The sequence below is a fragment of the Balaenoptera physalus genome (genome assembly GCF_965194825.1).
Source record: "Balaenoptera physalus genome assembly, chromosome: 10".
NCBI classification, from domain to species: Eukaryota; Metazoa; Chordata; class Mammalia; order Artiodactyla; family Balaenopteridae; genus Balaenoptera; species Balaenoptera physalus.
The window spans coordinates 85,182,698-85,254,786 of NC_138889.1; the positions used below are offsets into that span (position 1 = coordinate 85,182,698).

Sequence of the window (72,089 nt, forward strand, 5' to 3'; positions counted from 1 at the left end):
TTTTGGTATCCCCATGCTATCTAAAACAGTGGGTACTCAACAAACAGAGCACTTCAATTTTTGAATGGCTTAAACTGGGAATACTAGTTAAAGCTACAGTATGACCTCTCCCAATATTACCTTCTTTGCTTTACAGATTCAGGGACAGTAACATCACTTTTGGACGAATCGCTTCTGTGTTTCTCAATCATTCTTAACCTAAACCCTCTTTTGATATGTGCAAATCTGATATGTCACAGGCAATATGACATTCCTTTACTCAACACTCACTCTAGCATTCCAACACCTATCAATATCTAAGAACAGAACATGTGGTTAAGCTTTGCTTTCTATAGCTTGTATTATGTAGGACACAATAACTTAGTTTTGTCTCCCAATTATGAAAGTATTGTTTTCAGTACTTTCTGAATGTCCCTTATGTTGAAAAATCGCTATTACAGTCAGTTTTCATATACAAATATTGAACAGTAATGATGATTCTTGCCTTGGCCTTGGATGGTCATAGGCTTATACATTCTCACTTAGAGTACTTGCAGAAATGTGCTCTCACCCTATTGATTTGGCCTGGTATACACTTCTGACTTTTATTTCCCTTTCATAACAGTGCAACAACAGCAGAATTTAATCACACTGATGACTAGAGACCCTTTGTGTATTTTATGAATTAGTGATAAAGTGGAACAAATCTGTAAAATAAAGGAAAATGCCCATCAAATTTATTCATTTATTTTGACAAGAGCAATTTTGTTTTAATTACTTATGATAGCATCTCAGTAAATGTGCTATAGCATGTTTTCCCAAATTAATTAGGCCCCCTTTTCCCACCAAGGTCTTCTGCTTAGACAAGAAAAAGAAAAGGGAGGGAAAAACCACAAATTTAGTCATTTTTAGGACTTCAGGAGAATATATGAACATTTTTCAAAAGACAGTCTCTGTTCCTTTTGAATATATATTCTATAAGCTCATTTGGAGAGAAAATTAGGTATTGCTCTTATAAGATAAATTTGGATATGAATTGAATTTGGAGATGAATTTGCTTTTCTATTTGAAAAGTGTTTTGAAATGTGCTCTAAGAGGAAATAGTTTCAACTAAAACATTTTTACTAATTCACAGAATTTCAGGACTAAAAGCAATTGAAAAATTGTCTAATCTGATATATTAATAGATGCAATATTTTGTGTTTTACACCCCATGTATCTCCTTATGGAAGAACTGAATCCCACCACAGTTGAAATGAAGACTTTTGGTTCTGTTAAGAACATCTAATTTTTTTGGCTAGCTCCATATTAATACATTGGAGGAAGTGTAACATATCAGTTAAGAGAAAGGACCCTGAAGGCCAACTAACTGGGATCATATCCCATTTTCACCATCTCCCACCCATATGACCTTGAACAAGTTCTGAACCTCAGCTTATGATGTTTTTTAAATGCAGATAATAATAATATATTCCTCATTATATTGTTCTGAGAATAAAATGACATAATGCACATAGAGTGCTTTACACAGTGTCTGGCATATAACAAGCATTAATATACGTAAACTATTTTTAGGAAGTTGATAACCACACGCTGTTGCCTTAAGGAGCAGCTTGATCCAAGCATAGAACTTAGAATATAATTTCTACTAACATGGATCCACTCACTGAGTTGGAGCAAATTAATGAAGTCTCTCAGTACCCTTATTTCTCACCCCTCAAAATGGGGTTTAGTGGCTAACCAAGAATAAAAATCTACACTAGATGAATTTAGGTCCATCATAAATGTCCAGGACTCTATCTTACAGCACTTAATCACAATATCCATTACCTTTATTTTGTGCATAGAGTAAAATACATCTTCCTAGCTGGGGAATCATAGCATTCTTTAACTCATTAAAGCCTTTCTCTGACCTTGGAAAAAGATGTTTACATGACTGAGTTTTATGTTTCAATTAACACAGTGGCACTGATTCAAATCTACTGCAAAAATTTTTTTAAGTAGCACTTTAGCAAACTCAATTAAGATTCATGGCTAAAGTTCCACACTCTATGTTTTCCATCATACTCTTGGAGCAAACAGAAGACAACCATATTATGGGTTGACCACAGGCACCAATTACATATGCATGATAAACTGCCTGGCATCAAGTTGTATTGTGAAAACACCTTCCTGTTTACATAAAGTATTATATAATGATACTTAAAACTCTCTTTTATTTCTCTTTAAGGCAAAAAACTCCCATTTTGTTCACAAGTGGTAATGGCTTCTGGATAACTGAAAGCTGATTCTGCTAGTGGATAATCCGTTCGTCTTAACTCTCATTTTCAGTGCTGCCTAAGAAACATATTCAAGGAAATTATGTATCTGTTTCTGACAAACTAAAAAAGAAAGGAATTGTATTTACATTTTAAAAGTAAGATTTAAAAACCTGAGCAAACTCAAATAACCAACACTTTATTTCAATCACTGATTTAGCACTTATTTTGACTGAATTGATGCTTTTGATTCTTTCTTCTCCCCCTTCCTCACCATAAATAATTTTGATCGACATATTCCCTTCAATTATTTTATGTTATAGACCTTGCTTACTGTCTTTGTCTGATTTTATGCCTACTTACAGCCCAAAGACAAATACACAAGATTTGGGGATTCCACAATCAATATACTTGCTCTGCAGGGAGCCCAGCGCAGGGTATTCAGGGAGAGAAATATAAAAGACATGGTCCCTGCTCTCAAAAAGGATTATCCGCCATGCTACGATCTCTTCTCCCCCATGCATTAGACAATATGATTTGTATAAGGCTACATGAAACAAATTTCTCCATTTTTTCTGCCTGGTAATCTACATTCTCATCTTTTGTAATACATAAATGAGAAAACAATATTCTGTACACATACTTGAATTAGCTTTTTTATTTTCTTCAAATGCAGTGTCATAATTATACAGCAACAGGTGCTAAATTTACAATAGTACAACTATGATAGATTTTGCATTCTTATATTATATAGCTATGATACATACCTTCTTACAGCAGCCAGAGCCAGCCATCTAAATTTACGAAGAGGTAGACACAAAGTAGCCCAACAGATTATATACAACTCAGAAATGGGGGAGAGCTCATCCAGTTTTCTATCCTGACTTTCTACTACCAAGTTAGAAAAGCTCTTATTTGGATTTATATGGGGAACAAGAAAACAAAACAAAGCAAAACAATATACACTACCGCCAATACAAGAACATATATACTAGAATATGCACAAGTACCCAGGATATTTTATGTCACTCTAAAAATTGTAGTTTATAGTTGAGTAAATCACTAGATAATTTTGGATTTGTTTTTTCCCCACATTGGGTGTCTATGTTATGTTGAATCTCTTCTGCTCCAACAAACTGAGTGTAACCCATGAAAGAAGCATCTTGATTGTTATTATTATTAGTGCTTTATTATACAATTCTAGGAATATAATAAAATCCTGATTCAGACTCAATTAATTTAAAATGTTTGACATGACCAAGGATTAGACTAAAGCTTAACTTGTCACAATGAAGAAAGTGTTTGTAATCAAAACTGCAGAAAATATGTTTAACCCACTGAAGACAAAAGACTTTTAATGACTCCATCAATTGTTTGCAAACAGGAATTTCTAATTACAAATAAATCTTAACTAATTCACTATAACAGGCCCTCCATTACAAAGAATTTGTTAGCAAGGAGTTTGAAGAGTAATCAATCTAAGCACTGAGAAGGGACTTAAAGGAATAACATTGCATTTATTTTTAGCACAATCCAGATATTTTGCTGGCATCTCAGCCCAGTTACTCTGAGTACACAGAGTACTCAGAGTAAAAAGCGATTGTAGTACTAAAAAAATAATAAAATGACATTTGAGGCAAATCGGTTTTATAATAGCTTTAAGCAATATTTAAGTATTTGACAGTGGATGTTAACCAAATCACAGGGTGCAAAGATCATCTGTTGACAACGTGATTTCAGCATAACCCAGGGCCTTATCAGCTCTGCTCCTGTGAGGATATTTCCCTTCCCATGACCAGCATGCACATCAGTAATCAATTGTGTCGCTCTTTTCCATCAAGCTCAGACCATAGCCTTGGACTCTTTCTACAGACATCTACTGAAGAAGAAATGAATGGAGTTAGTCCAAGATATGAATCTTGTTACTCCAGCCTTAGATTAAACAATGATAGCCCTTTCTGAATTGGTGATAAACTTTCATACAGAGACTCAGTTAACTCTTTGTTCTAAACTGGGTGCATGAGTATTGAAATGGTTAGAGGGGTTACATGAGTAGGTCTAACTAGGCATTCTGGATGTGTATTTACCATTCAGAGTTATTGTTTACAGAACAGAGATCCAAACTCTCCCAGCTCAGACTTCTCAAATACACCATGGAATACTTCAGACACACACAGCAAGTGTCAAATCACAGAGCTTTTTGCTACTTTATTCTAAATCTATGAATGGGTGTACCCCTCATAGCCAGGAAAAATATATATAAGAAAAAAATAAAGAGCATGTAAGTCATATATAAGTGTATTATCTGGCTTGCATAAAAACTACTTCCAGCTCAAACTTCCAGTCGTGTGGAGGAAATGCCTTTCTAATCAGCTCACCTCCGGGCTCCAGGTAGCAGAGACCATTTTAACATTTTTCACCCGGGAATGCCCTTAAGCACTCAAAGTGTGTTCCAGAGGTCAGTGGCATCAGTATCACCTGGGAGCTTGTTAGAAATGCAAAATCACTGCCCCCATTGAGACTAACTGAATCAAATTCTGCATATTAACAGGCTATCCAACAAATTTGCATGCACATTAAAGTTTTAGAAGCACTTATCTAGACTCTTAGAAGCCCAGACACAAGAGAGATGTTACAGAATTTTCATACAAATTTTCAAAAATTCTCTTTTCTAGATTCTATAAACAGTATGGACCAAATTCTGTTCTGTGGAACAAGAATCCAATGAGATTCTCTGAAAAGAAATAAAAGAGATGGCGGGGGAGCGGCGGGGGGATTATGTTTAAATATATGAAAGTCCACACATCAACCTTTTGGAAATTCACTATACACATTACCATATTGTAGGCTCTAAAAGTACCATCACAAAGAAACTAGTTTCACTTTGTTTAACTCAACCTTTCAAAAATGGCCCCTTTTTTCAACTAATAACTATTAACTGCTTATGAGACCCTTTGGGAAAACCACTAGAGACCAATTTCCGGCAGCCCACAAAAGTATGCAGCACACGAAAGCCTCCTACTACTTCATCTTTAGGATCCATATTATTCAAAGATGAAGGTATAGTGAAGTCCTTTTGGTATATCTGCAAACTGAAAAAGTAAAAGAAAAATGAGAATCTTGGCTAGGGCCCCAGAATAACCTATATCAAAGTGAATTTTTGCTATGTAAGACTGTATTCACAAGCTCCTGTATATCTGCCTGGAGTCAAAGTACAGATAAAGATCTAGAGCTGGAAACTGACCCACGTCAAAAAAGCAGAACATCCTAAAAACCTAATAATAAAAAATTCTGATGCCCTCAGCCTCATGCTTTAGAGTTAGTTCTTAGAGTGATCTTACTGCTCAAGATGATTCACAAATACTAAGGAGAGTTCTGTCCTTATCTATATGAGTATCTTTATAGATTCACAGTAAAAACATCATTGCTGCCTGAAAACTGTAATCAATAAATTAGTCAAATGTAGGGTACTACGAACACTCAAATGAACTAACCGTTCAGTACCACCCCAATCTATACATTTAAAGAAAGCAGAAAGAGCTTAAGACAGGGTGAAACAACACGTGCATTAGAAAGCGGGGTGATAACAGGATAGAGAAAACCACTCGTAGCCCTTATACTCCCCACCCAAGTCTTCCACCACCACACATGCCACAGCCTGGTGACATGGACTCACACGTATTCTTGTCAAGTTCTCAACATTTCCATCTCTTCCAAAAGACGTTTCAAGTGGGTTCTAAAATTTCACAAAGCCCCAATCTTTTGTTGAGTTTTACTTTTATCTTCTGGACGGTTAGCCTAAGGCAAAACTTCAACTGGTTGTTGAGAGGAGCCAGAGCCTCCAGAGAAACCTACTCTGTAACCCGTGCATCACTAATCTGCCCAGTCAGATGAGCAACACCTGGTAATAAAATTAAAGGTACAGTCCCTTCTCTCTCCACAAACCCCTACTTGTTCCATCCCAAATGCAAAGAGAGGAACAAAATAATACCACAGGCTCCTGCCTGGGGAGGCAGATGTTGCCCCTCTGAATCATTATCACCAAGATCTTAGAGACTGTGATTCTTCTTAAGGGTGGCGGATCCCCAGCCAAGAATGGAGGACCAAGCCACATCAGCAAACAATTGTTTGATCCCAAACCAAAGTTAATGGAGCCCTTGGATATGTTTTATTATGAACCAGGAATAAACAATCACACAGCCACTTATCAGAACATTCCCCCAAATCTAAATACATCCTCCTATATCATGATTGTTATTAACAGCTATTAATAATTAAGAACTCTTAATACCTTATATTCTAATCAGATTTATCCACCTTGGGGCCAAAAGTTCAGTGCTGCAAATTAAAGGACACTAAACTTTTTTTTTTGTAACTGAGATCCGAAGAGGAGGAAAGGGTCCACTTAATAGTAACAAAGGTATAGCAACCAACCAGGTTTGAGCTATACACACAACACACACACACACACACACACACACACACACACACACACACACACACACGTATATATATGATATAATAGCCCCCAAATTGGATCCTACATCATACAATACGTTCCAACTTTTGATTCAGAAAATACTATCACTCGAACATTAACTAGAGTTAAAGTATGTGAAGTATCAATATCTTGAGTCAAATTTGGTAGAGGTTACATGACTTTGGAGGTAAGTAAGAAAGAAAAGCCACATTTGGGACTCTCAATCTAGTTCAAGCTGTAAGTCACTAGAAGGCAGTACCTCCAAATAGCTGCTTGGTAGCCTGTACAAAATGAGTCAATTTTCTAAATCAGGTCTTCAGTGAAGTGCAGAGGCCAATGGAGGTTGCACTGCTATTAAGAGGGACTATGGTGCAGAGGGCACAAATGGAACCAGCTGCGTGGGCAACAGTGGCGAGGACTTCCAGCATCACACATCTAAAAGAAAAACAAATCTGACAATTGTTTTTTTTCTCTGAAAGAAAATCTTGATTCCAAGGGTCATGAATAATTCCCTTCAAGGGCTCCCCAAAACACTCGCTTAGATCTCTGCCAACCAACCACATGAAATTACTCTCATCGGATCCATCTTACTATCAGAAGTTATTTCAGGGGAAAAATGACTTGTCTCTTAAAAACAAATAAAATTATTCTATTTATATTACATATAACTCTGAAAAGTGTAAAAGCATCAGCCCAGACAGAGTGCCCTTGTAGGAAAGGATATTAATCCTTGATGATATATGAGCACAGCCAGAAGTCAGATCTAAAGAGACAAAACTGGAAAACCCAAGCACTGGATAATACACAAGATATGGCACAGAAAGCAAGCTAGTGCGAGATCAACCAGGAGACAGAGCACAAATCACAGGGCCTGTATCTTGACATGTCTAAATTCTCTCTCTTTTTTAAGGGTCAGCTAAGATGCCATGAAAACACTCCAAGAAGCCCTCTCTGAACCCCATAACATAGTTCATCTCTGACCTCCAACAGTTCCTTATCTGGACCTCTCTCGTGCCACTTATCACTTTTGCCTTGTATTACAGTTATTTATAGATAGCTCACCTCTCCTACTAGGCTGTGAGCTCTTTGAAGATGGAAACTAACATTTATAAAGCACCTGCTCTGCATGAGGTACTGTATTTGGTGTTTTCACATGCATTACCTCAGTTTAATCCTTGTAACCCCCCTGGGAGATAGGTCTCATTTTCCCACTTTTGGAAGTTTAAAGCAGTTAAGTATTTGCTCACAGTCTGACTTTTACTAAGGGCTAGAAAGAAAATAGGAACTAAAGTTGAATCCAAAGTTGATGGCTTTCCCATTATAAAAAGTTGTGTCTAATTCATCTTGATATCCCCAGCATGGTTCTTTGAACACAGGAGATGCTCAATAAACCCTTGCTTATTTGGTTAGGTAATGTCTACTGAATACAAATGAGAAGATCAGTTGTCTATCTTTCAGGTCATCTTCTAAAATGCAGCCCAGAAAATAAAACAGCATCAAAATGACTAAATTTATCCTCTATAGACTGTAAAAATTCAAACTTCAGAAAGAGTAAAAAAGAAAAATGAAATAGAGGCAGCGAGCCAGTTTCTAATTTATTTTATCCTTGGGTGAGCTTCATAAAAACCATATATACTGTACATAAGAACACACTGTTCTAATTGACTATAGCATCCTGGTACACTACACAGATGAAATGTAGGAAATTAAATGGTACTGTGAGTTTTCTAAACAGGCCATTAAATAGTCAGTCTAAACAAGCAATAGCATAGCTCTAATCATGCCCACTTTTCATAAAAATCAATTGTTTACCTTTTTTAGTATGGAATTTTCTTAATTGTGGCCTGAATGAGAAGTATTCACAAAGATCATATTTTTCCCCTCTGAAGAGGAAGAATTCTGGGCTTCACAATTTCGACTGGAGCCACAGTTATACATTTTATAAGCTTCTTGGGAGCACCTTAAGTATTTTTCCCTTTAAAAAAAAACACAGTCACTGAACTAATTTTGAAGCATCCGGCTCTTTTGTTAAATGTGCCAAAAATGAAGTCCAAGAGGATAAACGGCCTTCAGATTTCAAAGTGGCTTCAAATCCCAAAGTGGCTTCAAATTCAGTCTAAAACTACTCTTTGGAATTTTATAATATGGCTTCTTAATAAAAAAAAAGTAATGAATTGGCCAATGGGCACAGTTTTAGGAGATGCTGCATACAAACTGGAAAAGTCATCTGATTAGAGATCCAAGACCTGGGTTTTAGTCCCAGGTAGTATAATCCTTATCTACTACGTTTTAGTTTCCTCATCTCTAAAATGACTGATCTAATGTACCTTTTAGATCTCAAGTTCTGTGATTCTACTCAACAGGTAATGGTCATGGTTTTCACTGGACCTTCCATCAGGCACAATAATGGACCCCAAATACATTCACATCCTGATTCTCAGAACTTGTGAGAAAGACTTTGTAGATGTGATTCAGTTAAAGATTTTGAGATGGGAGATTATCCTGGATTATCCAGATGGGCCCAATGCAATCACAAGGATACTTGTAAGCACGAGTTGAAAGGGTCAGAGTAAGAGAAGGAGATGTGAAGTGGAGGTTGGAGTGATGTGACTGCTGGCTTTGAAGATGGAAGAGGGCCAGGAGCCTAGGGATGTGGGAAACCCCTAAAAGCTGAAAAAGGCAAGGAAGTAGATTCTCCACTTGAGCCTCTAGAAAGAATGCAACTCTGCTGATACCTTGATTTTAGAAACTCTGATCTCCATAACTATAAGATAATAAATCTGTGTTGTTTCAAGACACAGATCTGTGGTAATTTTTAAAAGCAGCAATAAGAAACTAACACAGACCTGAATATGCTTCAGTACCATTTGTATCAGATATACCACAAAAATATGGAAAGATACTGTTATCTTTCTTACATTTGTCAATTGATATAGTCAAAGGTGAAAATTTTCTATTGCTAATGATTATGAGGAATGGTGGAGAAATACTTAAACTATTCAATCTGACAATCATGAGACATTCATGTAAAAGCAAAGTGGAGTAATGAGGATAATAATCACAATAATAAACGAACGTTGAGCATTTATTATGCACTGGGTACCATTTTAGTCACTTTGCATGTGTTATCTTGGTTGTGGCACGCTCTGATTTCACTGACTCTCTGTCTTCTGCCTTCTCACCTGCTCCACAAAGAAAAGCAGCATTCAAAACCCGCAGGTGGGAAACCATGGAGGAGGAAGGCAAGGTAAGATTAGTTAGTACTAGATAATGTTCTTTAGAAAGAGGAACTGAGGCTATTTTTTCTGATTTAATTCAGAGGCAAAACTGATGCTACAATCAGGAAATATGAGGTCAGCCTTCTCATTAGACTCCAAGTCAGACCAGCCAGACACAGTCTACAATGTACCAGACAACCTCTCTTCCGTTTGAGACTCAAACAGACAACACCTTGTCCAAAAGCCATCCCCCAGAAGCCAAGAGCAGAAACTTAAAAACAAATGCCTAACTGAGCTGCTTACCTAGAAATTTCCTATGAGAAGAATTACATTATTACTTAACTGAAGCCCATTATATTACATTTTGTGTGTGTGTGTGTGAAAGAGAGAGAAAGTGTGTGTGTGTGTGTGTGTGTGTGTGTGTGTGTGTATGTCAGAGAGAGAGAGGAAAGAGAGAATACACAGCAATTGATTAGGTGCTTTCTCATTTAATTCAATTACCTAGAAGAGTAAAATGCCATAAGTGAAATTCCACTGTTGCAAGAGACAGATGCTGAGAGACAACCAAAGCTGTATCTCTATGAGCAATATAATAATCAGCTGATGAAATACCAAGTTAGTGATACATGAAGAAATCATGGAGATTAACAAAGATAGACCCCTCCGCTGTAAATGTCAATATCCAATTTTTAAATCATATGCAAAGAAAATATGTCATTGTTTGTGAGAATATCCCTGCTTTCACTCAAGGCTAATCAATTTCTCCCATCATCTCTCTAAATATGAAATATAAAATGCTTCTTTCCAGTAGCACCATTATTTCAAAAATAAGGTACAAAATTTAAAGAATATTAAACCTACAGTTCTAAATACATATTTGCAACAGTTTAAAATAAATAAGATCAAAGTTGTGTGCTTTCCTCTGAACAAAAATCTTCCTAAAATAACGGACTGGGTTTAGCTGACAAAATTAGTTTTCTTCCCCACTCGCCATTAGTTTTCAATAAAGGTCTGGTATAAAAGAAATACCAAGTCAACAGGGAATTTAAGATTTCCATGGCACTGGATTTATAGCCCCATTCACATGTCTCACAGTGACTAACATGATTTGTTCCCAAATCTGTCTCTCTTACATGACTGTAAGCTCAAGGTGTAAGAATGAGTATCTTATTGATCTCTATGCATCTCCATAACATCAAATATTTGTTGGCCCATAATAAGTGCCTATAGGTACTAAGAGTTTTTTGAGTTATAAATTAATACACTAATGCCAAAGACTTTGACGGGAATACACATTAAAGTCAAGTGTATGCCTCATTGAAACTGAAGCCACAGTCTAATAAAGAGAGACCTGGGGCTTCCCTGGTGGCACAGTGGTTGAGAATCTGCCGGCCAATGCAGGGGACACGGGTTCGAGCCCTGGTCTGGGAAGATCCCACATGCCGCGGAGCAACTAGGCCCGTGAGCCACAATTACTGAGCCACAACTACTGAGCCTACGCGTCTGGAGCCTGTGTTCCCAACAAGAGAGGCCGCGATAGCGAGAGGCCCGCGCACCACGATGAAGAGTGGCCCCTGCTTGCCGCAACTAGAGAAAGCCCTCGCACAGAAACGAAGACCCAACACAGCCAAAAATAAATTAATTAATTAATTAATTAAAAAAAAAAAAGAGACCTGTAGAAGATCATGAAAAAAACAATCAAAGATTTAAATGGGATGTCAGATGTGACCTTTTGAAGAATGTCAGTGAAGCGTTGTGGTGCTAGTTCTAAATACATCTATTTTCATATCACCAAAAAAAAGAGTATGCTTCATCCATGCCACTGACCCAGCACAGGAGTCTTCATATAGTATAGGCTCACTTCAAGTATTAGTTGAAGACTGAATTAATGAACGATTATACCATATGCTATGAGTGGGCTTTTTGAATTTTAAGATCAGTGACACTATCAAATTATAACAATTTTACAAGACCCTAAATGTCCACTAACCAAGTCTGATGTATTTTCTCCCTGCTGTAAGAGTCATTGCTAATATGGTTGTAAATCAAATTAAAAATGGCAATTTTCTTTTATTAATGCTCAAAGACAACCTATGCCAGCATATCAGTACCTTTTTCCCCTACCTCTCCCACTGCCTCATTCACCCCTCCACTTAGCCAACTGGTTCACCAGGGTCCCAATCTGCAGTTGGAAGCACAACTGCCTAATTGTTATATCATCACAACTAAGCTAAAGAATACATGATTAGTTGAACATGAGATGGAATGAGATAGAATCCCAGGAGTCTGACACAGTCAGTGCAGTCAAAGCAACTATGAGTGGGAGGAAGGAAGTGCTTTTGGGGTAGAAGAGGAATGTGCCTAAGGGGACTTACTTAGTTGTTTAGATATACATATGTTTAGAGTTGTGTGTGTGAGTATATATATATACAAGTATATACATACACACACATATGTTTGTATTTTTATATACATAATCTTTACACTGATGAAGTGGTCACGTACTTTGGCAAAACATTTTAAGGAGATGCATTTGGCTGAAATTCTTTTAGGAAAGCAAACTGAACAATGCTACAAAGATCTTAAGGCAGCTTCTAAAACAGAAATCCCACTGGGACCAGTTCTAGGAGCTTTGCCAGGGTATAGGATACAGAACTCACTCTAGCAACAGCTTTGAGATTTCTGGGTTAGGAAAGCAAAATTTCATAGGCAAGATGGTCAAAGCAGAGCAGAAAGAATTTCTCTTGTGGTGCTCAGTCCTTCCTTGGAGAATCTGTGGCTAGAGGGGGAATAGGAAGAAAAAGAGAGAAATGCAGATGAAAAATGAAGGAGAAAGAAAACTGGAGAGAAAGAGAAGAGAGAACAGGAACAGTGGGAGTCCCAGATAACTTAAAAATGTGAATGTACTTAAGACATTAAGTCTGGATGTTTAAAAGAAATGATCTAAAAGAAAGATTTAAAAGAACAGTCCTCCTAATCTCACGTTGCTCCTAACTTCAGTAGCTATACTATGTTTGGCAGAGGCAAAATTGGTCTTCAAAAATTTGCTTCAGTGGAGAGGCTGCAGCTCGCTCCATGAGTGTAACTTCCAGAAGAAGATTGTTACTTTAAAAAAAACTAATGAAAGTCTCAAAGAGTTTATATTTCAAATGGGGAACATAGAAAACTCTGCATTTCATTTATCAACTTTTATAACTGAAATCACTCTAATTGTCATGTACTGTTTCTTTGAAGCAAGGAAGTGCTCTGTCAGCGGACTGCTGGTCTACCTATATGTCAGCATGTATTTCTAGGGAAATCCTCATCATTGCTGCCATCAAAGTAACAAAAACGGCCCAGAGATAAAAGTGACCTCTGGAGAAAAAGAATACACATTCTTGATTAGAAGCACTTCGTTTCAGAAAGAAATCATTAAGAACTGATTTTTTTTAAATATTAAGTAATTCTACTGAAATATACATATCCTATATAAACCTTTAATGGTAGATTGGTTTCTTGTAGTATATAAAGAATATAACCAAGTAGTAGAGTAAATGACAAAAGATGAATGAAATTTAGGTTTAAGGACATGAAACAATTAGCGGGTGACACTAAGAACAAGATTTGGCGGGGAAAAAAAAAACAAAACATCAAAACAGGGTTTAGAAAACCTAAATGTCCACCAAGAGGTGAATGGATTAAACAGAATGTGATATGTCCATACAATGAAATTGTACTCAGCAATAAAAAGAAAAAAACTAACTGCTGAATGATATATGCAACAACATAGATGAATCAAAAACATGGTGCTAAGTGAAAGCAGCCAGAAACAAGAGTCCATTTATACAAAATTCTGGAAACTGTGAAACTCATCTATAGTGACACAATGCAGGTTTCATTGGTTGCTGGAGTCATGTCTGCATCTTGATTGTAGTCGTGGATTCACAGGTGTATACATTTGTCAAAATTCATTGACTTGTACACTTGAGGTAGATACTGCTTATTGTACAAACGCTATACATATCACAATAGAGATGATTTTAAAAGAAAAAAATAATAAATAGAAAAAACAGGTATGGGTTTAATCTTGCCATATTTTCCAAGATACGTTAGCAAGCATTTAACATTTACCATAATAAAATTAATGAGTTAGATTTCCAGGGTGGGGCCTATTTCCTGAGTGCTTCACCTACTGATCAGTTCAGCTCCTTCACAACCATTGGATAAGTGAGAGTATCAAAATTCAATGGTTTCCACCATCAGAAAGGAAAAGACTGGGGTACGGAAGACCTCATGAACAGGATAGCCAATGTAGATGAGTGCAGTGCAGCAGTAAGTGGTCCAAGAAAACAGTTTCTTGCTCCCTTCTTGCTTTTGAAATGTGATTTTTCACATTTTACAGTGATAAAAAAGAGATGTCTGAAAGTACCAGAAACATGGCAAAGGATACAGAAGTCTAAGTCTACCCAACTGTTTTTGACAAATATGCCATATCGAAAATTCTTCCAGATCCTTCAATTCTGGTCCCTGTCATCAGGGACAGGTCCCTGTTTCCTGGACATTTTTTCTTTGACTTTTTAATATTAGCAATCACATCACTGGGCAAAGAGCACACAAAAAAATGACCTATAAGCATGGTATGTGTTTCTTTATGAAAAGTTAAATAAATGTTATGAAACCAAACAGAAGGCAAATTTAGGAAGTAACTTTTGATTACTACTGTCTTCTTTCATTAAATATGTACTTATAATTTTTGTGATCTTCCTCTAGAAATCCCTGAAAAATGAAGTATTAAATGAAGTCAATCACACCAAGTAGTGGATATGCCTATTTTCTGGCAAAAAAAAAAAAGTGTTTAGAAAACCTTATTTATTATTATTGTTATGATTCAAAATTTAAGCTATATACATTCAGAGAACACTACAAGGGCTCTGCTGCCTTAGGTGTATGGAAAAGTGACTGCTGCAAGAAATTTCATTGATGGAAGCATCCAAAGAAAAGAATTGCCTTTAATTATTAAAGAATCCTAATGTTACCCAAAGCATTTACTTTGCCATCTAATGGTTATTTGGAAATGAAAAGGCAATTTTCAGCTATAAAATTTAAATATGGCAAAGGAAGCATCCAAAATCTTTCATGGATAGGAACAAGGAATTTAGACCTTTCAGCCAAAGGGAAAAAGATGCAACCATATACATGTCTATACACCGCAGCAAGGGAGAGAATTATTATTACATGACTACTATTATTATAGCAACTATTATTATATGACTATGGGTAGTGATGAGAACTTTTCTATAATCCATGGATTTATCTGTTCCACCAATAGTACCTTCCAAAGTCCCTGTAATATTATTTAATGATTTGCTGATAGATTAGACTATCATACGCATTTGGAAAGACATCTTAATACCATAGGGAGAGGAAACAATATAGTAATTCTTAAGTCATTTCCTCACAGGTACATTAGAAAAAAATATTAGCTTCCTTGTTCTATGACTGCCAGACATCTATTATAACATGGCAAGAGAAGTACCAAGTTTAACATAATTATTATTGATATCAGTAATTAGCCAATATGAATGCTCTGAAATCACTTGAAAATTTGTTACAAGATTGATACTTTACTCAGTAGATATCAAATTGAGCACATTACACTACCAGATGTTTCATTGGCGGCTGACAGAACTGATCCAGCGTTTGATGAAATTCACGTGTGCTGCATGTAAAATGACAGATCCAAAGTTGGACATGCCTTACCAGATTTCACAAGAAATAAGCTTTAAATTCACAGTAGAAACCAATGTTCTTGGCTCAAAATTCAAGGCACAAATAAGCAGCTCACGTTAATGCAAAGATTTATTTTTTCAAATAATTATTTTAAATAACTGCTAAAAAGCACTGAGTCACAAGCAAACATAACAAAATGATGTAAACACGCTTAACGTGAAAGTCTTGTCTATGTCTAGTCAGTGGAGGCTACAGTTTAGCCAATAACACTATGTGCAGGCTACAAGACTGGGAAATAATACCAAAAGAAGCAATCAATCCTTTATCTCTTGAAGCTTATAATTCTTTCAGGAAGGAATTTTTTTAAAAAAACCTAATAGAGATAAAAAATAACTTTAAAGCACTTGTTATAAACGACTTCCTTCACAAGCACATATAACCCAGAGTCCATAATGTCCCAAGGTGCACTAGGCAGAAGAGAGTTTGAAAAGTGAACTAAATTAAAATATTCTTTTTTCCATGCATTCTCTCTATAGACAAGGACAGCTATCTCTAAAATATTTGTTCTGGGATAGATTTTTTTTGTTTGTTTTTTTGTTTTTGGTTGTGCCACATGGCTTGCGGGATCTTAGTTCCCCAACCAGGGATCGAACCTGAGACCCAGCAGTGAAAGTGCTGAGTCCTAACCACTGGACTGCAAGGGAATTCCCATGTTCTGGGATAGATTCTTTATCAAAAGAAATTTGGTTACGTGCTGTTGTCATCAATTGAAAAAATGACCACAAATATTTCATAACTTCTCTAATGACAAAAAGAACTCTGTTTCCCTACCCCTTGAATCTGGGCTTGGCCATGTAACTTGTTTGTTTGGCTAACGGGATGTTAGCAAAGAAGATGCAAGCAGAGGCTTGAGAAGTTCTTACCTCATGTTTGCCCTCTTTTGCCACTTTTGGAACCCAGCTGCCATGTGAAGAAGCACAGACTATCCCACTAAATGCTGGAGGCACATGGATTGATCACCCCCATTAATTTAAAGTTTGTGTTTGAGGCCATCTGGGATCAATCAGCCAGGAGTAGTCCACTCAGCTGACTGTAGTCACATGTGGGATCTCTGGTGATACCAAAATAAAAACCAACCAGCTGAACCCAACCCAAATTGCCAACCTACAAAATCATGCCTAATAACTGTCTGTTCTTTTAAGCCACTAAGTTTTGGCCTGATACACGGAAAATGTTAACTGATCTACACATTAACATGTAAACCAATTTATGATTAAAACCTTTAAGCACTGGACAAACTCCAGCTGGTATTTATCCATCCTTTCTATGAGTCTGGTTTCCTCAGATCCTGATGCAAATGGGTAGACTAAGGCATAGAAGAAGTAAATAGATCTAAAATACCCGAAGCCAAAGTTGGTGTCAGGACTAGAAACAGAATCCAGAAATGCTAGAACTCAAAATGCTAGAACTGCAGGATCACCTAAGGTCTGGTCTCATGACCAGGAATGATATTTAAAATATATATACAACTGATAAAGCATGAACAATTAAGATAGATCACAGCCTTAGCAACAGGGCTGAGTTTTAGAGGTCCCCTGATATGCCAGGAGTTTGCCCATTAATTCATGGATCTTGAAGAGATTTAAGGGGAGGGGCCAAGATCTTGGGGTACTTGGTAAGCTCCACAGAGTCCATTGGATACCAATCAGTACAGACAAATTTCAACATTTAAACAACTGGTACAGCCAGGCCAGTGCACAGAAGTCATCCCCAAACACAACTAAATTTCCAAAAATAGAAGCATTATTCATAATTTCACTGTTTCACTTAGTGAGTTAAAATGTTCTAACCTCTTTGTTTCCTTGTTTGTTCTAGAAACTGAGATTTGGCTCCTGGCTTTATGACCTTTTTATTGGAATGACTGACCCTTAAAACCCCGTAGTTATGGTTTAAGATACCAAGACCTCTCTCTCTGAAAAGAAAGGTACAATTAGAAGAAATGCAGTAGGCAAACTGTCCACAAGATATTACAAATTGTTTCAAATCTCTAAAAAAAAAAAAACCAACTTGTTTATTTCTACTATTTTTTCCTGAAACAAGAAGGGGTTCCAGGAATAATTGGAAACAGCTCTAATTTAATTGGATCAATTCTCCAAAAACCAGCATTTCCAAGATAAGCAGATAATAAGAAACAGTAAAGAGTTATGGGCTCAGAGTTTAAAATCAGCAAAGTTTTTCAAAAATTCCAGAAATCCTTTCAGGAGCCCTGGAAAAAGGAGATAAAAATGTGCTTTTAGCTGCCAAGGAAAAGAAAAAAAAAAATTATCCATTCCTCTTCCCCACCCCCCGCCTTTTTTCATTAAAATATTGAATCCAAGAAGTTAGGCAAACAGATTATTCTTCAAAAGCAGGAATTAATATTCCCAGGAATAACCTGTATTATTTCCAGAGACAAGTACCATTAGAATATAACATTTAATCTTTATAAAATTCAGTAGCCTACATAGCTTGGTTCTCTTACTAGGAGACAGGCTGCTTAGCTTGAAAATGAACAGTTTTAAACTCTTCTAAGGGACCATCCAATTCCAAGGTGAGAAGAAGTAGGCAGAGCATTTCCCATTTGTAATCTGTCCCTCAATACTGAAACATCAAGTCAGTGAAAAGTGAGATATTCAGTCAAAAAGAAAAAAAGAGAGAGAGAGAAGAAAAGGAGTTGAAGGAAAAGAAGGAAGAAGAGAATAGAGAAAGAGGAAAAATGGAACTGGAGATAAAACCTGTCTCCTATAATTCAATATCCCATGATGAAATTACCATGAAAACATTCACAAGCCATACAGAGATTAGGAGTTCAGAAGAGTAGTTGTCTTAAGGACAGATGAAAGGCTTGAGTGATGGTAGAGTTAAGAGAAATTAGAGAGCTGAAGGCAGGCCCTTCAGGTAAGACAAAGAGAGAGAGAGATACAGTTGGGCCTTCATATCCATGGGTTCCACATCCTTGGATTCAACCAACCACGGATCAAAAATATTTGGGGAAAAAACAAAATTCTAGAAAGTTCCAAACAGCAAAACTTGAATTTGCCACACACTGGCAACTATTTACATAGCACATGTATTGTATGTACAACTATGTACATAGCATTTACATTGTATTAGGTATTATAAGTAATCTAGAAATGATTTAAAGTATATGAGAGGGTGTGTGTAGAATACATGCAAATACTACACCATTTTATACAAGGGACTTGAGAATCCTCGGATTTCGGTATCTGACGAGAGTCCTGGAACCAATCCCCCGTGGATACTAAGGGACAAATGTATAATTATCCTGATTACCATGAACCAAATGAAAATGTACAGGAGTCTGCTTACAGTAGGAGACCAGAGAACTAACGTGAACCACTTTGTCATGAGCTGCTCAAGCAACACTTACATCTAAAACAACTTGCTATATGAATAGGCAAAGTTAAGGTCAGTGTATAGCCATTACATTATTGATAATATTTAAATGATTAATGTTTGCTAAACTGCAGAGAACAGCAAATAAATTATTTTCAAAATTTATTTCTTGACCCACTAGATTCATTATTAATATATTATATTATATTGGAAAAGACTGCAATAGCATTTAAAATTAAAGTCCCTTTATTTAAAAACAAACAACTTCTCTTGGGAAGCTAGCTTTAAAAAATAGTAAAAAAAATTTTTTTAAATATTATATTCATGAAGATAGCAGTTTTATTTATAATGAAAAAAATAAAGCAATCTAGAAAATATCCATCATACTGAAATGAACAAGAAAACGATGCACATTGATTTGATAGATTGTGGTACAGACACAAAATCATGGCAAAAAATAAAAGAATAATAAAAAACTACGTAGTGACACTAAGGAAAAGGCAGTGATACTATAATCAGGGAAAAACACAACTCAGATTATAAGTATATTGTAATTATAATGAGGTAGGGTAACAATGCATAGGAAAAAAGGAATTAGAATAACAAAACACCTTTCCCCGCCTCACTCTGCCTGTTCTCTATTCTACATATTGAGAATATAATAGGGTAATATTATTTTAGTTTAAAAAAATATTTAAAATAACTCCTCAAGCCTTAACTATGTCTGTTACTCTTTTTGTTATTGATCACATGCCATCATGGTTACATGTGATCATTATATTTTATTATACTCTGAAATACAAGCATGAGATAAACACACTTCAATAGTACTTTTAAAAGATATATAAAAGCATCTGCACAGCATCTACAAAAGCAATGAGTAAATACTTTGGTCAACTTCATCAACATAAAGGCACAATTCAAATGATTCCAGAACCTCTTACAATTTGCTGGAATGCATCTAGCACATCACAACCCCTTGAGTTTCCAACGTCATTAAGTAGCACAAGCCAGTCTGAAGTATGAAGCTTATCTTCCACTAGCATGAATACAAATGATGACTCTTTTCTCAGTTGTAAATGAGTCTCCTTTAAAACACTTCACACAGATAAGAAGCACACATTAACCAGTTCAACCAATCAAGGAAAAACATATGTATGTTTTGATCTGGACATGGACAAACAACCTAAGTGGCCAAAACTACGAATAACACACAACTACTTCTCCCACACACTCTATTGCCACATGATCTCGATTTCAAGGATGGATTTGATAGATTCTCCTAAAAAATAAAGATTTCTTTAAATAAAATAAAATTAAATACTCTTCTCTGAGAACCTAAGAAAGAAATGAAAAATAAGCTTTCATCACAAATATGTTCATAGTACTAGTAGTGATGTGGACAGTGGCAAATTCTATGACCATGTCTGTCCATCTGCTAACCGGTAGCTGGCTGCAAAGCACACAACCTAAATTTACCACCTAGGCTTCCGTGGAAATTAACAAGTTATTAAAATGTGACGATATTAGCATGCTAATGATAGAAATTATAAGATAATAGGTTTGTGTTATAGCCACAAGCAGAAACATACCACAGAAGCAAACTCTGCTTATTCATGATTAATCTGATTTTGAACTTCTTGCTCTTGTTATCTGCCAGTTAGAAAACCAAACATCTCCTATAGTTAGAATTTGTTTGCAGAGGTAGGAATGGTTTCAAAATTAAAAATGTTATTTTATTTAATAGCAAAACTCTCTATACCTCATCCCCAATTTTTCATTTGACCATCCACTGACAAATAATTTTGTGCAACAATGTGATTTAAAAGACTGGAGCTATGGCAACATTCAACTTGTTAAGAATATGGGCTTTTTTTTTTTTTTTAGTGAAATTGAATCACTTAAGTTGTCTGTACTTTCCATTAAATACCCTAGAGCTGCGTACAATACCGTCCTTGAATACCTGCCATGGAACCATCTTTCTGGTGAGAGGTTTATTACAAGATGCTTTTAATACTATTCTATGGAGGCCAAGAGGTTTATTTCTCCATGGCAAACAGCCAGCTTTTGATAAATAGCATGAGCAGATTGCAATAAATACTTAGTAAAATAATGTGAGTTTCACATTTTTAAAACGCAGAAAAACATAATTACTGAGAAATGGCTCTACATGACCAGTGAAAAGAGAAATGTCTGTTTTATGTACTAATTCTCTAGGGGTCAATCTGTACAAATTATTAGTCCTTATTTTTAAGGTAAAGTTTTATTCTAATAGGAACAAGTAATTAATGATTACTTAATGCCACAGAAACCATCAGTTGATACTAGAAAAAGGGAAACCAAATTTAAGATCAAGATCTAAAATAAAAGTTAAAGACAGAGTAATATATTTATATTCAAATGTGTACATAAAGAGACTTTTCTTCTGAAAACATATTGCTCATTCAGGGAAATAGGGTTTTAAATTGTCAAACTCTATTCTGAGAACACTCACATGCACCTGTTAGACTATTTAGTATGTTTTTTTTTAAAGGCCCTAAATAGAGGTAATGTTATATAATATGAATTTATTTTAAAATTTCAGAAATGTAATCTACTTAATATAATATCACATTTCTAAATTACACTCTCTGGTTAGGTATAGAAAAATTCTGATATATTGTAAATGCAGTTGGCTTCTGTTAAAGGACTTCTGAATGAACCACACGAAACATTCTGCTATCTGTTACCTTCAGCCTCTTTCAGAAATTGTAAATAAATATATGTCTTTCTATCTCCAATATCTGATGTGTAAAAAAAAAATTGTAAGAGTCATTTACTCCTTCACACTAAATAATGAGCAATTCAGCTATTTGGCTAAAAAAATCTTCAAATATTAACTATGTATTTGCTAATTTAGGCTAAATATACCTTTTTAAAGTTTGAAAATGCTTTCAGGAAAAATTGTGAAGCGAAAATCATCTTAGTTTTAAGAAATCACATAAACAATGGTTTTGTTTGCATTTAGTATGTAGAATGTCCTATTTCTAAGGCACAGGAATAGTTACAATTCGCTAAAGTAAAAAATAAAAATTCCACAAAATAATGGTTTTACGATTAAAAGTATCTCCCTGACAGAATAGATAGTACTTGAAAACTCCCCAAATTTAAAAAGAATCTAGGATGCGTTTCATACTAACAGCTTTATTGAAGCAGAACTGAATCAATGACTTCACAATGCCAGACAATCAACGTGGTTTCTTTTTTTTTTTCCTTCACTGACTCGACCAATTGTTTTGGCTTCAAGTTAGAAGGAGCTTCAATTAAAGATAATGGTTGTTTGGCTTGAATGAACACTGAAAGCCCAGGTCTCTAATGTATTTTCTGAAACACTCAGAAAACAAACAAGATAGTCCTTAAGACATATTTCATAGAAGTTTGAGTTGTTCTGAAGAAATTAAAGCTAGATAGAGAAAGCTAAACATGTTATTACAACCAAATTTCAAATGTGAAAGCCTTAACTCCAAGAGAAAGAAATCAAAAAAAAAAAAAAAAGAGATAAAGAAATCAGATAGCATCCTAAAAGCAAATAGACATCTGAGCAAACACTTATGAGTTCTGAGCAATGCAGACAGAAGGCACCTCAGAAAAATCCCAAAAGTAGGCCTCAACTGCCCTGACTTAGCCTGTAATTGACACAGTTTCATTTGGCTTGCCTAGGTAGCTAGTCCACAAGAAGCACAAGCTTTTTTACATTTATCCAAAGAAGAAATTCAGGTCTTTACTCAAGTCAAAATTTGAAAATGCACCATCAATAGCACTCATACCATTCCAAGGAGAAAGACAGATACAGATGTGTTTAAAAAAAAATGTTCTAATGGAACAGAAGAACCATGGTCCTGGAAAAAATCTACTTTGGAATAAAAAATATGACTATTGTTTACTGTTTCACAGATGTTTATTATTTCAATCAAATCTTTGCTTCTCTCCTCCTGTCTGAGTTGTAACTTAAACACATGCTATCAAATAGAATATAAATGCTGGGAATTAAAATAAGTAAATACTCTTTGTAGAGGTGATTATTACCTCTACTGTTTGAAAGCACTGACTATTGTTATTACATGAGCAAGAATCCTAAAAAATTGGCAAGTTGAATTTGGTCCCACTTACTATGCAGTTTATACAGAAGATATTACAGAAACGGAAGCACTTTACAAACACTAGATAGAATTTATAAAAAGTATTATTAAAGCATGATAGCCTGGCAATTCACTCTCTAAGGAGAAACCAGACGCAGTCAAACATATAGATTCTAGGGGGGAGAGGGGGTAATAGTAATAATAAACAAGAATCCTGTTATTTAGAAGAATACATCTTTCCGTAACTCAAAAATCCTTCTACGTGGATTGTGATTCTCTGAAGTGTTAGTACCTTTAGAGACTGGGAACACAGGTACAGCCCAGTCACCTGGCATGAGCTTAACAAACCTCTGCTGAAAAAATAATTGGTGAAGGAAAGAAGTCAAGGCACTCTTTTTATTCTAATTTTAGTCCAGGGTGAGGAACCAACAAATTCAGTGGGTGAATTACATTTGTCCCTTTCACAATACCAAACAGTTTTATAAACGTGCAAATGTTCATAATAAAACACTGTGTTGTCTTCGAATTTCAACCCCTCTAGTCAGGGTTGAAGTTAGTCACAAAGGGACCAACCTAAAAATAGGCTGATGAGTGAAAGGACGGGAGCCTGCCTGCTCTGTCAGCTTCCGTTGCCAGCAGCGAATGGAAAGCTCAGGTGACGTCTCCTCGTGTATAGACATTTCCCCTTAAGCAAATAAATGTAACAGTCAAAGCAGAGCTTCGGTAGCCTAAGGAATATCACGAGAGGCATTCAAAAAGTTGGTAAATCAACTGCTTTGTCCGGGAATGGAAATGAGTGCGTCATCTCTAACAACGTGTTTGTAAAGTGAACAATTTGCCCCTGATTTTCTTCATTACATTCCTAATAACAACAGTTGCATCAGAGGAAGATTTTTGCTATTATACTTGCAGCTCATTCCACATTGGGGCTGTTTCTACACAGTAATAAAGCATCTGGGTGAAAAAATGGAAAATACACAACTAATCATCCAGCTGTTTCTAAAATCCCAGCTGTTCACTAATAGGCAGAAAATAACCTAGCATAATGACCGAACATAACAGACCCACATTGCAGGTGATCGTAGAAGCTTTCTGGGTATGCACTGGCATGACCTGATTTATAAAATGGCAAGACATCTACCTGGATCACACAAAAAAAGCTCTCCCTGAGAAATCGCTGAACCTGGGATGGCAGAAGCCTTCCTGATCGGGGCTTTTGTTGAAGCAAAGGTGAGTTGGGCGTGCAAGCATTTTATGTGGCCATCTCTGCGGTTTAAAAAAAGGCAATAGGCTTAATAACTGAGGGGAAAGACTGAAAGGGAAAACCAGAAAGGAAACCTTTGAACCTTTTATTTTGAACAAGTTTATATTTGGTTGGAACTTATATTAGAATCTTCTATTTCCTTTTCAAATCCTTTTAAGGGTACACTAACATTTTTGAAAGTTGAATGACTTCATAATCTCTCTTTCAAAGCTTATAACACAACTACAGCTTTTCATAACTGAAACGAAAAAAAAAAAAAGTTTCCAGCATGTAATTTTCAGCTTATTTTAGCAATGACAACGGGATTTATCCCATGCTAGACTGAACTCCAACAGTGATACCACGGACAAACCGAAAAGAAACAGTAATTCCTAAACAGCCTTTCCCATCCAAAGAGTCAACTCAGTCCCTTGAGTGAGTAAATATAGTTTGGTGTCACAAGACGATTCACACCTTACAATACTGTACTTTGCTTCATCTTCATCTGTCTAATCTAACCCTTTCTCCACTGTTTCTCACACTGCCTTGCAGCCTGGGAAGTATGTGGATTCTAGTAGTGAAATGACACCTCTTCTCTGTGGCTGAGCAGCGGCTAAATCAGCGAGGAGCATATGACAGCAGCAAGGAGTTCTAATTTTGTGACTGCACAGATTTTATGATTTTTCCATTCCTCTAAGAATTGCACACCGGCAATCACCAACATAAACACATCATTCAGCTCTGTGTTAGTGACATTCACTCTCAGGGCTTCAACTGGTCGCTTAATTCTGTCTTGGTTTTAATACACTACCACATTAGCATTCTGTATTAGAATGAGAGGGTGAGGCAGGAGGAGGGAATTATCCCCTGTGAAATATAAGTGCCCAAACTGTAATCTTCAAGTTGTAATCTTCTGAGGATGTGAAAGAATCCCTTGCTCTGAAAGGAAAGGTGAGTTTTATCTTTAATAAGACATATAGCTTTAATTCTCAGCAACAGTTTTATGGTTTTGAATGTGAGTGCTCTCAAAGACTAAGAACGAAGCGAATTAGGGTATTGGGACATATACATACACATGCCTACTAAGTCTGGTACCAATACTAAGTGATCAATTCACTGTCCTGGATTTCCTGGATTAATACATACTAGTAGTTAACACTATCAAATGAAGCAGTTTTTAAACTGATCTAGCTATTTTTGCCATCCTATTAATGACTTCATTTAGGCATAACTCTTTGCCCCTTGCCTCCCACCCTCCCTCCCACTCCCTCATCCCCCAGTTAGCTCTGATCCTCCTTATATCCTGCTGTTACTGCAAGAAAAAAAGCAGTTTACTAGCTTCTCATTGGCCGGATCAGATCTGGAGGAAACAGGTCAAGAACTCTGAGAATACTTCTAGAAACCCAGAAGGAAAATCTGTTCCTAATACTCCTGTGTCATCTAGATGGTAATATGGTATATATGCATTTCCCTATGCCATTTTTCACATATACTGAAATCAGCTTCTAGACCGATTAATAGCCAAGTTGCAAAAAAGATCATCAAACAATCTTGTCATTCTCTAATCAATCACAACCAACCCTTTCACTTGGTCTGCTAGAAGGTAAACATTTATATCCACCAATTTAAACATAATCACAAATTTAAATATAATGTGGAAAAGTCAAGGAAAAGGGAAGAAAAACAACATTAACCTCTCAAGAAATCTGAATAAATGAATCATTATTTATGGGATAAATCTCCCTCCAAATACATGGCTCTGAATATAGATTGCAATCTCCAAATCTCACATTAATTTCTTAAAGTATTTAATTAGAGATACTCCTGAAGCTAATAAGATAGTGTGGAACTTAGAGTCTCTATTTTCTTATCAAAAGTCATGTTAATCTTAGGTAAACCATCCTAAAACTAATATCCATCTCCCAATAGTAATGCCAATAAGACACCAATGAGGAACGGCAAATGAACAAATAAATATAAATCCTACTACAATCCCTAGAGATTCTATCTCCTCTTGATAGATTTCAGTCCGGGGGGAGCTTCATTAATTATTTCCTACCCTGCCTGATAGCAAATGAAAGCCTCATTTGGATCACGATCCTTACCAATTGAAGGAGAAAAAAAGACTCGCTCGGGTGCCATCAACACCATTAGTGTTCTCCAGGGGAATCATTCATCTATTCAGGTATGAGTGAATTAGGTTTATAAATAGAATAACATGCACCGTCCATGTTAACAAATGTGGCCCCCATCACTGAGAGAGTTCAGATAATATAGGCCTGGTCCCCAAGAGATATGGGATTTTCCAATTATTTTACAGTTTTGTATGTGAGTGCCCTCAGAGGCTGAAAGATATTAGAACATTCACCAAAAAACAAAAAAAACAATAACCTGAGACTTTTAATACTGTAACTGAACCTAAGAGAATTAAGGAAGTCACATCAAACAACAGCTACAACAAAAATGTAGAAAGATAATGGCTTCAAATCAATCTATTTCTAGAGAGCACAGAGTAGATCTATGCAGCCAAATAGTCCAGTTTCCATGCTATATGCATCCTTTATATAATGTCCATGAAAAATAAAATAAAATAAACATTTTGCAATGTTCCATAAAACATAAAAACCTTTCCTGGGAATGAATTCCACATCTCCTTATCCAATGGAATGTCTCAGAGCTTAACCCTAATACCGCTGTGGTTATATGGCATAAAAATCCAACCTAGAGTATAAAGAAAGACTTTTCAATCCTTAAGTGTCACCATTTCCCCAAACCACATGATATTTACACACTTTCACTTCACTTCAAGAAGTCTCTTTCAGTGCCTCAGACCATTCATTTGCTTATATATCTTTTGACAGAAGAAAGGCAGAAAATGAAATATATATGTAAACATATGGATATATATTAATCTAATTATGTTAAAACAAATATAATTCTTTGGCTCAGCACTGGCACAACTTTAGTTGATATCCATAGGGGCTATTTATTTAAGTGCTTTGACTGATTTAAGAGGTGACTGACCCCTCAACAGCCAGTAGCTTACTGTGGATAAAAACGCCTTCATGCTCTCTGGCTTTAAAAATATGTCCCTGGTCTAGAGAATCATGAAAAAACAATCCAAGTACATTTCCACATAATGCCAATAACTGGAAAAAACAGCATATTTTCCATGTTTATTAATTATTCCTAAAAATTACTACTAAGACCACTGCTAAAGTAAGTTGACATTTCTATCATCTTCACAGAAAATGTTCACATTGTATATTCTTTCAGTGACTTATCTCTGCTAGTGGTGAGGAGACATGACAAAGGCTACCCCTAAATACTTTATATTTCATTTTGATGTATGTGACACATTGACTTGAACAACAGACTTGGCCTCCCAGTTAGGTTTTTCTTGGCTTTCTGGTTTCAGTATATTTGTTGATTTTTTGTACTGTATTATTTTCTTTTTATGATTTTGCATTTTCTGGACTGGCTGTTTAATGGGAGACAATGGTTCTGAGCCTTAGTAAAGCCAGCCTCAGATGAGAAACTAGTTATGAAAAAAATCTGTACAACAGATAATTTGCAGATAAGGAAGCAAAAGTTGAATGTTTGTGGATCAACTATCAAAATCATTTAGCTCCTAGTCTTCAGGATACAAATTCTCCTTCCAAGATACCAGTGACAGAAAATGGATCAAAAACTTAACTGCAGGTCAGCAACACCATGACCAGTGAATGTGGAACTATCCTTTCCTACATGACAGTAAGACTCCTTATTTAGCACATTACTTGCCTTATACATCAATCCCACCTAGTATTACTTACAGGCCTGAAAGGAGATATGCTAGGGTCTCACTCAGAGCTGCAGCTCACTAAATATGTGCTGTTTTTCAAATCACCCAACTCATACCCTTGGATTAATTTATTTACCCATAAATAAAGCCACCATATTTTCTGAACCTCAAATTGGGCCATATCATATGGTCTGATACGTATTAGCATACTTCTTAAGAGGAGGATATTATGAGAAATTGGGACTGCTATGGAAACAGAAAACCAAGTCAGAAATAAAACTCATATCACAGTCCTAATCTTAATTCACATTTCACAAGTACATATTCCCATTTACTGCAAAATAGGTCTGCTCCCTTCAATCTTGAACACAGACCACTCCATCAACCTTCTTTCAAACAGGAATACTGATCGCCATACTAGAAAGTAGGACTGTCTTCTAACCTGTAGTGGTGGATAGATTGGTCTGGAAGACTCTGTGTTTTGAGTCAAGTTTCTTTGCAAGCAGGAAAACCAAGAGGTACCTTTTGTTCACACCAAATGTCCCTTGCAGAATTCAGAATGACTTTTGGGTCAGGAAGATTTCCTGGAACAGGCCCCTTTGTCACTGAATGACAACCCGTAATCATTCTAAACTGCATCAATAAAAAATAAATATATATATATATATATAAAGAGGGTTGTTACACTCTGCATCGTGCCCATGAACACCTCCCATGTTAACTTAAAAATGTAAACTGAACCAAGGTGTATTTATTTCCCACTTTACCTAGGAATAGCTGCAATGTTAATGCTGAAGATGCATCACAATCCTGAAAATCAACAACAGAGAACACCCTTCCTGATTCTCTTGGGACATGGGGGTACTACCATTTATGATTCCAAAGCAATTAAAAATAATTTTCCACTGGTTAAAGTTGACTTTCTAAAATATGGGGAAATATATATATATATATATATATATATATATATATATATATATATATATATATATATATATATATACATACTTTAACTCAGAGTATTTTCCTTAGATATTTCTTATTCATATATTGGATGCTATTTCAACATATGCTTAATGAAAAGATTTTCACAGAGCTTCAGCTATCCTGTTTGAAACAAGTTGGACAAGGAAAGCAGTAGCACTTGTGAAATACTACATGTGTCTAAGCAGAAAATGAGTTCCCCAGTACAGGTCGGAACACTGCTTACTGACAAGACTGTACTTTAACAGAGCAAGAAATCAAAATGTTTACTTACCAACTTTCACCATGTGGATTCAACTGGAGACTGAGGAGTTATTTTTTATTAAGCGAATCCCTTCCCTTTAGAAGTTGCTAGAATAAATAGCTTCAAAATAAACCCCATTCATTCAGTTTAGTTTACATTCTAAAAGCTCAATCTCAAACTCCTGGTTCTGCATTTAACCTAACAGAGAGATTTTAAAACCATTTTGTTCTTACTACTTAACTATAAAATCAAGTCTGGTATGACTTGAGGGGTACTTAGGAAATATCAAGCTAATCTAGTGTTTTCTTCAACTCCACAGAATTTTGGTACTGGAAGGAATCAAGTGATAATGTAGCCCAATCACCTGATTGTACATTTAAAAACAAAAACCTGAGATCACGGAGATGAGATGATGTGCCCACAGTCAACAAGTCGGCTCTGGACCCCTAGACCAACTGTCACACCTCTGGTATCCACAAGCTCTCTTTTCACAGAAATTCAAAGGAATATTTATCCCTCCTCTCTCCTCCACAACTGTTAGGCATAGCTGTTTCCTTTTCAAGCATATGCAAAAGAGAACAATGCATCCACTCGTGAAAAGACTCTGATTAGGATGACCCTCAAATACTGTACTTTTGGTAACATTTATTATCATCTGAAAAGCAACTAAATGATCCCAAATCCCAAGAATTCAAATCTCTAAATGGGGTAATTTCTCTTTTATCTTACAGCCAAATGTGTATGGTGGCCTTGAAAAAGACACAGTTTCCTAAATAAGTTACAGATAGCCCCTGGAAGCATATTTCTTAGTATAAAACATTCACAAATGATACTAAAGCACTTTGCCTAGCTGTGACTTGGAAAAATACTACAAATCCACAGCTGCACTGAGGAATCTACCTTCACACATTATCTATAAGAGAAGTGTTCTATATAGAAGTGTTCCTATACAAGTCTTGAGGGCTTAAATGCTTCCTTCTCAGTGTGAAATCACGATCCAGACATGCTAAAATAAACGCACCTTGCAGGAAAAAACAAACAAACAAACATTTAGTAATAATCTAATAATATTTGGTTTGGAAGCCCTTGCTGTTACTTCTTGACCCTTTTACCCTTAAGAAAACCATGTAAGATAAAGGAAAACCCCAGAGTCCCCAAATGACTATATTTCCTGGATTCTCAGAAATACCAAATTCTAATACATATCAATAAAATTTCATGTAACTTTTCAGATTTTAAAAGGAGATGTTGTGGAAACAATGAAATACATCTTTCCTTCCTAACATAGCCAAATCATTGCTATTGCTATTATAGAATAGTCAATAAACATCCAATACCAGAGAGCATTTAAACTATATTAAGATATAACCTGACCTAGTTGGGTACAGCAAAAGCTACACAGTGCCTTGTCCACAGAGCCAACTTTTTATACCATGACATGCCTGGGATCTTCCCCAAAAAGAAGAAACTGAAGTAATTATTCAGTGACAGGCTATCTTGTATCTGCAAATCAACTTCTTGTAAGGAGCTCAAAATTAAAGAAATTACCCATTATTTTCACAATATCCTAATAAAGCAGATGTAACTCATGGGTTCTAAGTCTCTTTTTCTCCCAGAGGAAGATTAAACAATTTAGACATAGCATCAGGCATTTATACGGAACTCGGCATTTCAGAGGTTTCACACGTTCTCATTTGCCTCCCATAACAACTCTGTGATGTAACAAATGCTTTATGTACCCTCTTTTTCACTAATGAGGAAACTGGGGTACAGAGATTAACAGAGTGACTTTCCCAAATGAACGGTGACCAACCCAGATAGTGTTACCCTTAGTCTAATGTTTGTTACATTTTTTGCTCTAAATCCAAAATATATTAAAATGTCACTTTTGAAGTCTTGTTACAAGATGGCATTTCCTTGCTCTGTCACTCTCCATTGTCCACTAGAGATCTTTGGTCTGCACTCAATCAACAACCCCCCCTACCCCTGGCGGTTTTTCATTCTCCAAAGGGTGTTCTTGAGAGGTGTTTCTCTAAAGTGGTTGTGAAGGGGTGAAGAGAAGGGGGTAGCTTTGGTTTTAAACCTAACATTGAATTTACTTTGAATTTTAAATATCATTCAAGGAGAGGTAAGATTTATATTATTATCAAATGATGGCCTGGGATTAAAAGGCTTGAGAAAAGCTATTCTAGCGCTTTTTTTTTTTTTTTTTAAAGTTCTTAGTTGTCAGAGTTCATTACGTGCTGAGATACCCTACATAGCATTTTTTCCCCAGACTTCAGAACAACAACTTTATAAAAAATAGAAGTTGAAATACTGGAGAATAAGGCCTCTTATGTATTCTGAGTTTGTGAACCTACATCTCATTATGACTTAACGGTGTAAGTTGGATCACTAGCTGTTACCTCACATTCTAGAACATCTTGTCGTGAGTTAAATGCAGTCATATGTGTCACTAATTCCTTTAATAAAAATGATAACGATGGTGATGTGGAAGCCAAATGTTTTGACACAATTCTTTCTTATATCAATTTTAGCAAATAGAATGCTAAATTCTGAGGTGAATCCCCACATTCTGCACTTATGTCGCTACACAAATAAATAAACTTAATAAATCTAGAATTTATGTTGCACATTTAATAGAAAGCTCTTAAGCCATAATCACTGTAGCTGCTGGGCGTCTTAATTCTTCAAGAATTCTTTCAGTGCATGCATTAACTTTGGTTAAATTATTCTGGATTTAAAGGCAGAAGAATATTTAAAATAGTATGGTTTCAGAAGCATCATTGTAACAGAGCAATTTCAAAAGATTCAGTTGCTAAATTTGACTTCATAGTCCCTTTGCAGATCAGTTATTTAGATTTAAGAAGAGAAGGGAATCATGTGCTGTTATCTCTGTGGCCATTCTTCTCACACAAAGAAAATGAGAGAACAATAAAATAAGACTAAGAAATCATTCTTCCAAGGATTGTCATTGAACTGTTACATTAGTAAACATTCACAGTATGAAGTCTCTCTCAATCTCCAGCATATAAAGTAGTGCAAAGGAAAAGAAAAAAAAAAAAAAAAGAAAGAAAATTCCAGTTCTGTTATCTGTGAACAAAACTTGTTACATTTTCTCTGATTTCATTTCTTCCATTATTGTTAGGCATTTGCTGTCACATCTCCCCAAAATTAATAATAAAATATAATCAATTTCTAAAGGCCCCTGCAGCCTTTTTAAAAGTTAATTTCCAGTTAAAAATAAACTTTAATTAAATCCAAGATAAAATTGTAACCTATAGTCTATTAAATAATCCACTTTCTTTTTTTTCTACATAGTAATTCTTACAATTTTTAAAAAACAACAGCTATGGAATCCAAAGACATGAAATGCTATTAAAGCACTGATAAATGACTGCTCAAATTCATTAGGTCTTACATAGTAAATACTTCAAAATGCCAACTTTTCCCATCACTGCACGATTACTAACAACGTTGACAATTTACTTACACATACACACACGCACGCAGCACTCACACACACACAAACACACACATACACATTCTCTCCACAGAACCATCTTTACTTTTAACATCTCCTCCAGTAAATGTGCAAAATTCTTGCATTCTAATAAAAAATATAAAGATAGATTTGCTCCTATTTAAGCCTCCCTCTTCTCCAAGATGTATCATTTGTTTGATATGTAATACAAGTTTAGTAACAATTATGCCATGTATAACCATTAAATGGCGTACTACTGTATGCATTGGATTCATTTGCATATATCATTTTCATAACTGCACTCTCTATGCATAAATATATTTGGAGATGCCGGGATTGGGGGAAGGGGCAGTGGTGGGTGGAGAACGAGATTCACACGTCGGTCTCCACAGCCTTCGCATTAGAACAGTTGTTTTTATCTGTCTCACTGTCATCCCCCTTTCCCTGACACTTCTCCTTTGCACACAGAGATTCCTTAACCCCTTCTTCCATCTCTAGATACTCTGACTTGTCCCCCAGGGAAGAAGAAGTAGAACTCCGAAATTTCTTCAGCAAATTAGAAGGGAGGTACGGGCAACTGACTGCATTCTGTGTCAGCTGTGTCTGTTCTTCATTTTCAGTTTCTCTGTGGTAGAAATAGTTAAAGTTAGAGACAATCACTGGCACTGGCAAAGCAATGGTTAAGACACCTGCAATGGCACACAGAGACCCTACGATCTTGCCCCCCACAGTGATGGGCTTCATGTCCCCGTAGCCCACAGTTGTCATGGTCACCACGGCCCACCAAAATGCGTCTGGGATGCTTTGGAAATGGGTAGTCGGTTCATCCGCCTCCGCGAAATACACAGCACTGGAAAAGAGGATGACCCCGATGAAGAGGAAGAAGATCAGAAGGCCCAGTTCCCGCATGCTGGCTCGGAGCGTGTGGCCCAGGATCTGCAGGCCCTTGGAGTGCCTGGAGAGTTTGAAGATCCGGAATACTCGGACCAGACGGATGATCCTGAGGATGGCAAAGGACATGGCCTGCTGCTGCTGACCGTTGCCACCCCCCTGCTGCTGGGCCAGATCCGTGCCCAGCGTGATGAAGTAAGGCAAAATGGAGACAATGTCAATGATGTTCATGATGTTTTTGAAGAAGAGGGCTTGGCTGGGACAAGCAAAGCAGCGAACCACAAACTCAAAGGAAAACCACACAATACAGACTGTCTCCACAATGAAGAAGGGGTCGTTGAATATCGTGTGCCCTGAGTTCTCCGGGTGGGGGGCCGAGGTGTCGTTCAACAACCCACTGTGCCCGCCTGTGCTCAGGGCCATGATAAGATCCCTGTCGTCCCTAAACTCTGGCAAGGTTTCCAGGCAGAAGATGACAATGGAGATGAGGATGACCAGGACCGAGACGATAGCTATGCCCCTCGCCGGACTGGAGCTCTCTGGATACTCAAAGAGCAGCCAGATCTGCTTTTTGAACTCACTCTCTGGCAAGGCCCGGTCCTCCTCGTCTCTCACAAAGCCCTCGTCCTCCCGAAACTTGAGCAGGGCCTCCTCCCCCAGCTGGTAGAACTTTACCTCCTCAGTGAAGATATCAAAGGGGACGTTGACGGGCCTCTTCAGGCGGCCCCCTGACTGGTAATAATACAAGATGGCATCAAAGCTAGGCCTGTTCCTGTCAAAAAAATACTCGTTACGCAAAGGGTCGAAATACTGAGTCCTCTTCTCAGGGTCCCCCAGCAAAGTCTCGGGAAACTGGGCCAGAGTTTTCATCTGGGTCTCAAAGCGCAGGCCTGAGACGTTGATCACCACGCGTTCGCAGCAGTCGCTGTAGCGGACCGAGCTGTAGCCGCCACCGCCCGCATCGTCCTGGGGCAGCAGGTCGGTGTAGGAGCACTCATCGCCGTGGTCGTCCTCACTGTAGTAAAACCTTCCCTCCTCCTCCTCCTCTTCCTCCTCCTCCTCCTCCTCCTCCTCTTCCTCCTCCTCCTCCTCCTCCTCACTCAGATCCCGCAGGATCTTCTCCTCGGAGCCACTGGGCATCAGGTCGGAGCAGTGAGGAAAGCTGCTCTGCCGGTGGTGGACTTTCTTCTTCTCGGGCCGCTGTCGCCTCCTCCTCCTACTTCCCCGGCCGCTCTGAGGGTCTTGGGAGGTACAGGCCCCACGCAACTGGTGGTGGTGATGGTGGGCGCCCCCTCCAGACCCCCCGCCGCCTTCCACAGCAGCTGTGGCCGCGGCGACAGCGGCCGCCGCAGCCGCCCTCGAGTGAGCCAGCCTCTCGCGCTCCCGGGCCCGGGCCTGCGCGGCGTAACCGTAAGGCATGTGACTGTTGCACCCTGAGCTCTCCGCACTCACCATTGCAACCTCCATGGTGATGGTTTGGGAAAATGGCTGGTTCCAGTTGGAGAAGAAGAAGAAGAAAGAAAAATAGGGCAGCTTCTTTTCTCACCAAATTAAGGTAAGTTTGGAACCCTTAAGCAGATTGCTTGGAAGACTAAGGATATTTTCAGTCCAACTTTGCATTTTCTGTTTTTAAATCAGCACACCCCATGCTCTCTCTTCCCAGGGATTCAGTGTTGCTCTCCAGAGCTTGGCTCCTCCAGAGAAACAGCCTGGCACTTTCAAGGCTAAGTCAGAAAATGTTGGGGTCTCCCAAACACTTATTTTGGGGGGGATGTTCAAAGCGGGAAATACGTCTAGAATGTGGTGTTGATGCTGCGAGATTTAAAGGCAGCAAGTATCCAACAGCCAGCAGTCGTGCCTAGAAAATGGAATATATTTTTCTGCCATGGAAATTGTCCAAAGCTCAGTCCATCAAATTTAAATAAAATGCAAATAAGCCTTTAAGTCTTAGCACTTGCCTTCTAGTGATGGCTTGACCCATGTTAACATGTGACTTGAAGTATGTCCAGACATTGCCACTCAAAGCCTATCAGGATGATTCTCCAGGCTTTCCCCTTAAATTCATCACTGGCTTCCTGGACCCAGGGGCAATGCCGAGCTAGCTTTAGAGGCAAAGACCTTGGGAGGTAGAGAAGGTGCAAGATGAGGTGTCAGCGGGGGCAAGCCCAGCTCTGAGGTCTCCATAGAAATCAAGGAAATGCAGAGCATCCTTCAGCTAAAATCATGCAGAAGAAGCCACTGCACCTGAAAAAGGAAGGGAAACAAGCATAGGAGAAAAATAAAAAGAAGAATCAAATAATAAAGAGTAAATGAGCGTTTCCTTCACATATACTTTTTTCTCCTGTCCTCAAGCAAGCAAGCCATTATATAAAGCACCAAAGCGACTATAAATTTCCAAGGAGCAGTATGGGGCAGCTTGTTAAATCTCCTTCTCACTAAACATCCTTCTTTCCTTCTTCTTTGGATATATTTCAGCACTGTCTACTTTTGTGGCAACTCAAGTATTTTTTTCTCTCTCCACTCTTGACCCACATGGCTCTTTCTTCAATCCACCTTTTCACTAATGCCAGGTCTTAATTCTCACTGTCACTCTCTTCATTCCACAATAACAATGCTGTCACTTTACAGCTGCTTCCATCATTCATTGATCTCAAGGCATTTTTTAAAATTTCCACACAAAATATTTCTGAATTTAGCGGCCGTCCACCCCTCTCTGTCTTGATTCAGGATTAGAGAGGTCAGAAAAAACAGTTTTCTTTAATCCAGGTTCCACCACTTAAACAATCTTCAATCACATCATCTACAAAGTGTAGATAATAATACAACCTCCCCCATCCCACTTTTGAGAGGATAAATGAGATAACTGATGTTGACAGAACACCACAGTGCCTTGTACATGAGGAATATCAATAAAGGCTGGCGGTTATTAACAACATAACATTTTATGGTCAAGCTACCCACCCCCAAATGCATATGTCCTCATAGCACTGTCTAAGCAGGGGAAGGGCAGAACGTGAGGACATCCAGGACATTTTGAGACTCACCAATGGCCTGTATTATGTTGGCACTCCCTGACTCGCTGAAGCATGTCCCTGTTGTTGTTTTTCTGTTCCCCTGACTCCAGAACACTCCCTACCACCCACAGCCTAGGAGCTTATCCCAGTTTCCATTTCTCTAATAATCATCTTCTCTCCTTGCAGTTCCCCCATGTTCACCTCGATGCTTCCTCCTACACTTTGCTCAAGGAACTATCTCCTTATGGTTCAAATCCCAGTTTGTGTGCACTTTGTTTTCAGCCTATGATACTTTCTTCCCTATAATTTAACCATAGTTCACATCCCCCAAATTCCCCTCTCTTTTCCTTCCCTCCCCCACCCCCCCCCTTTATTTCCAGTCTGCCACTTCCTGATCACATCTTCCTTGCAGCCCTCCTCTGTCCCCACTGTCACTTGGTATTCCTGACCTTTCTTCTTCCTTAGTTTGCTCTCCGTAGGTCCAACTAATGAATCTCCTCTGCCAGGACCTGTAAATGCTCCTGCCCCAATCTTGCTTCTCCTGTCTCCTCTTGCTTCTTCCATTCACTCTGTCCAACAGGACTTCCAAGAATGCAGAGAGCGGCCGAGAGAATTGGGGAGGGTAACGACAGCCAGAATTCAGGGCACCTCCCAGCCTCTATTACCGGAAGTACTTGGAGCCATTAACAGGACCCAGTGCTTGACCACCTGCTGCTCCTTGCTGAATCGTGTCAGCCTAGAAGCCTAAATACACCTGGGTTTTATCAAGTGACAAGCAGGGAAGTGGCAAACAAAGGTCTTCCCAATCACACATTCTAATGTGGTCATACACATTCTCCCAGGGCAAGAGGTGAGCCTGACTGGGGACACAAAACCCAGAAAATACACCTCTGAGGGCTTCTGGAATGACGTCCCCCTCCCTTTGCCTGACTCCTAACATCATCTCATACTCTGAAATGTTCACTCTCACAAAGTCTCCAAATCTCTGTCTTCACTGTGGAGGGTCAGGCCAACATCCTTTAAAGACTTTCACACAAGCCAAACTGCCTGAGAGTTTGCTCAGTTTCTTCCCCAACCCCTCAAAGCAGTTATAATACACTATTTAAATAAAGCCCCAGTGTAACCAAAGTGCCTGTAAATTTGTATACTACGCACACCCCCTCTTCCACCCAACTGACTCCCAGAAGTTCACGAGTTAGAGGGTCTTCTAATTCACAATCAACTCTTCAGGAGAGCTAGACTTGCCCTCTTCACACCAAATAATTTCTTATTTACTTATTTACTTATTCATCTATTTGGGTTTGTTCATTTTTCTTTAACTCCCTCCCCCACTGTAAAAAAAAAGCAAATCACATTCCTTCTAATTTGCTACCAGTTACCTCACTATCCCTGACCTTAGAAGAAGAAGAAGAGGATACAAAAAGGGAGAGAGAGCGTGAAGAAAAAAAAAAAAAAAAGAAAGAATCCAACCAGCAAATCAGACTAGTTTAAAATCTCTCTTCCTTCTCAACTCAAGGTATTCATGTTAGGAGAATCTATTCAAGCCGACTCTCAAGAGACTTTATGGGGGAGACCTTTGCAGGGTAATGTCCCTTCCTTTTAAACACCACCAACTAATAGGATTTTGCTGACTACCAATTCCCCAATCCCTGTGCCCCCAAGCAAGAGCTAAGCATCCCGCCCCTCCTCCTCCTCCTCCCCCCACCCCACACAACAAGGCTGTTTTCATCTCTCAGTGCTAATTCCTGCAACTGTTTTAGGGTGGTACCTGAACCTTATCAGAGAGAGAAAAGAAGAGAAGACTGAGAGAGAGAATTCCAAGGGCCAATACCGTGAGAAATATACACTTCAACGCACGCCATTTATACAGTCCCTATGTGTTGCTCAAATGCTCAGAAAATGCACGCAAACCCAAATGTTGGGAGAAGCAGCAATTTAAACCCGTTCACCAGCTGTTCCCAAAGAAACGGAACCAGTGAGTCTGGGATGAGGCAAAACGATGCTAAATCTAAACCCCACCTCGTTGGGAAACGACATCTTTAATCGCGCCCTTGCCTCCAGACCTAGGTTCCCGCTCGGGCACATTAAGCAGGGCGCACGCACCCCATCCCTTGGGTTGGGAAAATAACAACTGTTGGCCCCCCGGAAAGCCGCACAGCATCTGCACCTCCCTTCTCCCACCTCCTGGTTTATTTTTAACCGCCTTCCATTCATGCCCTTCTGTCACATTCTCGATATTATTTATCCCTCAAATGTCCACTGTTTCTTAACAGCCAAAAGAGGAGAGTAGAGGAAAGATAAGAGAGGTATCATACTTACCATTCCCAGGCGGGGTGCAAAATAAAAATAAAGAAAATCCCCGGTTGGCTTTTTTTTTCCCTCCTCAAGCTGCAACAGCTGGAGGAGGGGAAGAATGATCTTGGGGGTGGAAGGAATCACTCCGGTGTGGCAGGTGGAGGGTCCAAAATATCCACGGAACAAGTTCTATTGCCTGGCCAGCGGGGGTGCACAGAATCCTCGCTGCTGGAGCCCGGGGGTGGGGATCGGGGCTGCCCCAGGGAGGACCCCAAGACTCCTGGTTCCTCGGGAGTTCAGCACAGAAGGGCTCGACGGGGAAAGAAAGTCAAGGTTCCCCAGAGAAAGAAACAAAATCCTAGACAGCAGCGATCACTTGTTAATTCCGAATTCCTCCAATATCCTTCCCTCTCCCTCTCTCGCTGGCTGCAGAAGCAGCACACGCCTCCCCTGGCCGGGAGCGCGCGCCGGCCGGGGGCGGGGCCAGGGCCGTCCGAGGGTGTGGCGTTCACGGCGGTCACCGGGGGCGCCTCCCGGCGCGGCGAGGCGGGCGCAGTCACGACGCCGTGACTGCCGGCCCCCCGGCCGCGGCCCCCCGACAACGAGGCTCCGGGGAGCCAGTGGGAACCATTCCAGGATCCCCCGGCTTGCGCCCCCAGAGGCGAGAGCTAATCCCGGAGAGAGAGGTGTCCCCTTTGGAGCTGAAATGGGGTCCCGACGGCAGAGCAGGAACGCCAAGAGAGGCTGGAAGGGGTGACTTCGACGGCAGGTCCAGTCTCGACCGCAAGGTGCTTCTGGGCTTCTTCTCCTCTCCCCGACCCACTTTCTCTGCATCTCCCCCGGCACCCCACCCACCAGCCCCGGCACCATAACGGGTTTGTGGGTTTGGAGCCCGGGTGCATCTCTGGCGAGGCCGCCAGCCCGCAGCTCTCTAGTCGTCTGCTAGCGCGCCCAGACCCCTCGGCCTCCGCCTCCCTTGTAGAGAGAGTCTGCCGGCCTCAACTCGGGGGTCGGGCCTCCCAGGAGCGGAGGAGACCGACTTTACGCAGGTGTCCGACCCCTGGGAGGGAAGGATTACTGAAATTGGAATCGGGCCCAGGCTAAGGGCTGCGCAGGGAGGCTGAGGTCCGAGTTAGGAGAGAGTCGGAGCGCTAGGAGCAGATTGCAAGTCCGCCCCGGGGGCGGGGGGCTTTGGGAGAATGGGAGGAGCCCTCGGCGAACCTGTTGCTGCAAAAAGAAATACGATTTGGCAAGAGGTCTGGCTCCCGGGAGGTCTCTAACGTAGTGGTCGGATCTCCAATGCCACCCACCTCCATAAAACAACAAAAACCGCACTTCCCCAAGCCCCCCCACCACCACCCGCCCCGCGCCGTGGGCAGGCGAGTGCGCTCGCAGCGGCGTCCTCACCCCGGTGGACTCTCGGATTGCTTATTAGCTGGCTGGCGTGTAAAATGCCCCTGGATGTCGATGCAAATATGCAATTCTCACAAATATGCCAAAAGAAAGATTAGCGGTGGGGAGTCAGAATTTACACACACACACACAAGCTCAGGTGGCGGCGGGGCTCCGGGCACCTCTCCCGGCTCCCTCTCTGATGGGCCAAGCAGGCAGTGGCGGCGTGCGCCCGGACTGCTGGGGCAAACTCGACCTTGGGGGGTCAGTTGGCGCCAAGGCAGCCACTGTCGTGTTCAGCTGGCAGCTTTGTTCGAGGGCCCTATTGGGCATCCTCCTTTTGTGGTGCTCTATTAATTATTAAGAGAAATATTCCCGAGCTGAATTATAGATACGCGCTGTGCTCACTCACCTAACCGCTGCTGGCTTGGCGAAGGACAACAGGAGGGCTGATTTTCGTTCCTGTTTAATTTTTTTGGGGGGGGCGGGAAGGATTTTTTTTTTTTTTGGATCTTTTTAAATAACTAAAAAATTCTCATTGTAATCGGTGAAAAGGAAAAAAAAAAATTTAAACTGACATGGGGTCTGGTTTTCCTAACTTCTTCCAGTTAGTGACAAAAGTTAGAACCTTCGTCGTGAATGAATTTATCTGTGATCCTCTGGCCTCAACCGCAAGTGGAGGAACTGAGAGAAAGATGGCGTCCACGCCAGCTCTAGAGAGGCTCTGTCTCAACTCATGCCCCACTATAATCCATTTCTGAAAGTAGGGAGGGTGGATTTCTCCAAAAGTAAAAAACATCCCATGTACTGGCCCCAGACCCTCTCTGTACTGCCACAATGTGAAGTTGTCACTGTGCAGTTTCACACATGCCAAAAGCAGATGGTCGAGTTTATTGTTGTCTCGTCAGAAGGATGTTTCTTGGGATGGTAGAAGGCAGGGCTGAGAGCACAGGACCTTGGGACTAGTTTCCCAAAAGCAATTTGTGAGATCAGTTGGAAGCAACTGTGGAATACTCTCAGGGAGATGAAAACTGAGATCGAATGATACACAAAAGAAGACAGGTATATTGAAGCTTGGACATTTTAATTGGATCATGTTAAAACTTTATGAATTACGCTTCCATGTGCCATTTACTGTTTGTTCCTATCACAGCCCAGAGAATTTTAAAGTTTAAAATGCCTGAGGTCTTTATAAATATTTACACTTCTTAGGTATCAGGAATCTGAATAACTAAAGCACCACAGCAAGAACACAGCTGAGGAAAAACCACTTTCATGAAGATGTTCATTCAGGTCATACAAGGTATAGTTACTGAGAACTTGATCAAGGCTGGTAACACTCTTCTGAGTGACCACCTAGCGGCTCTCTGGCTCTCTGCTAAATACTTTGCATACATATTGTTTAATTTTATCTGCATAACTAAACACTTTATGTGATAGGGATTATTATTATCACTATTTTATAGAGAAGGAAATTGAGGCTTATGATGGTTAATGAACTTGCCCCAAAGTTACATAGCTAATTATTTAGCAGAACTGGGCCTTTAACAGCTGACTCCGCAATGTGGACAATCCCCATGCTAGTGATGATAATGCCCCGTGGTCTAACGCCCATTCGTCCTCACAAGCTATTGGCTGTTACAGATACAGAGGCAGTTTAGGAAACAAGGGGGTATGTGCTTTGATGGAGGTATGAGAAACATGTTCCTGGGATGCAATGAATGGAGTAGCATCTAATTTGGGGGAAGCAAGCAAGATTGACAAAAAAAGGGGAAATGTGTCTGAGGAATGTGAGAATTGGAGTGGCTGCCATAGAGAATACATGGGCGTGTGGCACTGGCGTGGACGGAATAACTGGAACCTGAGGGGTAGGCAGCCCCCAATTGGGAAGAGCATGCTTCTCACCCAGGCTTCCCCCCATTCCCAAACACACACACACACACGCAGACACACACACACACAGACACATATACATGCACACACACAGACACACACACGCACACAGACACACGCGCACACACACACAGACACACACACACGCACATACACACACAGACACACACACAGACACACACACACACACAGACCTCTTTGAACTTTAAAAGAATTTCTTTATAAAGCAAACAAGAAACATTCCATTTCTCTTCCTGAAATTCTCTTAAGGATTCCTAGAAAGTCCCACAGATAAACAGTAGCAGAAAGATCCTTTGCTGTGACCAACAAAAATCTACCTTGTCTCAGTTTCAAACTGTTTTCTCTGGAGAGGAAAAAATTATTTTCTTGCCTTTCTTAATCATCAACTAGTCAAAATTCTTCAAGCACCCTACACCCAAATATACCTATTACCACTCATAATTTCTCCCTGGCTTTGAATTCTCTCAGTGGTAATACAAATATTCCAGACCACACTATGAAGTTTATGCTTATACAGAAAAGGGCAAAGGGCAGCAGATCTTCCTTTGTACAAAGCAGATAGGAGGCCCTGTGGGATACAAACTAAGTCCATTATAAATGTTTTTGTTCTCTTTGGGGACCATGGTCTCCAGTGAATTGCAGCGTTCTGTTTACTTCACCTCTCTCTCCCCCAGAAGCCCACAACACCTCCCTGAATACAGGCAGCGTATCCCGAGCAACCAGCGCAATACCTGATCCAGAGCAGGCATTCGATAAGAATGTACTAAAATGAATGAATAATGGAAGAGGCTTCCATTTGCCAAGAAAGCTCAGTGAATGTGTTGGGAGAAAACCCAGAGAAGATTGTTTTTTTACCTGCTTACCCCAGACTCTCAGCGCTCGGCCTTTTAAAGTTCTGAAGGGATGTGAGGGGTAAAGAGTTCTGGGGGACTTGATTCCATGCTTCCCATTCCCTAATGTATGGATGCAGATGTTCTGAGCAGCCCATAATTCCTTATGAAGTATGAGTCACTCAGCTAGTTTTTCCTTGTAGATGGATTTTTCAGTGACCTTTCACCACACCACCTTGCATTCCGTTTTATGCATACCAGTACCAGTCAGGTCTTAAGACCTCAGAACAGCATAATCACTTCTCATTAAAGTGAGGAAACATCAATCCTGGAGAGAAAGACTAACCACTCACTTCCTGACTCTCTGACCACAGCTCTGTGTAGGTACAGTGGGGAGTAAGACAGCTACTCTCTGCCCTGGATGGACACCTGCAGTCTAGAGGGTGAGAGATACATCAACACACCCATGTGGTTAGGGTCTGATAGAAGTCACATGAGGAGCAGAGAGAAGCAGCACTAACTGAGGTTAGAAAGGTCCTCAAGCCAGAAGGAGCCATGGGGCAAAGGCTTACTGAATAAGAATGGCAAGAATGAGTGTAAGAATAAGCAAAGAGAAGCAGAGGATCTGATATGGAATGGGAATGGGAAGCAGTGAGTGTGGACTTAGATATGCCACGCTCAAGAGTTTGAACTACGGTCTGTGACAAAACACTGCATGAAAGGATTCTCAACCCTTTTTCCACCTCTACACACAGGACAGATGTGGTTCACATGCATGACACACTCCCCTGGGCAAACGCAGATGAGCAGCTACAGCATCACTAAATAGACTGAGTTGCAGGCATTTCCAGGCTTCTTGGCTACAGTGGCATCTTTCTCCTCCATCTATGAATGCATCTGAGAAGCCAAGTGAGTGAAATTGAGTTGGCAAAACCTTAAATCATCTCAGATTTAGATTTCTGAATGCAAATCAATCAAAAATGTCCTTCGTTAACTGAAGTAACTCAGAATTTGCAATGTACCCCATCTTTAATAGTAATATACCAATGTGGGGTGACACTGCTGTTGAGACCCACCCTGTCAGACCCAGTAGTTCCTCTGGTCCAGGATCCCCTGTGGATACCTAAATCTGAAGATACTCAAAGCCATTAATATAAAAATGGCATAGTACGGTCAGCCCTCCGTATCTGCGGGTTCTGCATCCACAGATTGGTTGGTTGACTGCATGGATGCCGAACCAGTGGGTACTGAGGGCCAACTGTACACTATAACAAGGTGAAGTGGATTCATTCTTTTAGCTCTTTGTTATGCTTTCCTTATATGTGGTTAGAATATACAGCAGTTATGGAGACTCACTTAAAATGAAATATCCACCTTGGTGCAGATAAAAATCACCCACATCCTTGTGTGCGGGCACCAATCAATCAGGTGCAAACTTGGGGCAGAGACGAATTGAAGAAGGTTTAGGTATGGAATAGTTTTCAGTCCCTACAGACATTACCACCACCGTGCCTTCCATATTAACTCCTAATAATCTATGTCAAGGAGCTTTTCCTGTATAAGTAAATGTGGGCCTTTTTATAAAAATAAGAGGTCATGGTATACTTCCTGCCAACAATGTGTTCCAAACTCTGAAGGTCCCTTTAAATATGGTCAATGACCATGGTACAGGCTGGATTCTACTCTGTCAAGAGTTGGCTGCTTTGCCATCTTCCCCATTTTGATTGTGATCAGTACCTTTCACCCCCTAGAACAGACATCACCAAGGCTTAAAACAGGCCTTTGCTCTACAGCCTAAGAATGTTAACTGCCTCCTCCAGGCTGCCAACACCCATCACAGCCCTGACCATCTCTCCTTCATCAGACCAACATTACTTCTGATTTGGTTAAGTACTAGAAAGACTTTGTCCAGCACATGCTTTCCAAAACAAGGGCCATAGTTGTAGGAAGGATGCTCTCATGTAGAAGAAATTTGTAGTAGGTACAGATCAGTTAAGAAATATACCCCAAATTATGTCTGCTCTTTGCTCACTTTTCTCCACTCCTGGCTAAGAGAGAAACACAATTCTGGGGATTAGCCAACTGATATACAGTCGACCCTTGAAAGACGCAGGGGTTGGGGCACCAGCCCTCTGCACAGTCAAAAATCCGAGTATAATTTATAGTCATTCCTCCCTCTCTGCAGTTGAGCTTTCGTGAATTCAACCAACCAACTACAGCGTATTGGAAAAAAATTCTTGCATAAGTGGACCTGCACAATTCAAACCCATGTTGTTCAAAGGTCAACTGTATTTTAGAACCAAAAGCACAAACAAACAAGGCTGAGAGTATGAGTGTCTAGGTTGTTAACTTATGGTTTCTCATCACTGGTTGCTGAGAACAACACATCAGCTATCAGGTTTTATATACACTAGAAGCCCCTCTAATTTATCTCTCAGTCAACCTCAAAAATCAGCTCTTATTCTGAATAAACACAGAGAACATAGGCTGACAGCCCCAAAGTTCACACAGGAGTACAAAAACTGACAGTCTTCTTTAGATGGTTTTTCAGAACGAATCCTTTTCTGAATTCATATATAGATTTGAACTTGAAAGTAAATTACAGTGAAATTCTAATGATTTACAATAGCCCTGGGGGGGGTAAAAATAAACATTTGACTAAAGCAATTACTCTTGGACTGCTTGCAGGGCTGGAGCAGAGATCAGATGCTGGGGTTATAAGATTGTCTCTCCAGCTTCCTGGTTGCAGAACCTCCTGCAAGACACTTAACCCTTGTGAATCTCAGTTTCCTTATCTATAAAAAGGGGAACTGTACTATCAGTCCTCTTTTACAAGATCATGAGCGTAGATCATATAAGAAAATGTAAGAAAACTGTTCTACAACCATAAAAGTAAAACATAAATAGAAGACATTATTTTAAAGTAATAATCATCTGTTATGGACTGAATGTTTGTGTACCTCCCCACCCCCCAAATTCATATGTTGAAGCCGTAAACTCCAATGTGATGGTGTTTGGAGGTGGGGCCTTTGGGAAGTAATTAGAGTTTGATGAGGTCATAAGGATGGGGCCTTCATGAGGGGATTGGTGCCCTTATAAGAAAGAGACACCAGAGAGAGATATTAATCTCTCTCTCTCTCTCTCTTTCTCTCTCACTCTCTCAGAAAGATGGTGGCTGCCTACAAGCCCAGAGAAGAGGCCTCAGAATGAAACCTACCTTGCCAGCACGTTGATCTTAGGCTTTCCAGCATCCAGACTGTAAGAAAATAAACTCCTGTTGTTTAAGCCACCCAGTCTATGGTATTTTTTTTATGGCAGCCTGAACTGATTACGACATCATCAAAACTTGATAACAGATATTTAACCTGTCTTTCCTAGCAAACTTTGCTATGGTATTAGAAACTGGTACCTGAAACTCAGCAACATGTTGGGTAAGAAATGATCCTTACAGGTTTTCTTTCAAGGAATGGAAAGATTTGTAATCAACTTGCCAGTTGTTAACATGGTAGTAAAATTTTATTAGGCCTTCATAATCTAAAACTCACTCTAAACCAATTTGGAATTTTGGGCAGTTTTTCTTGTAAAATGGCTACAGATGACATTAGCTTGAATATCCTGAATATTGTTAACAGTATTAACTGTTCATTAATTCAACAAAATTTTATTGAGAACCTCCTTTATCTCAGGCATCAGTCTAAGCACGAAGCAGTAGTGATAAACAAAGATAAAGCCCCTGCTCTTAAAAAGATAAGCAGGACTTCCCTGGTGGTGCAGTGGTTAAGAATCCGCCTGCCAATGCAGGGGACACGAGTTCGAGCCCTGGCCTGGGAAGATCTCACATGCCACAGAGCAACTACTGAGCCTGCACTCTAGAGCCCACGAGCCACAGCTACTGAGCCCGCGTGCCACAACTACTGAAGCCCTCGTGCCTAGAGCCCGTGCTCCACAACAAGAGAAGCCACCGCAATGAGAAGCCTGCACACTGCAACGAAGAGTATCCCCGGCTCACCGCAACTAGAGAAAGCCTGTGCGCAGCAACGAAGACCCAACACAGCCAAAAATTAATTAATTAATTAATTAATTAAAAAAAAAAAGATAAGCAAAGTTATTTCACACAACATTAACTGTTATGAGGAAAATAATATAAAGTAATAGAGTGTCAGGAAAAAGGTTTTCAACTTCAGTTGGCTAACTACAGAGAAGGTGACATTTGAACTGAGGCCTACGTGACAAGAAAGCTTGCCATGTGAAGATTTAGGGCAGAGAAAAGAAAATCTGTTAGAAAAGGTCTGAACAGATGTGGTCTAAAAATTGAAAATGTCAGACAAGGGTAGCTAGAAAGCAAAGGCTTTCCCATAAGGAGTCTAGTGAACAGATAGAATCTAATGCACGAGAGTCCTAATACGATTTAATTCTACAAAGCACCACCTAATCATTTTAAGTTGGGATCATGGAAGTGCATCTCCCTCCTTCCTTCCTCAGACCCCAATTTCAGGCTTAGTCACTCTTCTAAGTATCTGTGAATAGATAGGAAGGAGCCTTCCTAGGGGGTTAGAGAGGTAGTCCTGGGCAGAGAGAAGAGTTCACAGTTCTACATCAGAAAACCGCTCACATGTACATAAGAGGTGATGATTGCTATCCCCAGGTGTCCTGAGTTGTAAATGTAGTTCCCAGATTTCTCTCCCTGGTCTAGTGCTGCCTATTCTCTAAAAGGCAGGATGTGCTGTCTCTGTTACAACTTCTGTTTTATTAACAGTTCTTTTCATAGCAAGGAATAGAAAGCCATTCAAGCTAGCTCATAAACAGTCGGCTTACAGTAAGGTTATTGTCAGATCTTACAGGAGTCCACAAAAGAGCTGAAGAACTCTTTCTCAGTAATGAGTCTGCTTTCCCATAATGTCTCCATACATGTGGCCCCACAATGGCTGAGTTAGCCCCATTGTTATACAGTCTTTCAGTTTAAAGGTCCTTCACATGCTCTACAATATCTAAAAGGAGGAATCTGATCAATTTAGCTCAACTTTTTAACCAAGCCAATCAAGTCACAAATTACCAGCTTAACTGGTCAAGCCACCAATGTCCCAAAGGGAAGTTCACTCATCTGAGTCTGTAGCTAGAATGAAATTTTCTGAACAGGGGCCAATACAAGTAAGTCCAGCTCACTAATTCTAATAGTAACATGCCAGGTTGTTTTAAGATCTTGGGAAACCCTTGCTACTCTTACTTAGAGAGGATCTTCCCGGCATCATATCTAGCATACTTTAAATGCTTACACATTCCACGTTAGAGATTATGTAATCTATTTTACAGTTGAGTTGCAGCTGACTAGTAGACAGTATTACATGGAAATTTTGCAGTATTTTAAGTTTTTTCTGTATTTCAGAGCTAATTTTAAGAGTGTAGACATTTCATAGCCTCCTGAAAAGCTTATAGGCACACAGGCATGGCCCAGAAACAAACCATAATCCCTGAACAAAGAAATAGCTCCTTGATTACTGTCAAGTACTTAAGAGTCTTGGCTTTTAAGGTATTATTAAATAATCACATTTTTGGCTGATAAACTCTGGATGAAAGATGTCCTCACTTACCTGTTTATTCGTCTGCATGTGAATATGTGCTGACATATGTGAATGCATCCTGTGTTTATGTTGTCTTCTATGTTGTGTGTAAGCTATAATGGGAAAGCTAATTATTAAACTCTGCAAATGCACCCAGAGGCTACTGTGAGCGATGCATCCAAAAAAAAAAATCTAAAAATAACCATTTGCAGACGGGAGTTGTTCGTGCAGTTTTCTAAACAACAGCAGGTTTCTTTAAGGCATTACGGAATTTTTCCTGATGTTTTACAAAGTGTACTAAATCTTCCATACTTAAAGACAGATAATTTGAATAAGAGTGTGATAAAATTGACTGGATCCAAATTAAAGTTATTTTTAGGACAATCTCGAAAGAAATATACAATTGCTTTCATCTTAGAATAGATTCATACATGCATATTCTCCTGTGTTAGTTAAAAGCACCAAGAGAGTCATTTCTGAGAGGCAGAGCATTTCAGCAATTATTTTAGAATACTACATTGCCAAAAATGTAAAGACCACTCTTCAAAATAATATCTTGATTGCTTAGTGTTTTATTTCTTCAGGTTCACTCAGAAGAAAAAATTTTTAAAAAGGAGAGTAAACTAGAGCCTAAGAGTTATAGGAATATGTTGCAGAAATATTTAAGTGAGAAAGCCGCAAAGTGTGCAGCAAGAGACTTACTGAAAAATGCAAGAGAATTGGGTATTTCTTAGCAGGGGTGATATACCAAACTTTATAAACAATTAAAATAATATTAAATAATTGCCAAAATTTAAAATCAACTTTCAGCAGAGCGGGCTTGACATGTGATAATCTGAGATGGTTTCTTCTACCTGGGACCAAAGTATTTGGTGCAGCCTTTCAAGACAGCTCTGGTTCATACAATCTTCTGCCACCACTAATGTATATGTAGTTAGTAGTCTAGTCATGTGCCTCAAACTTAGCTCAACAGAGTCCCTGTACTAATAATATGTTTAATAACTATTAATTTTCCTGCTCAAGACACAGCATCTCCATCAAGTGATGAACTTTGGCTCTAGTTTTAAGCTTTAAGAAAAATATACTATATTCTCCTCTTTAACTCATGGGAAGTTATTGAATATTTCATTTCTAAGTTGAATGTGATATATGCAAAGAATAAGTTGACTTGTTTATGGTGATATACAGATTACAAGTTAAGAGCACAGCCTCTAAAACCAGCAAATCTCCATCCATTACTAGATGTATGACCTTGATTAGGTTTCTTAAGTTTTCTAAATGGAATGTTCTCATCCACAAAGCGAGAACAATGATACGTACTTGATAAGGTTGTTGTAAGAACTGGAGGAGACAAATTATGTGAAAGACAAAATGCACAGGACAACTGAGGAGATGATTTTATTCAAGCCATTACAATGTGGAGATTATTCATTAATGAGGAGAGTCTCAAATAAAAGGAAGGGGGCTGGGGGTTTTATAGAAGCAGAAGCAGATAAACAAAGGACTCATCCTAGAATCCTATAGGGGTCATGAGGAAAGACGGAGGTGAGTCTTACCCTGTAATACGCAAATAGAATAAAAATCTATGTGTATATTATACTCAATGCTGATAAATCAGAGAAAACATAGCTGTTTTTATTAAACAAAAAAAATATTAAACAATTATCATTTGCCGAAGATTTACCTAAATTATGTGAGCTTGAAATCATAAAACATTTCTGATTTGGTTTCTGTAAGGATACTTTTAAAATTTGGCACACTGAAAATCTTAATAGTTCAATTTCCTTAATTCCTGGGAATTTTAGGAATATTCAACTTATATATGCAATAATTTACCTCTAAGCCAATCAGAATAGAACTCCTTAAGGAGCTCTTTAAGGTATGATCAAATTTAGTAATGCCATCTGGAGGTAGGAAATATTACACACTCACACAATGAGAGGTAAAGGCCTTTCTGAATAACACATAAATACACAGAAAGAGAGAAAGCTTACGACTTCAATTCTAAAATTTCTGTCACGGGTCAAGCATAAACACAGAAATGCAAAGAACTGTTCTCTTCCCGCTGGGTATAAGTTCTTAATTGATTTGCACTCCGAACAGACAAACAGACAAGACTAACAACCCAGAGTCTCTGTCGTCTTTCACCTGACAGAGACGAGACCTCTATAAACCACTAGCTTCTTTACAGAGACCACCAAATGGCCAGACCACAAAACCAAAAGAAGCTAGCAGCAGAAATCAGGCATGTGTTCAAAAAGAATCAAAATCAAATCCTTACCATGCTACCGATGGACGCCAGTCTATCGCACAGGACCAGGAGTTGGACTTACCATTGGGTCACCAATCACTAGCCAGGAGCAGAGGACAAAGGGCTCCAAAAGTCCTTTACCGGGTGGAGTAAACAGGGATCCAAAAGTGAGGCCATCATATCAGAGTTACAGTACCAAACTGTGAAAGACAAATGCAGAAAAGGAGATTATTTTATATAAACTATTACAATAGGAAGAATATTCATAAATGAGGAATGTCTCAAAGAACAGGAGGGAGCCTGGGATTTTTTAGCGACCAATAAGCAAGAAGGTTATCCTGGAGTTTATGGGAGTCCTTGGGAAGGAGGCAAGTGGGTCTTAACTCAAAATATACCAGCACAGGGTGGTCATTAAAGGGTAGGAAGATTTCTTAACCATTATTTGCTTTCCAGGAGCAAAGGGCTCAGATAAAGTTCAGCATTGTGCATAGCACAGGGAGATCAGCTTGGTTCTTTGTGTCCAACTAGAGGGGTGCGATAGGGAGGGTGGGAGGGAGACGCAAGAAGGAGGAGATATGGGGGATATATGTATATGTATAGCTGATTCACTTTGTTATAAAGGAGAAACTAACACACCATTGTAAAGCAATTACACTCCAATAAAGATGTTAAAAAAAAAAGTTCAGCATTGTTACATTGTCAATGTTGTAAAATGTTTACTCATGAAGAACAAAGTGTTGGCAATTATTGTTGGAGAAGGCAGTGCATTTAACAGTACACTTTACATATTCTGAGTAGAGTCAAATACTGACTATCCTTTACTAGCTGTATGACTTTGGGGAAATTACATAATTTCTCTGATTTTTAATTTTCTTATCAGTTCATTGGGCATAAAAATAGTGGCTTCTTCATAAAACTGTTGTGAAGAGCAAATAGGTTAAAAATGAAAAATTCTAAGACCAGGTTCTCACCTGGTGAGCTCTCATAAACAATGGTTAACTATTATCATTACTATTTAGAACTGAATGAATGCCATTAGAAAATGGTTCATTTTTTTATTTCTGAAACCCACCTGACAAAGTAAACATTTCTAGAGCACAAGGATTCACTTTTTTATTTGCCAGATCAGTTTGGTAATTTTAACAGAAACTTTTAATACTTCTTAACATAATATTTTAAATTTTTATCATTTCATTGAGATAGAGGGACATTTTGAATTTATTTCTTTAAAAAGTTCTGCTATTGTAAAGGAAACAGGAAATAAATTGTCCTTAAATAATTAACTGAATATTAACAAATTAAACCAAAATCAAAGTTGGAGAAAACTAAATGGCATTTGTCTCTGTTGTGTTAAAATCCATAATTCTGCTCTTTTCCAGCTGAGCTGATATAAACTAGAAAACTGATTGATAATAGTTTGAGAAAAAAATTTTTTTAAAGCTCGTCATCTTCTTTTCTTTTTATTAATGAGTGAATTAGTGGTAAAGAAACCTTATCAGATCACTGTTTATGTGAACTTGGTTCTGGGAGGATAAAAGGTTTTGCTGTTTAACAATAGCAAATAAAGCAGTCCTAGACATTCTTGAACGAACATGTAATTCTCTCCTTCTAGAGCATAGAGAGCTTTGTCACAGGGTTCAGAGTCTATCTGTAACAATTCTCAGCCTCTGACTGAGGCTATTAATGCTACCTCATTTAATGACCTTTAAAATACCAAGAAGGAAAACACTTCATGCTGATTTCCTTGACTCCCTATCTTTGATGAAGACTAGTTTAAAAGGGGGAAAGGGATGAGATGAGGGAGCTGTTTGTATTATTTTGAGTGGAGTCTCTCAATTGGTTTATATCTGCATTGCTGATGGGACCAAAATGATAGCTATTGGCTAAAGAACTCTTTAAATCATCCAGTACAAGACCAAAAAAATTTTTTTCATTCTAAGGACTCAGCATCATAATAGACCATCATAGAAAGTACAAGTATGGCCTTAAGAAGCTTCGAATCCACCTACATGCATGGCAAGGCAAGACCAGCCCTGACATGATACAGTGGCAAATATATAAGATAACATACAAGTTTTTCTGGTCTCTGAAGTCAGACAGCTTTGGCTCAAAATCTGATTGCATCAATAATAGACCATCACTTGACCATGGACAATTAGCTGTAAAATTTATTTTCTTCATCTGAAAAGGGAGAATAAAGGAAATACACACATTGTGGAATTGCTTTGATGATTAAAAGAGAAAATGTAAGTACTCAGTTCCTGGCCCTTGGTAAGTATTCTAATGAATGTTAGCCACAGTTGTAGTGGTATAGTAAAACAGTATATAAGTAGTGTATATTATAAAGAATTTATATATAGGCTATAGGCATAACCTACAATTAATTTATCTGATAGTATATAATTAAATAGTGTTTATGATGGTACAGATATAAATGTTATACCAAGTCAAAGGAAGGAAGAACAGTGGGGGTATCAAAAGGGAAATTAACGCTCTTGGTACCATGCCTGGCAAGTAGTAAGGACTCAATATATGTTAGATGCTTTTACTACTACTGCTAATTGATTTAGTAGGCTTTGTAGAGGAGGTTAAACTTGAGCTGAACGTTAAAGATGGGTAAGATAAGACTAGCAAAGCATCCCTCAAGTGAAGACAATAGCAGGAGTGAAGTCACTGATGTGGGTATTAGCATGACACAGCCCATCAAGGTAAAGACATTAGTCTAAAGAGAACCAGTGGGAATATGCTCTGATTTCTCTATCAACAAGTCATTATCATTACTTTCCTCATTATTAAGAGCTATTCCTTATAGTGTTTGGTGCCAGTGACTATATGTAGTGAGCTGAATGATGGACACCAAAGAGATATGTCCTCCATGTCCTAACCCCCAGAATCTGTAAACATTACCTTATTTGGAAAAAAGATCTTTGCAGATGTAATTAAATTAAGATCTTGAGGGACTTCCCTGGTGGTCCAGTGGGTAAGACTCTGCGCTCCCAATGCAGGGGGCCTGGGTTCGAACCCTGGTCGGGGAACTAGATCCCACATGCATGTCGAAACTGAGAGCTCACATGCCACAACTAAGAAGTCCTCATGCTGCAACTAAAAGATCCCACATGCCGCAACTAAGACCTGGTGCAGCCAAAATAAACAAACAAACAAAAAAATAAATAAACATTTTTTAAAAAGGAAAAATTGCAATAAAATTTGAAAAAAAAGATCTTGAGATAAAGAGATCATCCTGGTTTATCCAGGTGGGCCCTAAATCTGATGACAAGTGTCCTTATAAAAGATACACAAGAGAGATCACAGAGAAGGGAAGAGAACAACATGGCCACAGGGGCAGAGACTGGAGTGATGACGCCACAAGCCAAGAATTCCCAACAGCCACCAAAACCTGGGAGAGGCAAGGAACAGAATCTCCTCTAGAGGCAAAGCACTGCTGTCATGTTGGTTTTGAACTTCTGGACTCTAAACTATGGAAGAATAAATTTCTATTTCTTGGTTTAACCACCAAATTTGTGATATTTTCTTACAGCTGCTGCAGAAAACTAATACACTATGCCAAACTTTTTCTTTATTTAACTTAAAAGCCTTCTGCAATTTTCTACAGTCATCTATAACAACAGAGATGTTATGATCACCATTTACAGGTGCTACAGCAATGTTTAACAGGCATGTTAATCTAGTGGGAGGGTCAGGAAAGACTTCTTAAAGGAAGAAGTGTCTAAATTGCAATCGGTTGGGTAGCAGTTAGCTGAGACAGAGCTGAGAGGGGTGTTAAGTAGGTGGAGAGCCTAGATCAAAGGATAAGGAACTAAACAAGGTTTGGAGAGGCTGGGGAGCACTGGGGAGCATAACGAGGAGCATCTCAGGTGCAGCACTAGGGCCCGACCAAGGGCGGAGGATCAGCCTGGGCCTGGGTAAGGTTCCCTAAAAACAGAAGGAGCCTGGCTGTAGGAGAGGCCACATGTCTGAGACTCTAATAACAAGCAGAGGTCAGATTCTCTTTGTTTTATCAGCCAATCTACTACTCCTGTGATAAATAATTGATAGGCCTGGATTATTTTAAACCTGTGAGGGTATGGGAGGGGTAGGGAGAGAGAAAGGAGATAAAATACACATGGAAGTTGGCATATGCTCTCCAGGGTTTTGCAGAAACCAGGTGGTAGCCCCTCAAAAAAATCAATAACCACTGCTTCTATTTGTGGCTCTGTTTCCACAGAAACATGTTTGTGGGTGAATTTGGAAGGCACATTTACAATGCCAAATCACCAGTCCAAAAAAGAGAAAAATTCAGTTGGAATAAACTTTTTACTGTAGTAACAAATGTTTGATTTTACTAACTTTTTCCATTTAATTAACTGAATTTGGAAGGGATTATGAAATCAACTCAGCCATGCTCCTGTAGGCACAATAATACTGAAATCTGGAAGCAATATTAGCTTCAGTATAAGCAGAATACGTAGAAGGTGTAGAAAAAGGTTTGATTGGCCTGTCAAGTGGAACTTATTTGCAGAAATAATGAATATAGTCAACTTTAAGACACTGTGCTAGTGAGGTTAACACTGATTAAAAGGAAAAAAAACTCACTTCACTTTTGTGCCTTCCTAAATCTTAAATGTTATACCATGCATGTTGTAGGCACATGGTTAAAAATGTTCTTGAAATTATCTGCCACAAGTAATTTATTTATATATGACTCTTTACCTCAGACAATATAAGATCCTTCCTAATATCCTTTCTTTAATACTATAGGATGAGTACATTTTAGTATTTTCATTAGTACCAAACCTAAAATACTAAAAGTACTAAGTACTTTTATCATCAAAATATGTGAAGTTGTCATAGTTCATTTTTTAAGGCTTTTTTTAAAGAGTGGTTTTAGATTTACAACAAAATTCAGAGGGAGGCACAGAGATTTCCCATACCCCAGGTCCCCACACATGCATAGTCTCCCTCATTGTCAACATCACTCACCAGAATAGTACATTTTATTTTACCACAGATGAGCCTACATTGACAAAGCACCATCAGCCAAAGTCCTAAGTTTACCTTAGAGTTCACTCTCGGTGTTGTACATTTTACGGGTTTGGACAAATATATAGTGACATATATCCATCATTATAATATCATCCAGAGGATTTTTGCTACCCTAAAAATCTTCTGTTCTCTGCCTATTCATCTCTCTCCCTCCTTCCACCCCTAGCAATCACTGATCTTTCTATCATCTCCATAGTTTTACGTTTTCCAGAATGTCATGTAGTTGGAACCAAAAAGTATGTAGCCTTTTCAGATTAGCTTCTTTCACTTAGTAATATGCATTTAAGTTTCCTCCAAATCTTGTCATGGCTTGATAGCTTATTTCTTTTCAGTGCTGAATAATATTCCATTGCCTGGATGATATGGTTCATTTTTAAACATCAATCTATTCCAGTCTCTAAAGGAAGTATGAGCCTCACTTATTCAAAGGGTGCTTTAGCATTGAGTCTCAGATCTAGATCTCACTACGTCCTCCTAACTTCTAAGTTGCCCTAGACCCTGGGGTGCTGTTGAACCTACAAGAGGGCTAAGGGAGAGGGCAGGAGGAGGAAGACAATGTCATTGGCCTCAGCTGTGAATCTGTGAGGGACTTGAAGGAAAACAAGATAGGGATCCAGGTAGATTGATATATCCACAAGGAAATCTGCTTTTTGTCATAATAAACCATAATCTCCATACATTATATAGGATGAATCAGCTTCTGTACTTCCTCACTTCTTAAATCTGATTCTTCTCTTTATCTCACCCTCTATTATCTTATCTAAAGTAGATCTTGTTAGTTGCTTACCTACCATCCTTTACCCCTTTCCCTCTTAGAAACAGCATCCTAGGTTGAGTGGTCTTGTACCTGGCCACCATCATCCTAATTCTACATCACTCTAAAAGCCTCCTAATATGTCCCCCTGCTTCTACTCTTCACCCCCTAAGTTCTTTCTCTTCACAGCAGAGTTAGCTTTTAAAACTTAAATCAGATCATGACACTACCCCTACTTAAATGACTTATCTATTGAGAACAATGTCCCACCTCATTACAAGACCCACAGGGTCCTAAGTGACCAGGCTATCCCTCCATCCCTGGCCTCAGCTCCTGTCGCTCTTATCATGGACCAATCACATTGGCCTTTTGGTTCTTTAAACACACCAAGGTTTTTCCAACCTCTGTCCTTGCTGTTTTTTCTGCCTGGGAGGGCTGACTTCAATTCTTTGGGTAGTTGGCTTCTTACCATTCAGGTCACCAGCCGAACGTCTCAGGACTTTTCTGCCCACCTAACCTAAAGGAACCCTACTACCCAGTTACCATCACAGCCTCCTATTTTATGTTCTCCATGCCATTGATCATTATCAGAAATACTCGTATTTATTTATTATTTGTTTAATTTTCTAGAATGAAAGCTTTGTAAATGTAGGAAGCTTTTCATTGCCCCACCCCAGAGTTTAGTAAGTATTCAATAAATGTTTGTTAAAAAAAAACAAAACAAAAAGGGACTTCCCTCGTGGTGCAGTGGTTAAGAATCTGCCTGCCAATGCAGGAGACATGGGTCCAAGCCCTGGTCCAGGAAGATCCCACATGCCGTGGAGCAACTAAGCCCATGAGCCAAAACTACTGAGCCTGCGCTCTACAGCCCGTGAGCCACAACTACTGAGCCCACGTGCCACAACTACTGAAGCCCATCGGCCTAGAGAAGCGCTCCGCAACAACAGAAGCCGCCGCAATGAGAAGCCTGTGCACCATAATGAAGAGTTGCCCCCGCTCGCTGCAACTAGAGAAAAGCCCGCACACATCAACGAAGACCCAACGTAGCCATAAATAAATAAATAATAAAAATAAAATGCTCCCAACCTTTAAAAAAAAAAAAAACACGAAGGAAGGAAGCAGCGGGGGAGGGGGGGAGTGAAAGGAAGGAAGAAAAGGCTCTAGATAGTACTTCGTACTGTACTTGATGGATAAGTAATCAATATACATTCTTAGACTTACCAGGCCCACTAGCTGAGGAACATGGAACTAGATTATTACCTTAAAAATATGATGATGGCGGATGAAAGGATAAAGAAGATATGGCACATATATACAGTGGAATATTACTCAGCCATAAAAAGAAACGAAATGGAGTTATTTGTAGTGAGGTGGATGGAGTTAGAGTCTGTCATACAGAGTGAAGTAAGTCAGAAAGAGAAAAACAAATACAGTATGCTAACACATATATATGGAATCTAAGGGAAAAAAAAAATGGTCATGAAGAACCTAGTGGCAAGACGGGGATAAAGACACAGACTTACTAGAGAATGGACTTGAGGATATGGGGAGGGGGAGGGGTGAGATGTGACAGGGTGAGAGAGTGGCATGGACATATATACACTACCAAATGTAAAATAGATAGCTAATGGGAAGCAACCGCATAGCACAGGGAGATCAGCTCTGTGCTTTGTGACCACCTAGAGGGGTGGGATGGGGGGGTGGGAGGGAGGGAGATGCAAGAGGGAAGAGATATGGGAACATATGTATGTATGTATAACTGATTCACTTTGTTATAAAGCAGAAACTAACACACCATTGTAAAGCAATTATACTCCAATAAAGATATTAAAAAAAAAAAAAAAAAAATGATGATGGGCTTCCCTGGTGGCACAGTGGTTGAGAATCTGCCTGCCAATGCAGGGGACACGGGTTCGAGCCCTGGTCTGGGAAGATCCCACATGCCGCGGAGCAACTAGGCCCGTGAGCCACAATTACTGAGCCTGCACATCTGGAGCCTGTGCTCCGCAACAAGAGAGGCCACGATAGTGAGAGGCCCGCGCACCGCGATGAAGAGTGGCCCCCGCTTGCCGCAACTGGAGAAAGCCCTCGCACAGAAACGAAGACCCAACACAGCCATAAATAAATAAATAAATTAATTAATTAAATTAAAGAGCAAATCTTCAAATCAACCAAAGGGAAAAAAAGCTACATTTAAAAAATATATATATGATGAAATAAATACCTGAAATAATTTTTTAAACACGTGATTTAATAAACTCACTGATAATATAACCTTTTTCTAAGGGTTGCACTGGCTTCCTTCAAAATTGTACCCTAGTTAGATACAATTGTTTTTAAGTAAATTAATTGGATACTTAAAAAAGTAGCATAAACTTTTTAGCAGAATGATTGGGGATAGTCTTTGGTGCCAAAGAGCCTAGGTTCACATTCTGGCCCTGGTATTTAGCAGGTATAAACTTTGGGCAGTTTACCTTACCTTTCTGGGCTCAGTTTTCTCACCTATAGGATGAGGCTAATGCTAGTCCCTCCCTCACAGAGCTACCACTAGGATTAGACAAGTGGATGCCAGCTTGCTTAGCATAGTTCTTGCACAAACTAAGGATCTGACAAATCACAACTATTATTAAAGTGTTTCACATTACACCTTGTCATCAACAGATTTTCTAAACAGGCACTTGGCTCTCCCATTTACAGAAAGACCAAACGAATGAGTCACCCAGCTTTGGTCTACAGGAAATACTTGATACTATGTTCTCTGAGCCTTTAATAATGACAGTAGCACTTTCTTCAGCTGACAGCCAGGCATGCCTGCTTGGCCTTTATTTCCTTTCTATAAAGCTCCCTTTTATCACAGCTTCACATATGCATCTGATTTGGTCTCTGCTCTATGCGGCTGCCAATATGTGGAATCTGCTTGATCCTGATGAAACTATAGGGGAAGGGATGGAAATTTAACAGGAAAAAAGACTCTCTTCTTTTTCCCCTCCAAAAAGAAGGGTTGGGTATCATGAAGATAAAAATAAAGAAGCATTATTTTCAGGTTGATTCTTAGAGAAAGTTTCAGGTGAACACAACAGTCAACAAAAAGCATATAATGGGCCCCAAACCCTTTTAATTATAAATATGTGTTTAAGAAAAGCTTATGAATAAAATGTAACAAAAAAGCAGATGCTGGCAGAGGCAGAGAATGAATTACCTAATTATTTCTGTGCAAGCCACCTATGTGCTCCCTACAATATGGCATTCCCACAGAGAAAAAAACATAAAGGTTCACATTAAACCAAAGTTCTGAATTTGATTGAACTCTAGTTTTACACTTCCATATTTTCCTGATATTTTTGTAGTCTCTGTTTATAAGCTCATGACAGCCTATCATGAAATGAGGCATAAGCAAGGATAAAAATGTTTCTCAGGATAGTCAAGAAAAGAAAAAAAAAGAAATAAGAAAATGAAATTTGGAGGAAAGCTAATTCTCTTGGAATACAAAAAGCATAATTTTTCATTGTGATAAATAGCTCTTCCACAATAAATGTGGTATAGTTGTAAATCTTTCTGCTATAGGCAAAAGTTACACATGAATCATGCTATCATGGGGTAGCCTATTTGGCAATTCAGCTTCAGAGGCAAAGAACATTTACTATATGCCAAGTGCTGTGCTAGACACTGCCTCGTATTATCACACTTATTTCTCACAATTACTATACGGAGAAAGCATAATTGTCCGCTTTTGTCATATGAGACAACTGATACTCAGAGAAGTGAATACACTTGTGCTTATTTGCACACCTCGGTTCTTGGATTCCAAGTGATTTGACTGACAGACTCAGAACTATCATGGGAGAGAAATGAATATTGGAAATCTGGAGGCCAGGATGTGTGAATGCAGAAAAAAAGGTTATAGATGGAAATAAGGCTCTGAGGTTTAAAACAAAACTCTCAGGAAAAAAAAAGAAACAGAAGAAGGATTAAAAGGATTCTTATTCCTGAAAAACTAGTGAACATTTTACCCTTTTTGATCTATCTTGCTCTGCTGTCTCCACATTTCATCCTGTCCCTAAATTTGGGTGATCCCCAAGGCTCTGCCTTCAGCTCCTCTCTTTACTTCCTTTCTCCGGTAAATCATCCACTCCACAGGCCACTTCTAAGTTCTTCCATGTAATACACAATCAATCAATAAATGAATAAGCTGCTTGTGGAAACTTAGCTCAGAAAGGGTCAGAGATTTGTTGAAGGGATTTTAGGCTCAGAATTCATAGGAGCAAGCAACTAATTGGGGTTTTCGTGTAGCTACAAATGAATAACCTTAGCCTGTACTGGATTTATTCTCTGTGTATATATTGTGTAATAGCATTTTTTTCTTCTCCAGATGTAGGATGATTCAAACAAAAGTGTACATATATCTAGACCACAGTTCAAAGCCTGAAATCCAAAGAGGAAATTCCCTCTAATCCTTCAATTGTGAATAGTAGTAGATCACTAGCAGTGGTACCCTTCTACAGGGGAACATCTTAGGTATTTTTTTAATGGCTTACAATAACACACATTTATTATCTCACGGCTTTCCTGGGCCTAGAATGTAGCGCAGCTTAGTTGGATGTTTTGACAAGGCTGCAGTCAACTTAAGGCTCAACTGGGGATGCGTCCATTTCCAAGCTCACTCCAGTAGTTGTTGACAGGATTCATTTTCTCACACAGGTTTGGATTGAAGGCCTCAGTTCTTCAGTACCTCTTGGCTGCAGGCCTTCCTGGATTGCTTGCCACAAGAACCTCTCCATAGGTAGCTCATGCATCTGGCTTCACCAGAGCAATCCAGAGAGAGGACAAGTGAGAGTACTAGCAAGATGGAAGTCCTAGGGAGTGACATCCATCACTTGCCGTATTTATTTCTTAGAAGTAAGGCACTAGATTCAATCCATACACAAAAGAAGACTACACAAGTGCATGAATACCACATTTCTCCTTCTCCACGTGCCTCTTGGCCTCACTAGGACACCTGATATCACGACTCTCCAAGTTGGGCTCTTGCAAGATGCTCCAGGAAGAAGGCAGTGGAGGAGTGAGAAATGGTAACTTGGAGGAATGAGAGGTAGGTTAGGCAAAGCAAACCCTTCTGGAGGCAGGTAAATTGGGAAGGTGACAAGAGGGGAAACTGACATCAAATGTAGTCTTATTACCATTAATGGACATTGCTTCAGTCAATTAATTGATTCATTATGTATTTATTATCACCCATACATGGCACCGATGAACCTGACATATTTTGTGAGATCTTTAATTCCTTAACTCCAGGGATTTTTTTTTTTATTATTATCAAGATACCATTCTAACTGTATCCAAGGAAATATGCTAAACCTTTCTACGTTTCATGCCTTAATGTGGCCACTTTAATTTTCCATATACTCATCCATGTTTTGTCCATATGTACACATTTTCTTATGTGTCATAGTGAGCTTGTAATTTTATGTTCTCCTTTTTTTCATTTAAAATTGTAATATAGGAACTTCTGTGAAAGATGTCTTACAGGTTTAAATTTAAGAGAAACTCCCTTTACCAAACACAACTAAAATAAGCCAAAAAAGAGTAAAAATAGCAAAGATATGATAACATTGAAAGCTCATGCCACAAACTGAAACTGAATAGTATCATCTATTACAAAACAATTTGGACCAAACTCAAATAAGACACAGAATTTATAATGATAATGGATCCAATCCATGAGCTATAGATTCCAGAAAACTATAGCATCATTTGTATGGTAGGAAAAGAGCAAATTAAAAAATTCTGAAATTAACAAAATACACCATTAGTGTATTTTGTTTTTATCACATTCTCTCAGTCTAGAAGACAATTCAGTGGATAAAAATTAAGCAGATATATAAAGGGATAAATAATAGAATTACCAATAGAATCAGTAAGGGTGACTCAGTAGACCTTAAAAAGAAAATATCCACCTTTTTCTCAAATGCCACAAAGAAAATGACAATATATTTCCCCGAAGAAGCAGTAGTACAAATTAGATTCTCTAAACACAGGCTATAAAAGATTTGAAAGAAAGTGAAAAATTTTAATTGTCTACTAACTAAATTCTGTGAAACATAAATTAAGGTAAAAATAAATAGAAATGAATTGAAAATATAACAATAACAGTACATTTCAGAGTTATGAACTCTAGCCAAGGATATACTCAGTGGACACTTCATAACAAAGAGACTATAATGCTACTCAATTATTAATAGAAATGTCAATTTTCATATATATATTCTTAAAAGAATAATACATTATTACCAGTGTGGTTAATTCCAAAAAGTCAAAAATAACCCTATATTAGGACATTATGACAGAGGTGACCAGATAAAAATGATCCACTAAAAATTCTTGTTCTCCCAACCATGGTGTATATTTATTGCTAAAAATTAACTTCCCAAACTGGGACTATATTTCCCAGCCATCCTCACAATTAGGTGTTGCTATATGATGGAATTTTACCCAATGGAATGTGAAAAAAAGTGGCGTGTGCCACTTCAAGGTGCCTCTTACAAGGTACTCCTGCATTCTCTCATTCCCTCCCAGTTGGGTAGTTGGAATAGAAATGATCCCAGGACTTAGGAAGCTATATTTTGATGATGGTAGAGCATTTGTCAGTCTGAGTCTCTGAATGATTATGTGGAAGAGAATTGCCTTAACTTATTCATCCCTCCTGTTCCATCCCATAAAAACAAACTTTTATTTGAACTATTATGTTCTTTGGTCCTGTTCCTTACAGAAGTTAGCTTACTCTAACCAATAATATATCTATTAATAGAAATCATATAGATGACAAGAAAAAAAGGTACAACTATTATTAATAAATTCTTATAAAAGCATTTGAAAAATTCAAATGTTCATCTTTGGGGTCAGCTATTTCTCAGGTCCAACAGATTCCCTGACTTTCTTGCAGTTTGGTTGTCCATTCTTATATTTCTAAACTTCCTGTGAGTTCCCCATTTTTGCTTAAGCTAGCCTGACCTAGCTTCTGACTCTTGATACCATGGCCCAACTAATACAAATGCCAAAAGAACAAAATGCACTACAGTTTAAAAAATAATTTTTATTTTCCACTAGGAAAGTAGAATATCTTCCTTCTTTAATCCAAAAAGAGTACAGAGTAAATTTATTAGTTTCCTAGCACTTGTAAGATTAAGGTCCTGTCAAGACCCTACCTTCAAATCCAAAATGTCACCTATTCTATAACCCAGCAGCAAGAAATGGGTTTTGGTGATGAACTGGCATATGCTGCTTTGATGCAATCACTCCTCCAACAAGACCAGTAAATGAACTAAATGCCATCTCTCTCAGGTGAAAGAATCCAGAGCAATGGCAACATTTTCAGGCAGATAATATAACCCTTCATTATCTAGGCTTAGTGTGCTGTTACTTAATGCATGCTCTTTAACAGGAAAAAACTTTTTCTGGTTACAACTGTAAATTGATACATAGTTATTATGTTCCATGAAACCCATTATGGGTTCACAGCAGCCTTCTTCATAGAAATAAATCCTGCTTCAGGAATTACAAAACTTGCAGAGGAGCAGAGCAAGCTCCATTCTATTCTTACAGAATGACCCCTACTGGAAGTTTTTACAAGCAAAGAAGGTTAGACACACTACTGAGAGGTAGGGTTAACATTTATATAATTAAAAATATGCTGTTCCCATGACCAGCCTTGCTACAAATATTTTTAACTGCTTTCAAGGAATCCTGTGTTGTCCCTTATAGATTACAGTTATTCTCTGATTTGATGTGGTTTCTGTATTAATCAGGAACTTTTGAAAACAAGTGACAGAAGCCCAACCCGAGTTTAAGGGAAAAAGCAGAGGAGAATATTTATACTGACTAACCTAAGAAGTCCAAGAGATTATAAAGGCTAAGCTAAGCTGGATCCAGAGACTCAAATGTCTTCATTTTTATATAAATTCTCCTCATGTGATGGCAAAACAGCAACTGTCAGTTCTAGGTTTACATCACACTTAGACTAAAAAATGCCACTGAAAAGTTCGTTCTTGAATGTTCCAGTCAATGTCTTGGGTCTTGTGGTCACCCTGAAACCAGTCGCTATAGTGAGCAGATACACTTTGCTGATCTGTAGGGTCTCATGATCAACTCTTTGGTCGGCCTTCAGCACCAAAATACGTAAAATGGATTCTTGGTGAGAAAGAGGATTCCATCAGCAGAAAGGAGTAGTGATGAGCCACAAACCTTCTAGGCAGACAAAAATTTTAGCTCCCACAATCCACAACAGTTAATTTCATTTTAATTAACATTATGACTATTAAGGGGAAAAGCACCATTGTTTCTACTTACATTAAGAAGTCATGTCTGTGGAAGCAACCTAAATGTCCATTGACAGATGAATGGATAAAGAAGATGTGGTACATATATACACAGTGGAATATTATGCAGCCACACAAAAGAATAAAATAATGCAGCAATATGGATGGACCTAGAGATTACTATACTAAGTGAAGTAAGTCAAATGGAGAAAGACAAGTATCGTATGATATCACTTATATGTGGAATCTAAAAAAAATGATACAAATGAACTTATTTACAAAACAGGAACAGACTCACAGACTTCAAAAACAAACATACGGTTACCAAAGGGGAAAGGTTGGGGGGGGAGGGATAAATTAAGAGTTTGAGATTAACATATATACACTACTATATATAAACTAGGTAATCAACAAGGACCTACTATATAGCACAGGGAACTCTACTCAGTATTCTGTAATAACCTATATGAGAAAAGAATCTGAAAAGAATGGATATATGTATAACTGAATCACTTTGCTGTACACCTGAAAATAACACAACATTGTAAATCAACTATACTCCAATATAAAATAAAAATAAAATTTAAAAAAAGATTAAAAAGAAGTCATGTCTGAAACTTATGATCCATGTTTTGCCTCAAGTACAATGTCAAGGGCTGCTCTCTATAGGGACATTTGTTGCTAGCAAGGCTAACTCATGTTCACAGGGACATACTTCTTTTAGTTATGGTTATGCATCAAATTATCTTCTAAAATTTCCTTTGACCAATCAATTCGTATTTGAGGAATCTGTGACTGATGGAAAATAACAGGGTTGGCTGTGGTTGTTGGGTAGTCTTTTTTTTTCCGTTCAAAGTTTTCTGGACAATGAGTGAATAAAACTGAGACCACTGCTCCATTAATACCAGGATCCAACCCATTGAGCTAATCAGTCCAGTAAGTCAGCAATAATTATGATTTAGATTGACTGAAGGAGGATACCATGATGGAAGGAAGGAAGGAAGGGAGGAAGAAGGAAGAAAGGAGGGAGGGAAGGAAGGAGGGAGGGAAAGAAGGAGGAAGGAAAATCAATGTATATCAAGCTATGTGTCAGATTCTCAGCTCATGTTAGGGGTGCAAGAAATATCACTTTTAAATTTGTTTTCAGTCAACCTAATCTTGACTCTGGTCCCCAGTTTACTGGGTTGAAGGGTAATCTAACCAGTTATTGCTGGAGCATTCCCCATCCATCACTCCAGAGCTGTGCAAAATGCTGGGATCAAACAGCACTAAGACTTTGGGGAGGCTCAGCTGGTCTTCGGTCACCCATCCATACTGGTGCCCACTCAGACACCCATAATTATCCAAGTCCACATGGTCACTTCAGGAGAGGTTGCTCTGTTGCTTTCCTGTGAGGCTTGAGGCATGTGACACTTAAGCAAGGCTAGGAGGCCTAGGAGGCCTAGGAGATGGCAGCCATTTCCCTCTGAGGTCTTGCCATCATCCCAAAGGCAACCAAATTCCTGTCCTCCCAGTTTCTCAGTAGTTCCCCTCCCTGCTCAGCTAACTTCTGACTCACATACCTGCTCCCAACTCTCTCCCATTCAGGACACTAGCATAATCCCTCATGGCTTTAAGATCATAAAAAATAAAGTTTAACAGAATAGAAAGAGCACGTCCCACCTTCTCCTTTGTACAGAATACATTACAAATATCCCAAAGGCAAGAAATTACAAAGCATGGCTACTACCTTAAAATAAGAGGGAAGGGGAAAATTGAAGGAAAAAAATCACATTTACTGTTAGGTCATTTGTCCCTTTTCTTTAAAAGGAGGTGGAAAGAAAGAAGAGGAAGAGACAGAAGCTGAAGTATAGAAAGTTTAAGTAAATTGCCAAAGCCCTTCTGCCAGTAAGTGGTAGATCTGGGTATTTTTTATCCAGTGCCTTTTGCAAACCAATCCTAACCCATCACATCATTCAATTTGAAACATTTAAAAAATTAAACTCCAAAATTAAAATTTGTAATCAATTTTATTGTTCTTTTAATTTTTTATTTCTTCAATTTTATTGACAGTTGCTTTAGAAATAGCCTTGGATTTCTCAGAAATATGCTTGATTTTAAGCCCTCAATCATCTGTTAGAAATGTCTCTTAGAGCTGAAAGTTTCCAAAGTTACAATGGTATAGCTTAGGATTCAAAATGGTGAAGATACTAGAAGAGTAGAAAAAATAGAAGCATCAAAAAATAAAATCCTTGAACTCCTATTTCTGATAACCACTTGACAGCAAAGCAGGATTTGGGTGTCTTCTTTCATTTGCAATTGATGTCCCTAGCTGCCTTACTCATAAGACATCAGATATCCACAACAAAGCCCTGGCAGATTTCCCACCATTAAATCTGTAACAGCAATGAATCAATATGTGAATCCTCTGCTTTTACTATATATGTTCAAAGATGTGGGAAAGTTCCCAGAAAGTACATGGATTAGCTGAAGTCCAAATACTATGGGAGAGAAAACTGTGCTGTCTAGAATTGCTTAGCAACAAACCAAAGACAATAGGGCCATTAGTTCTTTATAATAGTGGGCCTGCTTGATGACCACAAGCACTGAATCCTAGAATCCTTAGAATTTTTCCAAAATCCTAAGAGCAATGGAGGTTCTGTTTAAGCAGAGAATAACAATCCTAGAGGAGAAATTAGGGGAGTTTATAGACCATTAGACAACATATTCTCTGTAAAATAAATGATAATGGTCTTTGTTTCAAATATTATTACAGAATTTCAGTAGAATCACATCATTTACGCATTTAATTTACTGAAATTAGATATATGGAAAAATAATATATTTTTAAGTTAGTCATTGGTTTTTAAACTTCAAAGAAGCCAGATCTTTCAAAGTCATTTTAGCCTTACTCAATTTCTGCCATGAGTTCTAAATCTTGAATCTCATCCCCACATAATAAGATGTTGCCGAGTATTGTAGAACTGGAACTGATGGCTGTGGCAGGATGAATCTATAGAAGAAGAATCAATAGAAGTCCTGCATCCAACACTACTCTCTCAGGTGACTCTAAGTAAGGAACTTAAGTGAGGAGAATCTTACTTGTCTCATCTGCAAAGTCAGGGTAACAATGATCATTTTCTTACCATCATAGCAGGGTTTTTGTAAAAATCAATCACATAATAATAGTAACTGGTAATATTTCAAAATATTTAAATTCAAGATATAAGTTATTGTTATTTACATGGTGGTTATTTTTATTTTTATTCTTACTACAATCAAGTCCCTGGTTTGAAGATTCATCTTGGAAGGGTTGTGAAAACCAAGTTCAATACAATCCACACTTATAACAGTCAGTTCAAAAGGGCTGTTGCAATCCCTCAGTTCAGCACCCTCAATCCAATTCAGAGGATGAAGTTGCTATTAGTACCTACTACAAGGTTCTTTTGGTATTGTTACCTATGTTTTAAGTAGAGTTTCCCTAAGTGCTCTTCACCTGTCATTGAATTTTACTCCATAAGAAAAGTATTTAAAGTAGATAACTCTCTCTTTTTCAAAGATAATTTGCAGTAGGATAATAAGTGGGACTTTGTTGTTCCTAAATGAATCACCAGAACATAAATTTCTGAAAACAGACTGTAAGAATCCCTCTCAAAGGATGCAAAGCAATAGCGGGCAAGATAATCCCCTTCAAGTTTTATTAGGAAGCAGTCTAACTGAACCTGATACTCCCAGGGATCCACCTGAGGCCCTCCCACCCCCGACGCCACCTGGTATCTCCCAACCTGTATAAGAAGACTACAAGAACTGCAGGGGTATGAGATTGTACGAAGTCCACCTAAAGGAAAGTGCTGAGGCTTTCTCCTTAACTTTTCATGAGAGAGGTGACAGGTACACATTCCTATGCCCAAAACAACGTGTGTGTGTGTGTGTGTGTGTGTGTGTGTGTGTGTGCAGGGCATGGGGCAGGGGGAGCAGGGGCTCTAAGAGATATCGGGCAAGCTTACTAGAAAGGGAGAGAGGCATCCCCTTCCTTGTTGGACACCTGCTTACACAGTGCAATGGCTGTTCTGCTCCCTGCCCCATTTGGACACTGGGGCAAAAAGGATTGCAGCAAGAGGGCAGATCAGGTAGGAGTGGCAATAGAACAGCCTCTTCTACCTTTGGCATGGCAAGGATATGTGACTTTTCTCTGGGACAAGTGGAAATTGTAGGAAGTACCTATTAAAGAGGTACCTTTAATAGGTAAAAGTACCTATTAGAGAGGCACCAAACACAACCAGTTATAATCATAGTACCATTTGATATGGGTATACCACTTTCTTGTCTGTTTCTCTCACCATGAGGGCAGCAACTTTTTATATCCCAGTGTCTAGAAAAGTGTCTGGTACATGGTAAATATTCAACCAATATTCGTCTAATTAATTAACATAAAGAGACCTATCCTGGCCTCCCATTCTAGGCTCTATCTACTATAATCTTCTGGTCTTCCAACTTTCTACTTGACAGCACTGGTTTACCTGTCCTTTCTGTATTTTAAAAATAGGACTTCTCTTTAATGTCTAAATTATCAAATCATAACAGAAATTGATCTCATTACATTATTGTTCTTATTCTATTTCCTAATTCTTCTTCCATTTTTTTTAAGCTTGGTAGTTGGCTTCAGACACAGAAAAGTTACGTTTTTATCAATTGACGTATATTGTAATGTACAAAACAAGCAATTGTTTGAGTCAATCAATCTTAAGATGTATTCCAACATTTGAGATCATACAATATAACCCTACCTTGCCAGGGAAAATACAGCAGACCTCATTTCTGGGAAATACATTAGTTTCATTTTGGTTGTTGCCTTGGCAGTTGGCCATGAGGGTAACAAAAAAGAAAAAGGCAAAAAAAAAATCAAAGGAGTTCAATGCTTTAAAAACTCTGAAGTACCATTCTAAGTCACTGCAAATCTCTATCCAACCACTAGTATCTGTGCAGATTTTGAAATGAAGCTATACTGTTCACTACAAATCTTATTTTAAACATGAAAAGTGCAGTCAGTATATAGAACTGGGCTGAAACCATGAAAATGGGCAGTCAGGTCTGGGCTTTACAAAACTTTAAGCAAGGCTTCCAGACCTAACTGGCCCTAGTAACTGTTTTCCAAGTCCTCTCCAAAGTAAAGAGAGGAGATAAGAATGAAAGTGGGACTTTTGTCCGTGATAATCTCCAGAGTATTAATTCCAAAATTCCTTTCTCTGTACCCTTTCGTCCTCCCCACAATGAGGTCGACACTCCTCTTCTTTTTTCTCATCCTCTGTGATGGAGCCTATTGTACCCAACTCAGATGTACAAATGTAATTATTTTTGCCTCTTGTGCTTAGCGGGCACAAACCTAATCATCCCTGTTAAACAGAACTTAAACACTTCCAATGGAAACTCATATCCTTTTGGGTAGTCAAATGTCGGGTTTCTTCTGTTCCCCCTTTCTCTTGGGGGATTGTCTAATTTCCTAGGGGAATTACTCATCATCCTAAAATGAGTAGACCATGATTCTACTGCTAGCCATAGCTGCTATGCATATTATCCATTTTAATGGACAGAGGCAGTAATTTCACTCGGGAAAAATTTTCAGTCTCCCCTCCCCATCCTTGATGACTTGGGCCATGGCTCTGTTCTCATTGGCATCACTGAGCTCTAATGCCCTGTGTACCCTTAGAGGTCTCCCCTTAGTCTCTGCTAAGAGGTCTTCCTGACCCATGACGGACACATGGCAGGCACCTTGGTTCTCAACACTTCTAGGTTTCATACTCACTCGGGCATGTGGGGACTTTTCCTGTTTCACCTTCATTCACCGATAGGCTGGATGCATTCTGTGTCTAGGATATCACAATGTTCCCCCAACTCCCTTTTCATTTTTCCCAGTATATATCCTAATAAGCATATATTCCCCATCCATTCTTTGGGGTTCACCCAAGGATGGTGTAACTTCTCAGGAAATCTTGTTAAACAGGCTCAAGGTCCAGTTGTGTTCAACTAGCAAAAAAAAGTAAGCATCCTTTTCTGCTTGATTTTAACTTTGAGATGTTGGGGGTGGGAGTTGCATTTGGAGAAGATTTTATGATGCTCAAAGTGAGCCCACGATATTCTGTTCCTCTAATTAAATGAGTCTTCCTAATGACAGGATTTGATTAGTCCCCATCTTTCACTAACAGATGTTTATTTATTTCATAAACTCAAATTGACTTTTCCTTTGAGCCAGTCTCTGTCAGCGCCATTAGGTAGGAGGTTTGGCAATGGGAAGGCACAGTTAGTGCCCAGTGGTGACAGGGAAAAGAACTCTAATCTAAAACAAGCCGTAAGCTTTGTTGTTTCCTACAAGGAAACAAAAATAGAAATGCACTTGGGGAGGCTGACCTGGTAGATGTCTGGGATACCTTTGTGCTTCTAATAAAGAGGAGGGCAGACATGGACATAATATGCAAAGAAGAATATATGGCTTTATTTTTCTTAAGAGGAGAGGCAGTTTAAAATAGATCCCTTCTTTACTTACGCTTTGTAAAATATTGTGTGTTTCTTAGGAAAGGGTTTCTTTTCCACATGAAAACTGACATTCTCCTGCTCTGATACTGCAGTTACAAAAATTCTGATATGAGAAAAACATTCCACTTCAGTCCAGAATTGAGCTTTCTACATCATTTGAATCATCACACAGTAGCTTGCAACTCCGTGGGTGAAAAAAAAAAAAAAAAAAAAAGAAAAGAAAAGAAAAAGAAAAAAGTTTGTTGACTAATGCTCCTCCTGAAAAAAGACCATAGAGTAATTTTCTTCTCCCTTTTAAAAATGGAACAATGGTTACCCTTTGTAGATCCATAGGACCTACAGTTTAAAACACTCTCCACACAACTTGGAAATGTATTACAATCCTAATGAGAAAGAAAATGCAATAGTGTTCCCACTTTATAGGTATT

The 72,089-nt window shown here is 38.8% G+C and overlaps 1 protein-coding gene and 1 long non-coding RNA gene across 3 annotated transcripts; one reads left to right on the forward strand and one right to left on the reverse strand.

The window, feature by feature from the left end:
- Positions 1 to 29,790: 29,790 nt before the first annotated feature.
- Positions 29,791 to 39,464, reverse strand: KCNA4 (potassium voltage-gated channel subfamily A member 4). The gene is made up of 2 exons (XM_082476619.1): positions 39,122 to 39,464; positions 29,791 to 36,032 (listed from the first exon to the last, which is right to left on the reverse strand). Exon 2 carries the CDS (start codon positions 35,253 to 35,255, stop codon positions 33,270 to 33,272), a length of 1,986 nt encoding a protein of 661 aa, XP_082332745.1. The 5' UTR covers positions 35,256 to 36,032; positions 39,122 to 39,464; the 3' UTR covers positions 29,791 to 33,269.
- A 141-nt stretch (positions 39,465 to 39,605) lies between these two features.
- Positions 39,606 to 49,131, forward strand: LOC309667797. Of its 2 annotated transcripts, XR_014267950.1 has the most exons (4): positions 39,606 to 39,885; positions 41,702 to 41,792; positions 43,989 to 44,142; positions 46,398 to 49,131. It is a non-coding gene; the product is annotated as an uncharacterized lncRNA (long non-coding RNA). The 2 variants fall into 2 exon arrangements; XR_014267951.1 differs by lacking the exon at positions 41,702 to 41,792 and having other exon boundaries at positions 39,618 to 39,885.
- Positions 49,132 to 72,089: the final 22,958 nt, after the last annotated feature.

Bases quoted from the DNA above. Each gene is read 5' to 3' on its own strand.
- KCNA4 (XM_082476619.1), bottom strand. From the start codon at position 35,255: ATGGAGGTTGCAATGGTGAGTGCGGAGAGCTCAGGGTGCAACAGTCAC.